The following is a 70,620-nucleotide window of genomic DNA, read 5'->3' as shown; positions in this document are numbered from 1 at the left end:
AAAAATCACCATTAAAATTCTATGGAAACATTGGAAATACATGAAATAAAACAATAAATTTAAAATCATCAAATAAAAATTCACATATGTCACACTGTCAGCCTTATAAAGTATGTACCTGTGAGGCAAATGAGCAGAAGAGAAAGCCAAATATCAAAAGCAATACATTATTGTGCTGGGATAATGGATGGCTTTTCTCGTTTGAAATAATGCACTGAGCAATGACAGACTGACCAGGTCGGGTCCTGTCCTAAGCACCTTATATATAACCTGATTCTGTCCCCTCAAATGCTCTAGGAAGCTGGTTGTGGCATCATGTCCATTTTACAACTGAGGAAAAGCAGGAAAAGAGAGTTCAGTAACTTGCTCAAATCATTAGTAACAGTCACAGTCAGTAAGTTCCAGAACTAACATTTTAACTTAGCATCTAGCTCCAACATCCTTGCGCTTAGTCACTGTGCTGTGGTGATCTCTAATGATGCTGGTACAATGTAAGAGAAGAAATGAACATTTTTCAGGCAAAAGCTTTTTTTTTGCACAAATCATGGCCCTTCCCTTGGGAAGGGGTTAAAAATATCTTCTTTAACACTGCTGAGCAACATTCTAAAAGTTGGTATCCACTGAGAGCTGCCAGTGAGATAGCAGTAGGTCACACTGTCAAGTACATACCTATCCAGCTGGACATTACTACCCCTGCAGTTTCTCGAACTAAAAAATGCTTCTCTTCCAAATTATACCACCAGAGTCGGTTATAATAAACAATTGGGTCCAAAGGGGATTTTTTAAATGTATTAAATTTATAGCTTCATTGACTTTTCACAATTGGAAAAGTGGTTTAAACAAACAACCACTTATCAACCATTAGCATATAGACATTCTTTGTTTAAACCGCTTTAAATCCACTGTGTGTGTGTGTGTAGAAATTAAGTGGAAAAAGCAATTTGATAACCATGTGGAATAACATAGTCATTGTACTTAAGTATTAAAGTTGGTTCTGAGTTTCCCTGGGCCCAGCAAAGGGGAAAACAGAAGTTTTGTCTCTCGCAGTATAATGTTCATCTGTTACAGGGCTTAGATTTCCCAAATATTGTATTAAGTCATTTAAGAAGAACTAAATTGCCTAAATTCACACAACCAGAAATAGTAAAACAGGATTCAAAGCCAATAACTGTCTGCATATTAAATGCATTTTTTCTAACTCTCCTTTTATTAGGGATTAAAAAAGAGAGACAAAACAGCTTTTTTCCTCACTGAAAATTACAAGTGAAATTTCTCACAGTTTTAAAAATTTCGATGACTATCATCAAAATTTGGGGACAGGATAGGAAGAAAGAGAAACCCAGAGACAGACTGAGGATATGGTTTTTCCCTCAGCCAAGCCTTCATAAAAAAGAACTAGATATCAAAAGAAGTACAGTGTGCTTCCAAGGTTCCTCACGGAAAGGTCCTCTCTCTGCACAGGATGGGAACTTTGGATTTGAACAGCTGAACCACTCAACTTAGTCCATTTCTCCTACATGAAAACAAGGGACCTCCGAGTTCTAGAAAACTGGACACAGAGCTGAAGGACACAGTCTGTTGTCTTTCTGTGCCTAGAGCAGCCATGGCTCATGGTCCCAAGAAGCATCTGAAGTGGGTAGCAGCTCTAAAGCATTGGCGGATGGGTAAATTGGATAATATACCTGCTCCTTGTCCATCCACTGGTCCCCACAAGCTGAGAGAATGTTTTCCTCTCACCATTTTTCTAAGAAACAGACTTAACTGTGCCCTGACAGGAGATGAAGTAAAAAAGATTTGCATGCAGCGCTTCATTAAGATTGATGGCAAAGTCTGAACTGATATAACCTACCCCACTGGTTTTATGGATGTCATCAGCATTCATACGGCTGGAGAGAATTTCCATCTGATCTATGACACCAAGGATCATTTTGCTGTTCATCGTATTACACCTGAGGAAGCCGAGTCCAAGTTGGGCAAAGTGAGAAAGATCTTTGTGGACACAAAAGGAATCCCTCATCAGGGTGACTCACAATGCTTGAATCATTTGCTACCCTGATCCCCTAATCAAGATGAATGACACAATTCAGATTGATTTGGAGACTGGCAAGATTACCAATTTCATCAAGTTTGACATTGTAACGTGTGTATGGTGACTGGAAGTGCTAACTTGGGAAGAATTGGTGTCATCACCAAAAGAGAGAGAGAATCTGGCTCTTTTGTCATGGTTCATGTATAAGATGCTGCTGGTAGCAGGCCCGCCCTGGCCCCTGGGGACTCAACCCCCAGTTCTTTGTTATGCATGTCAATGTGGCCAGCTCACAAGGCTGTGACACGGGCTTGCGGTTTGGTTCCCTGTTTATCTGCCTAGAGCATATATGTCTCTCGGGAACATCTTGACCTGTTCGAGCCTCCTGATAGGGGACGGTGACGTGACGGTAACCCAAGGACACAGTTATTACTCTTCCCTCCTCACTTTTGAGTGATTTCCCGCAGCTGTTAAAAAGATATATAAGGGGAACAAATTTGGCAATAAAGCGCGCACACACTCCCTCCTAGATGAAGAACCTTGGTGTCCTGTGTATTTTTTAACCCCGCCGTCCCTCGCCGGACTCGGCTCCGTTAGCCGGACGCGGAATCTGGAGGTTCCCACCGAGATCCGGAAAGTAGGGGTAAGCGTACAGGGCTCACCTTCTAAAGGTAGAAGGGGGAGGATTGGTTTAAAGATAATTTAAAGAGACAGGGTACGTACCATGGGTAACTCAACAGCGAAGGTTCGTCTGGCCAACGAACTAAAAGAGCTGTTAAATACACAAGGAACAGGAATAAAAACTAAGACTGCAACCGAATTTGTTGAAACTATAGCCCAGGCTTGTCCTTGGTTTCTGACAGGAGGCTTTCTCAATAACAGTGGTTGGGATTTGGTTTGGCAACAGCTTTGCAGGGCTGTGTCGTCCGGAGGGGATTTTTTGTTGTGGAAAAGTGAAAATCAAGAGAGGTGTCGCGAGCTAGCCCGAGTCAATCAGGACGCCGGCTTCCCACAGCGTAACCTCGAAATGTTAACAGGCTCGGGACAATATGCTGTCATAAATCAGCAAATTAATTATGATCCTGGGTGTCGCGACCCCTCGCCGGCAAGGGAAAACACGACACAGGATTCTTCTTTCAGCAGTTTATTCAGGCCTTGATTCAAGTATCATCTTCTAGTGACCCCCCGCCGAGCGCCCAAGCACAGCCTAATAAAGCCTCTCGCATACCAATCCCAAGCTGCCACGTGGATCTTTCTCATAGGGTGGTCAGGGATTGCGTGCCAACTCTCCATAAAAGGAGTTGTTTACCACAGGCCACAGTGGAAGCCGGCGCCATCTTCTAATGGTGGCCACGGTCTATAGGAATGGCTCACCACACCTGGGGTCTATGCTTAGATAGCCACAGCAGCCGTTCAGGCCTGGAAGGCTCTACCTGTTTCAAAGGCTGAAACAAAAATTGCTCAAGGACCCTCTGAGCCTTATTCTGACTTCATAGCCCGATTGATGCAGATAGCGGGAAAGATATTCCCCAACTTGGAACAAGCCATGCTGGTCATTAAACAATTTGGAGCAGCGAGTGCCGTTCCAAGTTTGATGCTCAGGGACGCCCACTGCAGCCAGGAAACGGGAACAGGGGCCCGCCCCGGGCCCCAGAAGCCAAGGTGTACGGGGCAATCCAGGGACGGAATGGTGCCCCGGGGAGTGGGCAACTTCGTCATCTTCCTCAGACCAACCCCTTTCTATCTGGGAGCTCCCAAGGGGAAAGCCGGGAAGTGCAGGATTGGACCTCAGTTCCACCTCCCGAGCAGTACTGACTCCGCAGATGGGTCCCCAGACCCTGCCGACTGGAGCCTTTGGCCCTTTGCCGGAGGGAACTGTGGGACTGATACTGGGAAGAGGCAGCACTCTGCATAAAGGGCTCAGAATTCTTACAGGTGTGGTTGATGGTGATTACCACGGGGAGTTAAAAATTGTTGCCGAGGCTACCCAAGGGATCGTTATTATTCCTCCCGGAGAACGCATAGCACAATTATTGCTGCTGTCGGCGGCGTCCTACAGGCAGCCCGGGGTAATGGCAGTTTTGGTTCCACCGGCATCCCTCAAACCTTTTGGGTAGCACACTTGGACTCCCAACCACAGTTAACCATTAAATTACAGGATAAAATCTTCAAGGGGATATTAGATTCGGCTATCCCTAAAGATTAGCATCTTATTATTTTGGACCTAAAAGATTTCTTCTTTTCTATTCCCCTGGCCCCCCAGGATCGCAAACGTTTTGCTTTCTCTTTACCTTCAATAAATTTTAGGGAACCCTATCAGCGGTTTGAATGGACTGTCTTACCTCAAGGAATGGCCAATAGCCCTACTATGTGTCAGTACTTTATAGCAAAAATTCTACAACCCTTTAGGCAACAATTCCCAAACTTTTACCTCGTCCATTATATGGATGATATATTTTTGGCAGGCCCTGATAGGAAAGCACTTTTCCGGTCTTATGAAGTCCTCCAGTCCCTGTTAAAGGGGGCCGGACTGATTATAGCTCCAGAGAAGGTGCAGATTCAGTATCCTTATAACTATCTAGGATATACTATTAACAAGGTAGGGATCACTCCCCAGAGGCCTCAATTTCAGGTGAACCAGCTCAAAACCCTGCACCAATGGCAGACATTTCTGGGGGAAATCCAATGGCTGCGGCCTTCCCTCCATGTCCCTACTGGTGAACTTAAATCCCTGTATGACCTTTTGAGAGGAGACCCCTCACCCACCTCCCCGCGAAAACCTACTCCAGAAGCCTTGAAGGTGCTTAGATTGATAGAGACAGCCTTACAAGAGATGCAGGTGATGCAGGTGGACTACTCCCAGTCCTTGTTATTCATTGTTCTGCCGTCAAAACTCACCCTGACTGGAGTCTTTTGGCAGACTGGTCCTATTTATTGGATTCACTTACCTGCATCCCCCTCCCGGGTCTTGATACCTTTCCATGATCTGGTAATACAATTAGTTTGGAAAGCAAAATATCTAGGAGATGCCTTGTTTGGGAAAACCTTTGATGTTCTCATATTACCATATAATCAAGACATTCTTTCTAAATTAAGACAGGAACATGATCTCTGGTGTCTTTTCTTCTGTAGTTTCATGGGACAGGTTGACAATCACTACCCTAAAAGCAGGCTCCTTGAAAGTCTAAAGACATGTCCAATAATTTTCCCAAAGATCCTAAAAAAGGATCCTCTCCCGGGGGCACAAACCGTCTTCACTGATGGGGCCAAAAATGGGTTTGCTGTCGTTTCAGATGGGACCCAAGTCATCCGCAAGAGAGTGGCCGATTGTTCGGCCCAAAAAGCGGAGGTTGCAGCCTTAATATTGGCCTTACAGACCTATAGCTCGGTGCCCCTTAATGTTTTCACAGACAGTCACTATATCGCCAGGCTCGCCTCCGCGATTGAGACAGCACCTTATATTGGAAAACAATCCACTATCATGGATCAACTACAAACAGTGCAGCTTCTTATATGGGCTAGGGCAGACCCCCTCTTCATAGGTCACATTAGAAGTCATTCCGGACTTCCAGGTCCTCTGGCGGCGGGCAACGTCATGGCAGACGCTGCCACACATGCCACTACTTTTATATATACAATAACTGAGTATGATAAGGCCCTACAACTTCATAATAAATTTCACCTAAACGCACAAACTTTGCGCTTCCGCTCAGGATGTTCCCGGGATCAAGCTTTAAAAATTGTCTCCCTATGTCCTACTTGTGCACCTTTTATCCATTCCCCTTCTCTGGGAGTCAACCCAAGGGGCCTTCAGCCAAACGACATCTGGCAAACTGATGTAACTCATATTCCTAGTTTTGGAAAACTGTCTTTTGTGCATGTCAGTATAGACATGTTCTCTGGTTTTATCTCCGCTACTTTACATTCAGGAGAAAAGGCTAAGGACGTGATACAGCACTATGTTAAAACCTTTTCCTTTATGGGAACCCCTCGATGTATAAAAACAGATAATGGCCCAGCTTATATTAGTCAAACCTCCCAAAAATTTTGCTCACAGTGGGATATTATACACAAAACAGGAATCCCATATAACCCCCAAGGACAGGCCATTGTTGAACGGGCCCATCAACATCTTAAAACCTATTTGCAAAAAACAAAAGAGGGGGAGATATACCAGAGTTGTCAGGGACCACATGCACTATTAAATATAACTCTATTCACTTTAAATTTTTTGCTCACTGACGCCGAAGGCCATACAGCGGCGCAGCATCACTTTTCCCCTCCCACCATACAAAAAGCACAGATAAGGTGGAAGGATCTGGCTACAGGGAAGTGGCAACCCCCTGCTCCACTCTTGGCTAGAGTGAGAGGAGCTGTATGTGTCTTCCCTCCAGGAATGGAAAAACCCATTTGGATCCCGGAGCGCTGCACAAGACCAGACCTGTGAATGAAAATTCAAGACAAAATGAAGTTCCCAAGATGGCTGATCCTGCCGCTGTTGTTCTCACCCCTTCAAGTGAGTGCCGAGACACACCTCATGAGCTGGACCCGGCTTATGGCATTCCTTCTGGACAGGTTTGTTGAAGGAGGGCTTGACCCCCCACCTGGGAATATTCATGAATATCTTTTTGGAGCCCCTTGTGAGTGTAAGGGAGGGCCCCAGCACTCGGCCCCCTCTGGTTATATCCAGAGCGTTGATTGTGGGACTAAAGTAGCCTACATGGCGGCTGAACTCAATCAAAACATCGGAGGATTTAAGCAACCAAAATGGGTATGTGTCAATAAGCCCGGACTTAATGTCCCCAGTTCGACCGAGACTCTTGGAAGCTGTTCCGCCACTTGTCATTACACCCCGGCGATGCACATCTCCTGTTATACATCAGCCTCAATTTGTGTTAATAATCAAGAAAAACAGTATTTTGAGGCCATCTTAACTAACACCCGTGGAGAAGGGGGGACCACTTATAATTTTATTCCTTTTCTTGGTGACCGGGGAGGAGAAGGCATCACGACTCGGTTAACGGAGGCGGGATGTGAGGGCGTCGTGGGTAAACCCTCCTGCTGGCCCATGCAGGCCCCCATCAGAGTCTCTGATGGAGGGGGACCCACTGATGCTATCAAACACCTTCAGGTGATTAAGCTTTTAAAGCCGGAGATCCCTAAGCCTACATACGACCCCTTGAAATTGCCCAAATCCCAGCTTCCTGATTTAGATGCCAATACATTAGATATCCTAGAAACTACCTTTTCTTTACTTAACAGTTCCAATCCTACCCTTGCTGGTGATTGCTAGCTCTGCATGACGGCAGGTGCAGTCATGCCATTGGCAGTCCCCATTAATTATACCATTGATGATGACAACACATGTCAATCTGGGCTACCCTTTAAGGTGCAGCCTCTAGGTGGTTTTATGTCTTGCCTTCTGGGCATGATGCAAAATAATACCTATGATGTTGATGTTGGAGTCTCTTCCTTTGGAAACTGCTCATTAGTAAAGAATTACTCTTCACCTACTCCGCCCATTTGTCCCCCTAATGGTACAGTTTCTATGTGTGGTGGAAATTTAGCTTTTCCCAGGCTCCCTACAAATTGGACAGGTGTCTGCGTTCTCACCCTGCTCCTCCCTAACATAACCATTGTCCCTGGGGATGAGCCCCTGCCCATCCCCAGCCTAGACACTCTAGTGAGAAGACACAGGCGAGCTATACAGGCTCTACCGTTACTCGTCACACTAGGGATAACGGCTGCTGTGGGCACAGGCACAGCTGGACTGGGTACAGCAATACATTCTTATCGCCGTCTATCTCAGCAGCTTATAGATGATGTGCAGACCCTATCTGGCACTATTAGGGACCTACAAGACCAAATTGACTCTTTGGCAGAAGTGGTCCTCCAAAATAGGTGAGGCCTAGACTTACTGACTGCCAATCAGGGGGGAATCTGTTTAGCCTTAGGAGAAAGGTGCTGCTTCTATGCCAATAAATCGGGCATAGTTCGCACTAAAATCAAGGAGCTTCAAGAAGACCTAGAGAAAAGGAGGAAAGAATTATTCAAGAACCCTCTTTGGACTGGGATGAATGGGTTCCTGCCCTACCTTCTTCCCCTCCTGGGGCCCTTACTGGGTCTTCTTTTGATTGCAACCTTGGGACCTTGTGTTACAAATAGGATAACTCAATTTATTAAGGACCAGATTAACATTTTAACCTCCAAGCCAATACAGGTTCACTACCAACGCCTGGAGATGGATGACTCCGCCCACGAGGTGTACTTACGACCCATTCGGAGATGAGATGTAACTGGACAGGAGCCAATACCCGAGCCCTCCTATGTATGCCTGCTTTTGCCCAGGTCCCTAATTACCCTGCTGACTTGGTGCCGTCATCCCAGACCCTTACGTTCAGAAAGCTCCCTGGTCATAGCTATCCCACTGGCAAAGATGATGATTGGGATCCGCAGTTGTGTCCTGCTGGCCATGACATCCTAACTGAAAAGTGTCCGTTTACGTAGGACAAGAGCTGATCTTGTAGTACCCAGTGACGGGCAACTTCCACGCTTGTACTGCAACCTAAGCCAGGGGAATGGGGCCTCCCCAGAGATGGGTAAGCAGTTCAGGGGAGGTGGACGACCTAAGACAGGGGCTACTTGATTCCCATTGACATGCAAAAAACAAAAAAGGGGGACTTGCTGGTAGCAGGCCCGCCCTGGCCCCTGGGGACTCAACCCCCAGTTCTTTGTTATGCATGTCAATGTGGCCAGCTCACAAGGCTGTGACACGGGCTTGCAGTTCCCTGTTTATCTGCCTAGAGCATATGTGTCTCTCGGGAACATCTTGACCTGTTCGAGCCTCCTGATAGGGGACGGTGACGTGACGGTAACCCAAGGACACAGTTATTACTCTTCCCTCCTCACTTTTGAGTGATTTCCCGCAGCTGTTAAAAAGATATATAAGGGGAACAAATTTGGCAATAAAGCGCGCACACGCTCCCTCCTGGATGAAGAACCTTGGTGTCCTGTGTATTTTTTAACCCCGCCGTCCCTCGCCGGACTCGGCTCCGTTAGCTGGACGCGGCAAGATGCTAACGGCAACAGCTTTGCCACTGGCTCTCCAAAATTTTTGTTATTGGCAAAGGCAATGAACCATGGATTTCTCTTCCCCCAGGAAGAGAAAGGCTGAAGAGAGAGGCAAGAAACTGGTGGCCAAACAGAGCAGTGGGTGAAATAAATGGTCTTTAGGTGACATGCCTAGAGAGTAGAGATCTTTGTACTTAATTAAAGAAAATATAGCAGGATGAGAAAAGAAGAAAGAGGAGGAGGAAGAGAACACAGTCTGCTCATTCTGCACAGCAGTGTCTCAAATCGCCCAAAAAAAAAAAAAAAAACAGACAAGACACCCTCATACAGCAGCCATTCATTTCCTTTCAACCTATGCTAAGGAATCTAAGAACCGCAGCCTGCAGCGTGCCACCTTGTGGAAAGGAGAGAAGTTGCAACTGCCTGATGGACCACCAACCCTCAGCACAAACAGGGAAGTCAAGCTGTGCTCAGGGGCCCAGGCTCCAAGACTCCATGTATTTGGAAATGTGGAGTTACTTCTGTACCCTCTCCAAGGGTCATCCCTAGAACACGTAGATAAATGACCAAAAAGGGTTCTTATTGGACACACTATAGCATTGTTGCAAAATCAACACGAAAAATCATGAACTTGGAGTCAGTGAATCTGTTTCTGCCACTAACTACTTCAGTGAACTTAAACAAGTCTCTTAATTCTCCAGGTCACATTTGCAACTGAGAAAGACAAAGTGATCTATAGGGGTCCATCTCGCTCTAACAAGGTGAATCTATCATTAGAGAGAATCTGCCTTCTCTCCAATCGTTAATAGCCTTCAGATTTCTAATCCCTTTTGTTCATCATCACCAAAGTCACCTGTGTGAGATATAGCCATGCTCTTGTACCTCCTGTAAGGGAGCTTACAAAACTACCCACAAGGGACCCAGTTGCCTACAGCTCTTTGTCTACAGCTGTGCTCACTCATTCATTCATTATTCATTAAGGAAATATTGGTTGTGTGTTCCCCACTGGCCCCAAGTCAACACTATCTTGGGCACATGAAACTACTCGCTTTTCTCCTAACATTAGGCTTTCTTATACCTCTGACCTTTGCAGGTGCTCCTCCCTTTGCATGGAAAGCCTTTCCCTTATTTTCCTCCAAACCATTTCATATTCATCTCCTTTCTGACATATCCCAGCAAACTGTCATCCTAATATTTTGTATCTGATCATAGTATTTAGTACTCTGCTTTGAAATCACATATGTACATATGTAATCATAAAATATCTTGACACTCAGAAGTGTAATTATTTTTTCTCCCTTCAGTCCTTCATTTCTATACTTGAACTGATATCCACAGGGCTTTTTTATATATGTGATCCTTGGGGTAGGGCAATTTCTGCAAAATGAGCAGAGAAAGGAAAATTCTCTGCACAGATTTAAACATCAAAATGGACTTGTGAGATTCATAGTGAACTCTGCGTTGGGGCATGGGGGGGCGGGTGTTTGTTGGGGATTGAACCAGGGCCTCACGCATGTTAGACAAGGGCTCGGCCACTGAACTATGTCCCCAGCCAACCACAGTAAGCTCTTGATAGCCAAGAGAGAAAGATTTTTTAAGTTTCAAGAGCTTGAAAGTTTTAAATACAAAAGTCAGTATTTATATCTTAAGCAAAAGATTCTGGAATAAATAAGTGAGGAGTTAGCCTCTCCAACCACTCCCTTTCCCCTACTCTCAACAGATTGAATACAAGAATAAGGAATGGGAGCCAGGCACCTGCTACCTGCCAATCTCAAGTCAAGTCCCAGGTGGGAGTGAAGACAGATATTTCACTTCCTCCCTGGAACCTGGAAGGCAGCAATGATGCAGGTGTGCTCTCAGCCAGTGGCATGTTGGCAGTAAAAGAGAAAAAGTGGTATGCTGTATCTAGGCAAGGGAGGCATAAAAGGGCCTCTAAGTTTCCCCAGGGAGGCATGGAGACTGGAATACGGATATGCATGTGCCCCACAAGAAACACAAGAAATGGATAAAAGGGCTGGGACTGTAGCTCAGTGGCAGAGCACTTGCCTAGCATATGTGAGGCACTGGGGTCAATCCTTAGGACCACATAAAAATAAATAAAATAAAAACATTCTGTCCATCTACAACCATAAAAAAAAAATTTAAAAAAAAAGAAAAATGGATGAAGGACAATGGGTGAATCTAAAGGACCAGAAGTCACAATGAGAAGGATGCAAAATGACCACATGGCCCTAATGACTAGGAATTCTGCGAATGATTGCTGCCAACACTGCTCCCTTCCATAGACATTTCCGGCTTTACCTTGTATCTCCAGTGGCTAGCATAGAGGCTGATAAATGTTTGCTCTGTAAAATAATATAACAGGAATGGTGAAGCAATAAAGTGTTACTGTGAACCTGGGTACTATTTGCACCATTTTCCTTAATTATCCATGTCAACAACCCTCAAGAACGACCAATAATAAAATAACTCTAACACCAGTATTCTGAAGAGGAAATATGACAAACGAATGACATGAATACAGAATTTCAAACTCTTGAGGGCTATACCATCTGTGAGTACAAACTGAGACTAAACATAAACACCTCAAGTATTTTTAAATAATATTTTATTATATTAGTCCTGCATATATTAATTTTTATGCCAACATTTTATATAATCAATAGGTCATAAATATATGGACAATTCCCTTGCAAATATAAATATTTAGTAGTTCAAACCAACCTCATGAACATGTAGTTATTGCTTCCTACAGACATGTGCCAGATCCTTGTCCCCATCCTTACCAACCCATCACACCCTACAAAGTCCCTCCCACACTCTCATTATAAATACATTTTCTGCATTTCCAACTAGAGGAAACAGAGGCCTCTTTCCCCAAAAGAGATCCCAGGGAATGGCACTGGATCAAGGTAACTGTGTGACTAGGAGGTGGTCATTATATGACGTAAAGAGAGTGGGCCAAGGACTCCTTAAATTTCCTCCATCCATTGTTAGGGGGTCAAGACATTGGAACATGTCAGGACTATGTAATGATTCTAAAACACCCAGAAAATTAACTCTACATTTAATACAGAGCTTTGAGAATTCCATGCAGATCTCAGTAAGAGCCCTAAGAAGTGAAGAAAATTGGGGATCAGACAGGACTTGCTGCAGAGAGGTGGGTAAGGAGTGGCATTTCAATAGCTTCCTCAGAAGAGTTGATGTACAGCTGTCAGGCCACGTGGTGGACGATGGGGGTGACACAGGTGCAACCAACAGTCACCCGCACTTTCTCCAGCCGGAAGGAATGAGAGCAGTCCTGAGGCTCCCTTCGAAGGACCAGGATCTCTTGCTGGATGGCAACCGAGTTCATGGAGTTATCTTCCTGACCCTGGGCATTGATGCAGCCCAAGTGTCTGCACTGGGCCTCTGCAATCTCGGAGGGGAACCGGTGGGGGTCCCTGGTGATGCTGCAAGAGTAACAAGCCAAAGTGAAATGGTGAGACCAGAGAAAGGAAGATGGACCATGGATAAGAGCCCGTGGCAGTGGGCTTTCGCCTACAGGGGAGCAGCTCTGAGTAAGAAGGGTACTGGAGCCAGGCAGCCTGGGTTCATATGCCACTCTTGGGCAGTTAACTCCCTAAACCTGTTTCCTCAATAATAAAATGGTGATTCTCCCATATCATTCTCTGGTGGGATTGTGGAGAACATTCAGTGATACAAATGCATATACAATACACCCCTACAATATTAGCATTCAATTAATGTTAGATCTTTGAGTTCATTTTTATTTGCATTATTATGATGATGATCATTGCTTATCCTTTACCTAGAGATTGAACATCACCACTAGATTTCCCAATATACAATCTATAAAGCCTGCTACTTGGAGGAAAAGCAAAGCCTTATGTCTGAATCCAGGGCCTTCTGCTAGTTTTTCTCTCAATAGTCCCTTCTGCCTGGAAGTATGAAGTATGAAGAGAATCAGCCAGTTTGCCAAGGTACATGCTCCTCTTGTGGAGGGATCTATGCTACGATCCCCAAAAACCTGAAACCTGTTTTCATGCTCATTTTTGGAGAGTAGTGGTGGTGCTTTGTGTTCCTAGGACCTATATCTTAGGACAAAACCACAAGACTATCACCGAAGGTCCCCACACTACCATCCACTTTCCAAAATGGCCTTTCTCCCCAACTCTTCCTTCATACCCATGCCTTGAGGACAATGTCAAATTTGAGTGGCTCTCTCCTAACTGACTTTTCTGGTTCCCATTTATCTTCATTTAAAAGATCCTTTCTTCCTACACAAAAAGTTTGTAAATTCCAACCTGGAACTGGATGAATCAAAAAAAGGCAGAAAGTCAAGGAGAAAGTGCAAGCAATATATTACCACCTTCAACCACAGAGGTAGACCTAGCCCAAAACAGCAAGAAAAATCGGAGCTCCCAAGGAAAGTAGAACTTCTGTTGTTCAGACTGAATATGAGGGCTTTTTTCTTCCATTTGTACATATTACAAATTTTCTACTTTATGATTAAAATAAATAACCATGTTTTCAAAAGGATGTGAAGATCTGTCTCCTGTGCACTTACTTGTAATCCCATGGGGAGATGGAGCGGTTCTGAAAGTCATGTGATATGGCAATGCCCTGGTTTTGATTGAGGATGCGAATGTCAACCTTCACACTGTTGTCCTCCAGAGGAGGGCAGTTCCCAGGCTTCTGGAGGACAGGAGCCATTGTTTTGGGGTTTTTTCTGGCTGCTGCTTCCCTCAGAAAGGCAAACCCCAACATCAATAGCAGCAGACACTTGACCTGGAACATACAGAAGATTGCAGTTGGTTGGACTCTTGTGTCACTTGCAGGCATGAGAAAATGCATGATCTAGATGAACCAAGCTTTCCTGGTCCCTTAGTGAGATCAGGGCTTCTCTCTAGACCACAAGTCTTCACCTGGAAATTGGAACAGTCATACTTGAAGATATTTGGGTGCCAAACAGAAAAGTAATCTCATTAGCCTAGCACTTGAAGCCCTCCATAGTTCAAGACCTTATAAGCAGGGAGACAGAGAGATGTAAAGTCTGGGACTATGTTTAAATCTTGTCTTGGCTTCCCTATTAAGCCCCTGGTTTCTCCTGTTCCCAAATGTATGATAATACTCAGTTTATATGATTTATGTGAAGCCCATATACGTCTGTTAGACAAAAACAAAGGCTTAAAAAAATGACCACTTTTGTTTTTATTCCCAACCTCAGATCCCTCAAATATTCACAAAATCCTTCCTCCCAACCATCTGTCCTCTTAAAATTCACTGTCCCACCTCTATCTGTTGAATCATATCCTTCCATCAAGGCCCCACTAATTTGTGGCTTAATTAGATGTTTACCATTATTAAATAATAATTTTACCATTTATCATTCAAGCAGCATTTTTATATTATCTAGAAATGTAGTATTTGTGTTCATGTCATATGTACATCCCTTAGATTATAATTCCCTGTATGATAATGGGCATAGTACAGGTGTTCCATAAATACTCTCTGAATAAATGAAGGAGTGGATGAGCAAATGAACAGAATGATACATTTAAATTAAACAATATGGTTATGCTTGATGCATTAAGAAAAACATTACGCAAAACCAACTATAGCAAAGTTCCAATTATCTGTGCTAATTGAAAGAAGCAGGGGCGTTAATGATGCACAACAATAGAGAATATGGAAACTATTTCTCTTTAGCTCTGGAATGTATATTTTATACTATCAGTGATGTATCAGTTTATCTGGTATCATTGGAACACAGAGAAAAAAAAGCACTCTGTGAAAACCAAACTAAAAGGAGAACTAAAAATCTGACCATCTGGCCAGCTTCCCTTTGGCATGACCATGATTTATTCATCTGAACATCCCCACTGACCCTTATAGGGAATGGACAAGGTCTAAAACAATGCACAAGAAGAGTTAAACCTAGTTGCTTTCATTCTCTGGGCCCAATGTTGTTCAGGTTCACACTTTTCAGGTATGGCAAGTAATTAGACAGGTTGGTTTAAAAGGCTCTCTTATTCTTTTGCAGATGCTGAAGGCAAACAATGAAAAGAGTAAACCAAAAGTTCATGATGTCAACTAGTTGTACTGAGGTAGCTGGTACTAAAAATAGTTGAAAGCAAGGTGATCAGCAGTCATCCACTCTTGTCCCCCACAATCATTCACTCATTCAACAGCTCTCTCTTAACTCTATGCTGTGGTAGCTCTAGAGTCAAATGTCCGGAGTCCATACAGGACTCTTATGACTGTGACTCAGTTTCCTCCACCAGAAAATGTTAAGATCATGGGCTGTGGTTGTAGCTCAGTGATAGAGCGCTTGCCTAGCATGTATGAGGCACTGGGTTTGATCCCCAGCACCACATAAAAATAAACAAATAAAATAAAGGTATTGTGTCCATCTACAACTTAAAAAAAATAGAAAATGCTAAGATCAAATGCAATGATCAATTCAAAATGAGTCCTACCAGCACATGGTAAGTATTTGATATGGGTAGCATTAGTCAATACTGAGCTAATCCTACACAGTGGAATTTACTTTGTGCACCTCCTATCCTGACAAAGTGCTGTGAAGTTTTTAAAAAAAAGATTCCAATTTATATCAAAAGGTCCTTAGATAGCTCCCCTAAAGTTAAGAAATTTTAGGTTTTTTAGTAAATTCCCTCTTTGAATTTTCTCTTTCTCCTTGTGTACCATATTCACCAAATCACTTCTATTTTCATGATCAAGGCCTAAAGTAACTATACCTTAGGTTTATGTGATTTAGTAATAATAACCATGCTTCTAACAAGTCATTATTATTTTTACTTAAGAATTCTTGTAGAATTTTAGGAAACATACTTTCACATCTCTTTAAATACTGGACATTAACAACTATGTTGTGAGTTACATAGCTAATATTAATTATCCCAATTAGGTGAAAGAGTTACATCTAAGAAGCAATAAATACCTTGATTGGATTCACCAGCCTTATTAGTGCCAGAGAGACTCCAACCTACATGTCAATGGTTAGAGCTATTGCCATTGCAGGTCATTATTACCAACATTGATCTTAGCTTTGTCTCACTAGAGGATCCAAGCATTTTAAACAATGTGAAAGCTATATTAGAATTGCATAAGTTTTATAGACCACATGGCTCTTTATCAGAAAATCAGATGATGTCTGCAAATCACTCTGGTTAGCTCCATAAAGCTATAGATTTAGTTGTAGATTTATGCAATACAGAGCAGAAACTCTGATAAGGCTGTTGATGGTTTTTATTTTGTTTTTGTTTTTCTAGTACTGGGGATTGAACCTAGGACCTCAAGTTTTCTATCAGTGAGCTATATCTGCAGGCCTTTTTTTTTTTTTTTTTTTTTTGGTACTAGGGATTGAATCGGGGCGGGGGGGGCACTTAACCACTGAACTACATCCCTATTCCTTTTTATTTTTTATTTTGAGACAGAACCTCACTGTATTGCCCATGCTGGTCTCAAATTTGTTCAGCCTACTGAATAGCTGGGCTCACAGGCCCCCAGCACACAGCTGTTGTTCATTCTTAGCAATAAAACAAAGAGCACTTCTTCCCAGAAAAGTTCAGAGCACTTTATAAACTTGAATTTCTATTGTCACTTACAAAACAGGTAAATAAATATCACTCTCATTCTGTAGAATGAGAAAGCTCCAGCTGCAGGTGGGCAGTAACAGGACATGTCCATCCTCAGCCTGCCTTGGCACCTCACTCTATTGTGAGCCCAGCAGAGAGCCCATTTGAATTTTCCCCAGTCTCATCTACAGTTTACACCCACCCCATGTAGGAATGCCCTACAGAAGCTGGCCAGCTAGTAGGTCCATGAGAATTTGTGCTTGCCAAATCTTTCAACGTCTAGTCCAACTCCAAAGCCTCTTGCACTGTCACGTTTCTTGCTAACAATCCATCAGATTTCTTCAAAGAAACCAGAAATAGAAATGGCTTAGGAGAACAAAACTACCTAAAAGATTTTCTTGGACACAGTAGCTTTAAATTTAGCAATCTTGCCTCTGAATCTTTCAGAAAGAAGCATACTGTATTTGGAGCCAGAAAACTTATATTTATGCTTCAGTTCTTGTGTTTACAGTATCCAGTGAGGTTAAATAAATCATTTCATTGAGCTTTTGATCATTTACATAATGAAGAAGTAATTCCCATCTATTTAGTGGATAATGAGAGTCTTGGGTTAATAATAATAATACAAATTAACACTTATTGAATGCTTTCTCTATCTTTACTGTTGCATGATACAAACTATCCAAAAGCTAAGCATGCAAAGATCTTCCACCACAAAGTATAGATTCATTTACTCTCAATGATATCAGCTAATCCACACCAAAAAAATGCCATAAGGTAAATGCCATTATTATTCCACTGTACAGTTAAGAAAATTAAAGCATAAAGAGGCTAACTAACTAACCTAAAATCCCACATTTATCCAGCAGGGGAGTGAGTCTGACTGACTCCAAACCCTCTAGATACTGCATTTTACCACATTTCTTGTAATCTCTAAAATAATACACAAATATAAAATAAGTGTTATCATTGCCATATGCCATGAACCTTTTATGAAATCCAACCTCTTTTAAGTTGCACAGCTTTTAAAAGGAGAATAAAAGAGGGATTATCTAGGCCAATAACATGGTGCCTGATTTCCTAAGCCTTATTTTCATGTACTTCCATATTAAATTCTTCCCAGGCCTTATCTGGCTGATGTCAGGCATTGGCAGGAGTCCAGACACAAGGGAAGGGGATATATTTCCATCACATTAACCTCCCTCTGACTATCAGAGGAACAAGACAATGGAAAAAACAACCTGCTACCAGAAACACAGGAAATTTCTGTCCTCCAGGAGCTGTCCAAAATTCATCACTGGGTGTTTCATTTCTCCTCCAGGATGCTCCTGTGCTCTTGGGAGGATCACGAAACCACTTGGGGTCCCAGCTTCCTTTGGTAAAATACATACGTACATGTTCCCTAAAGGACTGGCTAAGCTCCCCTCATGAGATAAGAGTTTTAGGCCAAGCTAACTCTATCATGAGTGATCACCAGAGACCATGCCTGTCGTTGTGTACCAAGGAATGCACATGCTGATGTGACCAGGGCAACCTGGTAGCTGATTATTAAAAAGAAAATGTATAGATAACACTCAACCATCACCCAGTTGCTAACAGCCTCCAGGGGAAGGGAAGGATCACACTTTCCAACACAAGCAATCACCCCCTGGACCACTCTCTTCTTGCCTTTTGGTCACACCCACCTTTCAGTCAGGAAGGCATGAGAAGAAAGGAAACCTAAAATCTACAAAGGGCCAAGACACTCCCACTGCCTTGGGCACCAGCTCTGGACCCTCTCTTTTCTGGAGGAGTCTCTCTCTCTCTCTCTCTCTCTCTCTCTCTCTCTTATTCCTTAAATAAAACATATTGTCTTCCCTCAGCATTTCTTGGGTGTTTAATGTTCAACACCAGGAGAACAAAGACCTGATTCTGATTTTCAAGACCGGTTTCACTAACACCACTGGGGCAAAAATCATCAGTTATGTTTTACACCCCACTATAAGTTTTCTAATTATTTTTTTCTTTCTCTCCACCAAGCAAGAATCAAAATTAAAGTCAGCTTTTGAAGAAGAAGAAGAAGAATTTTTTAAAAGACTCTAATGAAGGCTAACTCTAGAAATGTGCTTTTCTGAAATCCTAGGAATGCTTACCCTTAAGCTGGAGTTATTGCTACTCACCATTGCTTTATCATGTAGGCTCTTCATTATTTCCCTTCAGTTGCTTGCTTTGTGCAGGAAGCAAGTCTGGTCTCCCTGGGTATGCCTGTGTGTGTCAACAGGAGTACCTGTCGGTTTTATAGCAATCACTGTCCTTGTTTTGAATGACCTGCTTACTGTCTTTGAGTTGTGGTTGACCCAGAGATACTGACATTGCTGACAAATGCAGTTTTGTTGTGTTTTATTTTTTTTTTCTATTTCACTTCCTGAAGGGGAACCAAAGGGGACCCTTTACAAAAAGGGATGACGGGAAAAGACCAAATCTTCCTTTTCTTCTACCCCACTTCCACCCCCATTACCCTCAAATTATACTAAAATTCTTAGCTGATTTACTACAGAGATGAGCCAAGGTACAAATTACTGTCATGATCTTTTAGATTCTTCCACAAATTGCCAACACCCTCCTCACGCACCATATGTTCTACTTTCCAGTCATACAATAATCGGAATTAAACAAAAGGACCAAATCTAGCTCCATTTTTTGTACAGGAAATCAAAAAAGTGATTTGCATCAGTGAGACTCAGGAGCTATATCCCCAGGTAGTTTTGTGGACTTCCTGAACTAATTCTAATTAACCCTATGATTAGACCCCTACTAGTCGCTAATGGTCATTTTTCATATAACATATAAATGGCTATGCTCTTGGTTATCTCTGATTAATAATCCTTTTTTTTACCAAAATGAATTAGCAAGTAGAAGTCTTCAAATGTTCTGATGTGTAATTTTAAATAATGGTCAAAATTTTCATTTGTCCCAGTTCAGTTCGGATCAATGTTTATGAAGCACATGGTACCCTAGGAATACACAGACATTTCCAACAAATGGTAACTTACCTTTTTAAAACCTCTGTTAAAATAAGGCAAAATTACACATGCACTTTTCAAAAGGCTGAGCACATTCTAGCATCATGAAGTTATTTTCCACTATTATTAACATGTTTGAACAGGTTTCCTCCATTTTTTTGTTGTTTTAAGAAAAAATTGTACTAATGTGTTAATATTTCAGCAAAGTATTGCAATGGGTTTAAAAGGCAGACACATTATAAGAGGCTATAAAGTAACAAATAAGTTTTATACAATTAAAATGTTACACAGACTTATGGGATACATTGAATAACTACCACTTCCAAGAAAGGTCAAATTCAGCATTAGCACCTATAATATCTTTGAAAGTAAAACTTTTACTGCTTACTGCTTCAATCTCTCATAATATATTTCTTAACTTTCTCCCAAATACAGTGCTCTCAAACCCAGAAAAGAATGAAGGGTATGAGAAACACAAACACTAGGAACACATAGACAAAATAAAAGCTAGAAATATTGACTAAGACTTGAGAGTTTAACTTTGAAGTCACTCACTCAACTGAACCAACCATAAGATTTCTGTTTACTGAATATTATATGAGGAATTTATGAATCATAAAGAAATTGCCAATATGATTAAAAATTAGCCTATTAAATTTTTCTCACAAGTTATACTTATAACAAATCTATAATTAAAATATTTACTCATTACACATTCAGGGACATAGGTGTTTGATGGGTTAACACCCACTTTATTGTGCTTACTTATTTCCATAATGAACAAGCAACACATACCACATCTTTCCAACATTCAAAGGAATGCAATAATAACATAAAAGTCTCTAAATAACTGTAAATTGCATGCAATACTGCTTTAATTAGGTATTTTCACTATAATAAAACAAATACATTATACATATTTTTTTCAATGAGCTTCAGTTTGAGAAACTGAGCAGCAGAAATCAATCTTAAGATTTGAATCATGGCAAAACTGGTAGTTCTATGAAATCTGGAAAATGCATGAACCTAACTATAGACATAGTCTATCCCTCACCTGGAAAAAAAAGCCTTTTATTAATTTTAGGGAATAAGACTGAACACTGGCTAAGATATGAAGTTTAAAGCCACCTGGAAACCTAACCCAAGAAATGAAGAGAATTCATGGTACTGGTGGCAGGTAAGAAATAAAACATTGCATTGGGCTGACCAACTGCATATTTTATTAAATCACTTTGAATTAAAAAAAATATGAAATTCTTCATTTTGTTTTCTTGGAAATGAATCAGAGTCCTACACAATCTGGAAACACGAAGTGGGTGCTGACAGACTAGAGGTCACTCCAGGTGTGGAATTTTAGAAAATTCGTCCTTGGAGTAAATGGCACTGCAGCTCTGGTAGCAGATACAAAGGAATGATGCTCTGGAGAGGAGGTAGGGACTCTGTGATCGGTCACTGGGTAGATGAGGGTCCCAGCTGGAGGTGGGATCTTTAATTTTATATTTTATCCTCCACTGCTCATGCCTCTGTCCTCACAAATGGTAATTTCAGCAATTTGAAGTCCTCCCTCGATAATGTCTTTCTGGGGGAATTTTTGGGGAGCACATATTTTCTCATTCTATCCTTGAATATATTTTGGACTTTCTTCAGAACCTTCTCATAATGAGTTTCCATGCATAAGAAGATGGTAGATGCTGTTAAACAAGCCAAACAGCTTTCAAGATACGCTTGGCCTCCAAGCTTCTCTGCTTCTGCATAAAGGTAATTTAGATTTCAAACTGATTCTTCAAACTGCTGCCTATCAATCTGGTTCTCCAACTGTGCCAGGAACTTGGTCTGGAACCCACAGTGTGTGCCACTGCTATAGTCTCCTGGCATCTTCCCGGACACATGGTAAGGACAACACAGGCTGCATGGCCTCTTCTGCCCTCCAGCTGTCAAGTCTTCTTTAGTTAAATAAAATGGAGAGGAAACTGTCCTTGGCTTCATTGGAAAAGTCTCCAAAACTAATCAAAATTCTGTGATCATGGGCCTTTCATCCACTTTGCTCCTGTACATGCCTATGAGTCTTCTCTGCACCTCTCCTCTGCAGAAGTTTAACTCCAACAAGAAGCTTTCTCGAATCATCTTTCAGGCACTGTTCCCTTCCTCATTAACTCTGAGCTTATATTGCACCTGTCTTGCATTCACTTATGTATTTTAGAATGGTTTTCTAGGGTATTCACAGATTTGGGGTAACTTTAGCCCCTCCCCAGTTATGTCTACAGCCTCTTTCTCCAAATATGCATCCCCAATATACAATCTAAATTAAAACAATGCAGATTCAAGAAAAGTCCCCTACTCAGATTAAAGTCCCCAGGCCCATCTTATAGAGAATTTTAAGGCCTCACCATATACTTTCCACGTACACAGAGAAGCTAGCTTCATTAAAAGCAAGAAGCATGCATTTAGCTGTCAGCTCTGCTTACATCATCCATGCTGCCAAAGCAAGATATGCAAGAGAACCTAAATTTCAGTATGTGGATTGAGTCCCTCACTTTCTTCAGTGGTCTACTCCATACAGAGCTATAGCTCAATGTGCAGAATAATACACCAGCCATCTTGAAGAAGAAACAAGTATATCACTTTTAACCAAGAGTACATAATTCAATCCAAGAGGATTTTATGAATTGTGCAAGAGAACAAAATGATCCCTTATGTAAGAAGGGAGCGACACTGACCTTTATATCCAGTGGTCACAAAGTTTTCTCCCTCTGTGTAAAAAAAATTTAAAAACTATCTTATCAGGATGCCAGACTAGAGAACTAGTAACTAGCTATCACTAAGTTCAAGCAGAATCAACAGATCTCTAGCATTAATTCAATTAGTAATAACATGAGATTGTTGTACTGATGGTACACAGTTAGTTTTAGAAATCTAATTTCAAGAGGTTTTGTCCTAATTTTAAAAAGATACATTTAATCAAGATATGCTGCAATATATCTGAAGATCAAGAAATCAAAGTGAGATGCTACCCTAATGCAAGACTGAATAGTAGCATGGTGGCAGCAGTCTGGAGGCAAGCCGTGCAGGTGGTCAAACCTTAGGCTGGATCAAAGATGGTCTGTGCTATGTAACCGCAAAGCATTAGGCAAAACTATTGCCTGCAATAACTTGAGAAGCAGATCTTACACCTAATGACTTGTAGCTCTAGAGAAAAAGATTAGAAAACAATGTTTGTTGTGGGTGTTGGATGCTATATTCTCTATTTGACAAAGTAATACTAGAAGAGAGAAACTCAGGAAGGAGTTGATAGTCTACAAACAAAATAGAACGGTAATAAAGAGAGTTCAGAAGTCCATGATTAAAAAATAGGAAGAAAGGGAAGGAGAGAGGGGCTATTCTATTATCCAAAAGTAGAAGATAAGATTGAAAAAAGTTTTGAGGGAGAAACATCTAGCAAAACTTTCAACCAAATAAATTTTCTAAGGACAAGAATCAGAATGAAGTATGAAGTGAATCCTTTTAATTGGACAAAAAAATGAAAAATAAAGTGTGTAAGAATATAGACAGTTCTTGTAACCTACCTTTAAATCAAGATAGGAAAAGTTATAGGAATGAAAAAGCTAAGAAACAGAAATGTTCTGGAAGTTATGCCTCAAAAAAACTGGACTTAAATGAGAAGTTTGCTAGGTTTTTGAAAGAGCTTTCAAAATTGATCAGGAACCAAACGTCAGTCCCCTAACATTGAGGAGCAGGAACTATAAGACCCCCAAGCCAAACATTCACCAACACCATTTCATATGTGGCTAAAGAGATTACTAAGAGGTCAAAAAAAAAAAAAAAAAACTTTCTTTGAATCTCCCAAAGAATTGATTTGGGGGCCACAAAATAAAAGAGATGATCCACTCCCAGAACCAGAGTGTGGTATAGAATATTTCAAGTGTCTGGCTATGAGTTCCCAATAATCCAACCAAACCAGGTTTCAAAGTTGCTACAGGTCAAAACTCCCATGCATTTCCTGCTCTATTTCCAAGTACAAGTATTTGTTGCTATTTTCCTGCTCCTATTCTACCTGCTCAGACCTTATATAATGAATTATATACACCATATAGAAACCCTAGATTTTCTTGAGATATTCTGATTGCATGGGGCTTTGGGGTGCTCTTTCTTAGGGAGGGAGTGAAGATATTATGCATGCAAAAACCAAGAAAGGTGAATGGCGATAGGTAAAGTTAAGAGCAACAAAATGCCTCTTACTATGTGAACTGCTTTGGCCCATGAAATGTGAGTGAAAGTGAGTGAAGTAAGTCATTTCCAGGCAGAAGAATGTCAAACCCATGTGTCATTCACCTAACTTCTCTTCTGCCTTGGGGATTATGGAAATATGTGGGGAAATGACAGCATGGCAAGAAGGTGGAGCCCCTATCAACCTCAAGGTGACTACAATGAGTTGTCGCCCTGCTGACCTACATTGGGCATGGCAGCCTGGCCAAGAAATGAGCTTCTGGAGCTGGGGTGATAGCTTGGTGACAGACCACTTGCCTAGCTGTGCAAGGGTCTGAGTTCCATCCCCAATATCACAAAAACAAAACAAGAGCCTCTGGTGTTCTAAGACACTGGGGTTGGGAAATCTCCTTCTGAATTATTTGTTTCTGCAACATGTCATGGTCTAAACTAACCAGTAGAGACATTAAAGGATTTTTCAGTTTTCTGCTTATTTTTAATTTTCATTTGGGATCTGATTTTTCACTAAAACAGATAGTTAACAGCACTAGGTTTAAACAGTTTAAACAGTATTCAAAAAAATTAAATTCAAAAAATAAACTGAGACTCTCCCCATCTTACTCACTAAAAAAAAAAAAGATATATATATATATATATATATATATATATATATATATATATATATATATAACTTATTTTAGTCTGTCTTGTCACCAAATGATATTAAAACACTTCTTCCTAATTTTCCTGAACACTGCATATTTATGTTAGTCAGGCCCCTCTGAATACACCATGAGAACACTAGGTCACAAGGGCCTCAAAGTATCATGGCTTTTACTCTTGACCTTCAAGCTTTCTGTAGTTCTTTGCTTCCTCAAGCATGAAAAGTCTTCCTCTACTTATGTTATTCAAACTAATTAAATATATGGTTTATTTGTCATTTTAGTCCTTAGTATAGGAAGTCTAGGCCCCATTCCCCTTCATAATTCTACCTTTCCAGCCCTGATTAAAGAAAAAAAATGTGGACCCCTGTGAGAGCATCTGTTACTGAGTGCACAAACCTCAAATAATGCCCCTGACTCCTTTTTTTTTTTTTTTTAATGCAAAAGAGTATTTCTAGTTCAGGATTCTTTGAATATGTTAATTTAGTTTTTCTTGTTTGAGGAGAATATTCAAACCCAATATGTACTTTCTAGAATCCCCATGAATTTGCAATTGACACCAATGTAGTTCTTATTTTTAAATGTAATAACTATTTGTCAGATGAAAATGCTGTGCCAGAGTCTTCATGTGCTGATGTTTATGAGAGTATAAATTATCTGGGACTTAGATTTTAAAAAAAAGAAGCAGCAGCAGAAGAAGAAGAAGAAGAGGAAGAGCCCTCCTTTCCCTCTGTCTCTGTTCTCTCTGTCTCTCTGAGTACAACTTTTGATCTTCTAATGAAAACAGTGGTGGGAGCAGAGAGAAAGAGGGAATCAGAGGCAAAAGTTGAGGAAGAAGAAAAGGAAGAAAAAGGGAGAGAGAGTTAGGGAAGGCGTTTCCCCACAGTGCTGTGTGAGAATCCTAGGCAATAATAGGGTTTAAGGCACTGGAGAAAATTCCTTGAAAGAGGGATCTCTCAATTCTGATCTTTGGAGCCTCTTGCATCACAGTTTTATCTCCTTGTTGACAAAAATAGCATTTATGAAACATCCACTCCGTGCTTCTGTGCTGGCCACTGTGCTGGGTAAGAGGAATAAAAATCAAAGAACAATCTGAAAAAGAAGGACCAGGGATATAGCTTGCCTAGCATGCACAGGCCTAGTGCTCGGTACCCAGTACTGCAAAATAAATTAGTGAAAAAGACTAAAAATCACCATAAGGGTTTTCTCCACCCAGTGGAGTCCTGAGCTTTATGTCAAATGAGAAAGCACCTGTGTTTCATTTTTGGAAGTGCACAGAGAGTCCACTCCAGAGTGGAGACAGAGAGGCAATCACTAGAGACATAAAAATATCAAGAACTTGAGTTAGCCGTGGAGAGAGAAGACATAGGGATGGATGCCAGGAACAAACTGCTAGTAGCAGAAATGACCAGAGGACTTTTAAGTCTTGAGTCCAATTATTTCCATGTCTACATTGTCTTTTCATTCTTTCATGATTCCCAAGGCTAGGTGAAATTCTTCACATACAAAGCAGGCTTATGATGTCTACAATGGAGCAAAGTGGCATGGGAAGAAGACAACAGCCTCAGGAAGAGAGAGACGCAGAGAGCTTTGCAATGAGCAAGTAAGCACTACCTGTCACCCCGCAACCTAGGAGGATCTTGCTGCCCAAGATTTAGGTCCAGAACCAGCAACACCTAGGATATTAGTAAAAATGTGTTCTCAGGTCCCCACTCTACACCTACTAAATCAGACTACATTATCACAAGATGCCTAAATGATTCACATTACACAAAAGCTTGAGATGCACTGCATGAAGGTACATCAGGGAAAATGCTGGACATCCCACAAAATTGCAATGGGATTCATTGGATGCATTACATTTTCCAAAACTGAGATACTGACAATTGAGTATCCCTGAAAGTCTGTTCAGCTAAGAAAACAGAAATCTTAAATCTGGAGGTTTCATTTCCTGATAGCTAAGAACCATACCTATTCTCCTATACTATACTCTGGAAGCTTTTTTAGCAAGTGAGTAACAGGAAAGAGAGGCTGCTGTATGGCTGTGGCCACCCTAGTAACTACAGGTCGGGGCAGCAGCTCAGGGTTCCGTGCAGACTTCCACTTACTCAGCAGCTGGGCTCATTTCCTGCCTTGAAGTGCATGCAATTAGTCAACCTGCTGCCAGAGCGCAATGCCTGGGGAAAGCCCAGCTGAGTGTTGGTGCACACCATCAATTTTTCCTGCTTCCTCCCACCAAAGCTTCTCCACAGCTTGTTTCTGTGCAGGCCCCAGGGATTAGCAACTCTTGCCCCTGTACTTCTCCCAGGGCATCTCGCTAGTGACCAACAAAGTCTTGAGGTGTTGAGTTGGGATGGCAAGTTGAAGCTCAGAAAGATGGCCTTTCGCTCCATTCTTGCCCTTAGATTAAATTACCAATTCCTTCCACGTTGGTCTAAATCTCATAGCCCCAACCCAGTTTATTAAAGATCGCTTTCCGAAAGCTTACATATTAGGCAAACTCAACTATCAGCTTTTGCTCCACAAAATGTTTTATATTTCTCTGTCCTCACTCTCTCCAGACTGGTTTCTTTTCCCTAGAGTGGTCAGTCAGGGCCACTGGTCTGGCCTGTTCATCCGAGCTCTACCCAAAATCCAGATTTTTCCACAATATCCCTCTTTTTCAAAATCCACTTACTTATGTCTCTCTCTTCTGAACTCTCAACTCCCCTGACATTTCATTTGGCCACTAACTAGACACAACTTTTCAGTCACCTACTTGAATGGGTATTTTTATGGCTTTGCCTTTTTAAATTTTCAAGTCTTTGTTCCTAACTGCTTTCTGGATCTTAAGCTCTTTGAAGAAAATAACTATGACTTTTGTTTTCTGTTATTCTCACCACGCCTACACCCCTTGCAAATCATTTTATTCATAGCTGGCACTCAGTAAGTATTCACTTGACCTGATTTGATGAAAATACTATTTTTTTCTTCTACCTGGTTCATTGTTATGTTTGATTCCTAATATATCAGATAAGTTGTCAATAAAATTATTAAAATGGGAATATTTTAGAGAAAACTTGTAGACACAAAATATCATTCCCAAATATTTGTAAGTTTTTCAAAAAGAAGAGGGATTAGACTGCCCCAGAAGGTCACATCAGCTTGATGAACCTCTGGTAGTGATGCTTCAGGGGGAGTCACACATGGGGGTGGTAATGTGGAGGGTTCCAGTCTGAACTTCAACTTTAGGATCCCATAGAAACCAAAAGAAAAAAATAATATTATAATTAATCATATTCAGAATCTCAGCCATGGAAGTAGGAGGGTGTGGGTGCATGTGCATGCCCAGGTGCATGGTGAAAAGGGGTAATATAGCTCCTGCCCCCAGTTTTTTCCCCTCTCTCTGTGGAAAGGAATTGCAGGATTCCAAATGCAAAAAAAGGCTTCCCATAAAAAGTCTAGATTAAAAAGGTGCAGACCAGATCAAAGAGAGAACCTCGAAACACTTCTGAGAAATGTATCACTCCTGCGTGAATGTGACTCAGAACCGTAATTCTCAGGTTGGTCACCTTTGCAGCAGTGGAGGCTTGAGAAGACATGGAGAAGAAAATAGAAGAGGGGAAGCCCTTGAAGAGGGGAAGCAGAGCCTGTGTGCCTTCCCCTTTCTGCCTTCCAGGTTCCCATGATATTGGTCTTGGAGATCAGGATCCGGTCTTCTTGGTTCCCCCTGTATTGAACATTAAACACCCAAAAAACACCAAGGCAAACTTAGAAAGCAAGTTTTATTTAAGAAAGGGACAGGGACAGACTTCTGCAGAGAGGTGGGGCCCAGGGCTGAGTGCCATGAGAGTGGATGTGTCTTGCTCTTTTTTAGACCCCAGAATACTCCACTATCTCTTACTTCTTCAAGAACGTGCCTAAGGGCAAGAAGGAGCACTATGGGGGTAATCACTTGGGTTGGGAAGTGCAATCCTTGTAGGTGTTAGCAACCCCATGAGCTTGGAGTGTGATCCTGGAGGTTGGCTGTTAGCAAACCAGGGATAACCAGCCATCATCCTCACCCCCATCATTCATTATTTACACGACTGCCAGGCCTTCCACCCTTTCCCTCAATTTGTTGAGGAATTTGACATGTTGCTGCTACAGGCAAATTGCTTTTTGGCAAAGAAAGCACATGGGAAGTCACTGCAGTGGGCTCATTTTATAGAATCATTCTCTTAACCTCAGGTTCCCACCATCCTCATCTATTTGACCCCTTACAATTCCCCTCAAGGACTTTGGGCCCCTAAATTCTTTCAGGGTATTTGGGCATGAACTCATTCTGGTTGTTACCAGCTGAAAAGGGGTGATGCCTAGGGAAGGAAACCCAAAGTTCTTGTTTCCATCAGGAGGGGCATGGAGATTTAAGGGTGTTTAGCAACAGGACAGTCTATAGGTCCCTGGTGGCAGTTGGTGGGGTGACTGGATGAGGTACAAATGGGGTAGGGATCATGCTATGACAACAATAAATAAGACAACAAAACATTATTTTTGCAAACAATTAGCATAAAAGCAATCAGTATTATGAGCTGATCTCTGAAAACCATGAAGATGGCAACTCATTGATGTTCTATTTGGGATCCACATGCCACTGATTTGTGAGTGGAGGTGAGTTAAGGCTTTAGAAACATTGGCAGAGTTGTTAGAAACATACATAACATTTAGTTTTTATAATGTCACAGGTGTCCCCATAAGATGTAGTTAAGATATGTAATGCCATCTGATTTTTGTAAAATACCTTTCTATTGTCATTACCTTTGTGCATAGAAGAGATCCCTTAATTTTTGTCACTTAGGACTAGATAATCATATGAACAAACACAGATCAAGCCTGCCTATGTAGAAGATCAGGAAAATTTTCAGATCTCAAATTGACTAAAAGAAGCTTCTGACTCTGATAGTCTTTTCTGATAGTTTTTGGGAACTCCTGTCTAAGAATCCTTCTTTTATAGCCTCCGGCTTTACTCACTCTTGGTGGGACTGACACAAGTGTACATCTTAAGTTACATTAAAAGAGTCATTATCTTTCCTTTTAAATGCCCAGATATGGTTGTGCTATGGTTATAACTCTCCTGTCAGGTGCTTAAGACAAAGATGTTCAAATTGACCCTTGTTCTTATCTACTTATTAAGGGTCAGCTGAGATTCCTCAGGGGGTCATTCATGGGAACTTGGGAGAAGCCTCTTAACTTCTTTAGTGTCATTTTCCAGGATAGGCCAGGGTCTTGCTGACCACATGTGGTTTCCTTTGGAAGAATTAGGGATGCTTCCCTCTCTGATAACCCTCCTCTTTGCAAGCATTGTGCACTGGTTGGCTTCCTGTTCTTTAGGGTTCCATTGATTCCCCCTAATCAGGAGGTCATGAGGCCCAGAGTAATAAAGCCTATAGAGTAGTCCTGTCATTCCCTGGGTTCAACCTGACCTCAAAGAACAAGAGCCAAATATTGGCTATTTTCCTTGGCCCTTTTATTTTCTTTAAGGTAGTCTCCAAATTTGGAGTTTAAACATCTAGTAGGTTAGTTTTACCAATCTTGGAGTAGAAGTACTGGTTTTTAACTTTAATATTTATAATTTTATAGTTATTTACCCCTTCCATTTATGTGGGGTCAGTATTGGTACTGGAAGTCAATCTTATATCCTGTCTGTCCTAGGGTGATGGCCATTATCTCAAATTAACTAAGGTTGTTTTACTAGAAGTTGTACTTCTGTAAGGCACTAACAGATGAAGTTATAAAGCTTAATTGGAAAATACAAAGTGAAATTAACAAAAGTAAAAACATATTTAGTTTGTATAATAGCTATGAACCAAGAAGCATAATTTTTATAATCCCAAAACTTTATTTAGTTATATATCGTATTCCCTGTTTATTTTAAGGTAATAGTAATTTTTATAACAAAAAAAAAAATCTATCTTTTGGACTTTTATTGATAAGTTATTTTTAATCCAATTATAAAATATTAAATGACATAAATAAATTTCCAACTAAATTTGCTATTTTATATAAGTCTGAAAGAGATGACTACTACTACAGAAAACTTTAGTTTGAAAAATACCAGCTTGGTAAAATGTTCTTCTAAACCTATATTTTAAAGACTTGTGTACTTGGAGACATGAATACATCTCATAAACAAAGAAGCCAGTAACAGCACCACAATTATACTAATATTCTTTTATTAACCAAGTTTAGCTTTTAAAGAACAATTTGGAATCTTAGTGTAGTGTAATATTCTTAAATAACAGTTGTTGTTTAGCCAGAGTTGTACAAGCCCTAATTCCTTTAAGACTAGTTTCTCCTAAATAATAAAACTTAACAAACACAAGTAATTATCTTGATAGGAGCACATTAATGTTTTTAAAAATCCTTATTACTTTAACACATAGAGAATTAAACTGGCTTATATCACCACACTAATATTTTACCTTAGGAAAAAAATCTTAAATAATTTTTACTGATTGTGATAATTATAGCCAACTTAGTCACACACAAACTTTTTGAGATTTACCCTTTGCACACCTTACTTAGACAATCTACAACTTATTTACTTTGCCACACAAAAGACTTTCTCATCCAGAAACATTTTTTTCCTTTCCTTTCCCATTTCAAAATAGAATATATTTCCATAACTAGAAGTTTCTTATATCTCTTTTCTAGTTGTGGTTCCTTTTTAAATTTACATTCTGCAACAATCCTTATAAAATTTCTGAATTTAGACAAATTATTTCATTTTAAAAGATGAAATACTTTGTTGTTTATAATACTTTAACTGAGACCTTTTGTGTTCTTCGTATATAGAATTATACCTGATAGAATTTTAACTCTTAGTAAACTTGCTTTTAGTGAAGTCACAGAAACAAAACAATCTTAAACTCTTTTTCCCATTTACCAATTTATGAAAACACACCTAATGTTTAAAAATACATTACCCTATTTAAGGAATTTAAGAAGTCAAGAGTGCTTGATTTTATATTTAGCAGTTGATGTTTTAGCATTTTAACTTTGCAAATTAATCAGATGTCTCTGTAACAAACATTTATGATGAGTAATCCCATTTATGATAAATTGAATTTACTCATTTTTTAAGAGAGAGGGAGAGAGAGAGAGAGAGAGAGAGAGAGAGAGAGAGAGAGAATTTTTAATATTTATTTTTTAGTTTTTGGCAGACACAACATCTTTGTTTGTATGTGGTGCTGAGGATCGAACCCGGGCCGCACGCATGCCAGGCAAGCGTGCTACCGCTTAGGCCACATCCCCAGCCCAAATTTACTCATTTTTAACTATAAAAATCAAAAAATCAGATAAATGTAGTTAACAGTATAAGCCATCTCTTTCCTGTTGAAGGAAAATCCTGGAAGCAATGGCTATTACATTTTAGATATTTTATAGAAGCCAACATTTGTTTGATCACCAAGAAAAACTTGTGAGTTAGTATTTTTTAAAGACATCTTTACTCTCATCTGTTTAACCAATTTAAATTGAACTTTTTCTTAAGTCACATGAACTAAAAGGTATTTGGATCCATCAAATTTTGATTTATGAGTACTCATTTACCTATATGCCAATTTTGGTACCACGTAAATGATATGTAGCTGGAGGCACAAACTTTGACACACATACAATACACAGGCATGCACAAATATACATAAAACCCAACAGGAAACAAGAATTTTGAGATTTCCCTTGAGTTACTGACTTCTAAATAAAGACAAAGTGCAAAAAACCTCTATAGTTTAGATAAAATAAGACTGATCAGAACAGAATATATTAATTTAGGTGCACAGGACTTAAACATAAAATCACCAAAAACTGTAAGCTCAAAAAATGTAGAAATTTAAAAAAAAAAATTTCAGGAGTTCTAAAAAAAAAAAAAATGGCATGGCCATAATTACTCTAGCAAAAGAACATGTAAAACTATCAGATCACAGTGAACTTTTGGGTCAACTTAAGAGTCAGTGCAGATATTTAAAGAATTTGAGAGCTCTGAAATCCTCAGGTAAAGGTTCTCAAGGTTGTATATATGAGATCATTCTATTTTCTCTCCCTGTGTGGTAGCATTTAGGGAGGAACTTGTTAAGAATGAAGGGTGACAAATTGCAAGAGCCATTTAGGTCCTGCAGTGGCTTAAATTTTAAAATGACACTTTTTTTTCCCTTTGATCCCTAATTAGTTTTGGACAATTACCTCTGGAGCTTACATTCCAGATGAAACCTTGGAGAGATACAGATCTCAAAAGTAGCGGGCAGCAGGAGCCACCCTATTGCTGGAGAGCAGAGGTCTATATACAACTGAATACACAGCCTGTTTCAATCCAGCATCATCCAGTCACAGCAATTATACACAGCTTAATTTAATTATCATCATCTTAATGGCTCGCTGGAGTCACCTCTCAACCATTCTGACTGGCTAATGCCAGTCGCCATCCCGACTCGGCTGTGGCTCTCAACAATTTATTGAGGAGGTTACATTTTTTTATTCAATGTATGTTTATGGTGCCTTTGTCTAGTATGAGACAATTGAATTTATGTGGACTTTTCTCTGTGTCTTCTATTCTGTACCATTAGTCTGCATCTCCATTTTGGTGCCAATACCATGCTGTTTCTGTTACTATAGCTCTTCAGTATAATTTAAGATCTAGTTCACTTTTCCTGCTGAGGATTTCTTGGCTATTCTGGGCCCCTTATTTTTCCAAATTAATTCATGACTGCTTTTTCCATTTCTATGAAGAATGTCATTGGAATTTTAATAGAAATGGCATTGAATTTATATAGCACTTTTGGTAGTATGGCAATTTTGACTTTGCTAATTCTGCCTATCCAATGGCATAGGAGATCTTTCCATCTTCTAAGGTCTTCTTTAATTTCTTTCTTTAGTGTTCTGTAGTTTTCTTTGTAAATAATTATATAGATACACAGAGCAGAGGAATTAAGATGAAGTCTTTCATCTCTTTTGCTAGATTGATTCTCAAGTATTTTATTTTATTTTTGAGGCTATTGTGAATCAGGTAGTTTTCCTAATTTCCCTTTGAGTTGATTCATCACTGATGTAAAGGAATGCAATTGATTTATAGGTGTTAATTTTTAAATCCTGCTACTTTGCTGAATTAGTTATGACTTGTAGAAGTTTTCTGGTGGAGTTTTTTGGGTCTCCTAAATATAGAATCATGTCATCAGCAAATTGGGATAGTTTGACTTCTTTTCCTATCCCTTTAATATCTTTCTTATAATTGCTCTAGCTATAGTTTCAAGGATGGTGTTGAATACAATTGGTAAAAGAGGGCATTCTTGTCTTGTTCCAGTTTTTAGAGGAAATGCTTTCAATTTTTCTGTATTTAGAATGATGTTGGCCTTGGGCTTAGCTAAATAGATAGCTTTTACAATGTTGAGGTATTACTACTATCCCTAGTTTTTCTAATGTTTTGAACATGAGGTGTGCTGTATTTTGTCAAATTTTTTTTCTGCATCTATTGAGATAATCATATGATTCTTGTCTTTAAGTCTATTGATGTGATAAATGATGTTTATTGATTTCCATATGTTGAATTAACTTTGCAACCCTGGGATGAACACCCACTTGATCATGGTGTATTATCTTTTTAATATGTTTTTGTATGAGATTTGCCAGAATTTTATTAAGAATTTTTACATCTATGTTCATCAGGGATATTCGTGAAGTTTCCTTTCCTTAATGTGTCTTTGTGCCTCTGGATTTTACTGCTACCTTATCAGTGTGGTCATAACCTCTCTCCTCCTTCATGGATGGTCAGGAAAAAAATGCAAGCCTCCAGATTATCCACTCTTCCCATGTGACTTGTTACCCTGGGAGACTATGAGACCCTTAGATGTCTTTCATGTAATAAATTCTGGTCTGTCTGTGCTGAACGTACCATAGCTAATGAACTTTTGGGGGAAAATTGGGTCTCACTCAGAATGATCATAGCTGAATCTAATTTGCATTTTTGGTGCAATTTGGGTATTTTCCTTTGGCCTACACATAGGAATTTCTGATTATTTTCCTTTCTTTTTACAGAACAGGCTAAGCTGCACAGTGGCATTAAAATTTATATTTCCCTCTGATGGACATGATTCTCTATCGGAAAGTTTGAATTGAGGCCATGTTTATAGAGGCCATGTTTGCAGCAGGAGAAAATGAGGCACTTTTTCTTGAGCATCTGTGAGTCAACCTTGCCCCAATTTTTCAGTACACAAGCTAGTGGTCAACCTGGCATAACTGTTGAAATTAAACTTCTATCTGAATATGAGAAAACAGAAAGCAGATGCCTGTGTCAGAGAAATTGTCCATGTTGTTAGGGACAGTTCCCTAATGGGCTTCTGATAGCCAGCAAATCTACTTCTTGCTACCTGGTTCTGTCAGATTTATTGCTGCCTTACCAGAGAGGATATGAGGGCCTTTGTGTCACTGCATGCCCAAGACCTAGAGGATCAGCTGTGATTACTGATTTCCTCCTGTCACGTCAAATTTTCCAATACGATGACCCATGGGGGGGGGGGGGAATAACTGCTACAGTGGGGTGTATTCCTCTGCTCTCTGTATCTATATAATTATGTAGTGTGGTCTGTAAGAATTGTCCCTAACTAGAGAATTTGAGAAAATTATAGAGTACCCATAAACCTGGCACAGAGCCATTAGGATAGGCAAGGCCTCTCCCCTTTGCTGTCTTCCCCATCAGAGACTTCAGGAATTGTTCAGTCCTTTGGAAATAATCTGGACCAAGACTCTGGACTGATCATAGAGGTTGAATGGATTTCCTACAGATGGAAATAGCTTCTTCCTGCTGGGAAGGGGTGGTGTCTGGACACTTGTTAGGGGCATGGGATGTCATTGAGGCCATACTGATGGTCAGGAGATACAGGGCGATACTGACTCTGGATGGCCCAGTTTTGGTGAGGGGTTGGAAGTCCTGTAACAGAAGCTGGTTCACAGTTTGGTTAGAGATCCTTTGAATCTCATCTTGAATAAATCTAATGATTCAGGGGGCATTAGCAAAAGGCCTATGACAAGGAGGAGGTCAGGAAAGGAAGTGTCTACTGGAAAAGGGGGTTACTTAGCTGCCATCCTTCAGTTCCAATGGCAGTGAGAAGTTTTGAGGCCTGAAGGAGATCAGAGATAAAGGGGGCATTAGTAATTTAAAGTTCCTTTGGTGGTAAGGAATCTGCACTCCTTCCAAATAGCAGAATGGGAGAGAAATATGTAGAAAGTGTATTTAGAATCAGTGTAGACATTGAGGGAGGCTCCCTTTGCCAAAGTGAAGGCTCTGATGAGGCCAGCAAGTTCAGCCTGCTGATGGGATATATTATTGGGGAGGGGAGCCGCTCCCACAACCAAGGTTAGAGACTATAGCATACCCTGTCCAAGGAACTCCCTCCTAAAGGAGGGAGGAGGAGCCATTTGGGCCATGTGTATGTTGCTTGGAGCAAGGGGCCTTCCTGTATGTGGGAGGGATGTGGAAGAAACTCCTAAGAATCTGCAATATGTATACGGGGTAAAAATGGGAGTTCATAATCTGCTTGAATCAAATGTATGAAATATGATATGTCAAGAGCTTTGTAATGTTTTGAGCAACTAATAATAAAAATAAATAAAAAGAAATGGGTTTATTGTCAGGAACCTGACAAGGCTGTTCTGCAAAAAGAGAGGGAGAGCAACAGCAAGGTGGAAAAGCAGGTATTGTGATTGGGCTAGAAAATGGAGGGGATTTTTGAGACAGATGTGAATGGGCTTGTGGTGTGAGGAGATAGAAGGACTTGAAACATCCCAGACAGTAGAGTCCACCTCAGAAGTGGGTCATGGGAAGGCACTGGCAGGTGAGATAGGGGATGGTCATAAGGTAAGGGTGAGGATCAGGGGAGCAGCAGGCAAGTCTGGATGGAAGCATATGTGAGCGGGAAAAGGAAAGTATAGCCTCCAACTTTGTGAGGATGTCCCTTCCCATAAGGGGAACAGGGCACTGTGGAATGATCAAAAAGGAGTGGGTAAAAATTAGAGTCAAAAGCACAAACAAGGCTAGGTGTACGTAAGGGTTGGTAATAGGCCCCCAGAACTCCTTGAGGACTTAATATGTAGTCCTGGTGTCTACATGGAAGGAGACAGGCCTACCTGAAATATGTAGTTACCCTGGGTTCCCTGTGGAGTGATGGTAGTGGTCGGGTGATGGGGACCAGGAAAAGGGAAAGGGAAACCAGAAGGGCTGGATGAGCTTGGGTACAGTCAATGGTCCGGTGTCCCTCTTGATGGCATTTAGGACAAAGGCCCAGAGGCTTATGAGGCTTGGGACATGTATAAGTCCAGTGACCGTCTGATCACATTTAAAACAGGGGCCAGGTGGTCCTGAGGGACCCGTCCATTGGCCAGGGCTTGAGAGAGCATCTGATATTTCTGCTTCTGGGCCTTCTCATCCCTCCTGTTGTACACCATAAAGGCCACTCCCAGAACCTCTGCTTGGTGAGTTAGGGGCCTCCACTCAAGGCACCTTAGTTTGGCCTTAATATCGGGGAAACTCTGGGAGAAAAAGCAGGTCATTAGTAGTTGTCTCCCATCTGGAGTCTCAGGGTCCAGATTAGTATATTGTAATAAAGCCTTGGTCAGGTGGTCTAAATATGCTGAAGGGTTTTCATTTTTATCTTGGATGAATTCCTGCAGCTTTTCATAATTGATAGCCTTATGGGCTGCCTTTCTAAATCCTGCCATGAGGCAAGTAATGAACTGGTTTCCTCTAGTTACTCCTCCAGTAATTATAATCCCAACTGGGGGTCCTGATCAGGAACTGCTTCAGTGCCATTTGGATGGGAAGGGAGGTCTGATGTACTTCATCAGCATAATTTCTAGCTTGCTCCCAAAGTCACCTGTGCTCCTTGGGAAGGAGCTTATTTGTCAGAGCTGACAAATAAAGTCCATAGATGGAGAGAGGCAAAACAGGCTTGGGATTCAGGATGTTTATGGGGCAGGCTCAGGAATTAGAGCCAGTTGGGTCCTAATGGGAGGGTGGGGTTAAGGGTGGGACTGGTATGAGGGAGTGGTGAGCCTTTGTCAGAATCACCCTTGAGCTGGAAAGTGAAATTTTTCTTAAAATAGCAGCTGTCACTTAAGATGGCTGCTCAAATGCTAAGCAAGGACCTTAAAGGGGGTGGGAATAATATTTGGAAGTTGTCCAGGGCCATACAGCTATTAAATAGCAGAGCTGAATTCAAACAAAGGTATTTTAACTCTGAGCCCAGAGAAGAAGAAAATCACTTTCTTCAGATGCAGGCTGGAGAATATTGGAAACAGATGCACAGCCCATGGTGGAAAGGTGAGGGGTTGTCAGAGGATCAAACTTTAGAGACAGCAGCATCTGCTACATATGTCTGGCACTGGTGTCATGAGCAACTCTGTTCTTTGAAAATGATGAGAGCTAAAACCAATCTTTGCTTTTTTGATTCTGAACCCTTCTCAATCTTTGCACATTATTTTACATGCATTGCTCCTTGTATTATTGATATGGCCATTAAGAGTTCTGCTCCCTCACACGTTGAAGTTTGAACATCAGGCACCGAGAGAGACAAGCAGTGATGGTGCCTTATAACCACCTGTCAATCAGCAGGGTCTCCTGACCAATCCTGGAAGGACATGGATCTCAGCAAGATCCCCTGACCAACCTCAAGAGGATAAGGGACTTTAAAAACCTCCCTTTCCTGTCCCAAGCCCTCCCTTCCTACCCTAAACCCAATAAAATTCCAATCCGACTGAGCCTGGGTGTGATTCCCCCCAACCAGCTCTGCTGGACCAGAGGGTCTCACCAGGAGCAAATCTCAATAAAGCCTTGTTCAGCTGCTTTTAATCTGCCTCCTTTTGATCACGGGTGCCTGACCTTACAGTAAGGGTGTTCTGCCTTTTTATAGGTCTCAGGCTTCCTTTGTTCTCCTGCTCTCTTCCTCTTATCTCTCTCCTTCCTGCTTATGACTAGGCGTCCTTCTCAGGTAGGTTGGCCAAAAGGTGGGAAACAGATGGGCTAAAGGGGGAAGGGCAGGATGGAGCAACCCTGGATACATCTATACAACTTTATAGCTCCCTGTAGGGAGGGGTAATTCCTGGGACAGGTTACCTTAGTAAAGGGTTGGAGCAGGGTAAAGTTCTTTTTAAGGGTGGAAGAAGGGCTCTGAAGGAATTAACATTTCAATCCCTCAGGGGACAGTCTCCAACTTCCAGACTCACTCAAAATTGGCCTCCTAGATCCGACCTGACTGGATTTACCTATCTATACGGACTGCCTGTCTAATTCTGGCTTCATTACCAAGATAAATGGAAACACAATCAGGCCCTATAGTTTCAGTGACAGCTCTTCAGATGCCTCACTTGGCCAACTTTTTACCTCTAGTTCTCAAAGATTGTATACAGTGTTGAAAAGTTGCTTTTTCTACACTCCCTCTGTTAATGATAGGAAGAATTTTCAAACCACTTCCTTAACAATGAGTTACAGGTACAGTTGAATAGTAAACGCCAGTCTTTGACAAATTGGCTTCTTTGCCCATAGGGCACATTCTTGAAATTGCTCAGAGAGGTCAACCGGCTAAGGAAGGTTTGAATTTCAGCTCTAAACACTGATACCCACTTTAGGACCTCCACCACCCGGAGCTGCCCTTATCATCTGGGAAAGTCTCCTTTCCCAGCCACCTATCTCCTGGCCTGTTCTCCTTCCCATAGCTTTGAGGTAGTTCACCATTTGATTCCTAATTTCTGGTCTGACTGTGAGAAACTTATGTGACTCCATTTTTGAGAAACCAGCCTCTACCTCAGAGCAAAGCCTGTCCAAGGAAGGGGGTGTGACCCTTGTCCTTGGAAAAACCCACAGAGCTTTTCTAGGTACATACCCACCCTGCTGAGTTGTTTGTCTGCAAATAACAGGAGAGATCTGCGGTGCCATGTGTCCCTGACTCAGTTAGGCTAGGTGAGGATCCATAGTAACCCCCTACCAACCACCAATCAGCATGAGACAGGGAAAATACCTGGGATGCCAGATGACCCCCCAGTAGTTTATGGTGGTTGATAACATGTTGGGAAACCATGTAGTTTAGCAAGTACACCCCTCGTGGCTTAAACCAATCAGTTCAAAGGAATCCCCCTCTTGTACTAACCAATCACCCTTACCTAACTTGTTCCCCCTAGTTAATGTGCTAATCAATGTTAAGAGTTGTTGTTTGATTTTCCAGAGGTATGGAATGATTTGCTGTGATGTTGTGACACATAGAGTATCCCCCAAAACCTATAAAATCTCACTGAACAAAGGACCGGGACTCACTCCCTGGGACCACTGCATCGGAAACGGTTTTGAGTCCAGGCTTGAGCTTGCAATAAAGACTTGTGTGATTGCATCGGATTTGGCTCCTAGAGGTCTACTGGGGTCCCATGAATCTGGCATTGCAACTGTAAGACTGAGACCTACCCTGGCTAGCTACTTCTCCTGAGAGGCGTTCTTCCCTTAGTCCTGAGGGGTCCTGTTTTCGGTGTGGGGTCCCTGATTGTGTCCCTACAGACCTGTTCATACAAGAATTCTCATCCACCAGGTACACTGAGAAATGTACCTCTGACCTTTCCAACCCCCCAGTCCTTCCAAGAGAGCAACACGGCATCATGGTCAGAACAGAGTAGTTATGTATCAAACAACTCTGAGTGTGAATTCAAACTCCACCATCTACTAGCTCGAAGCTCCTGGAGAAATTATTTTGGGGGCCTATTTCCTCTTCTATAAAACTGGGATAATAAAACCCACATCATAGGATTGTAGGGAAGGATCAAAAAGATAATTTATATGGTGCTTGCAATATTATAGCATGACCACTCCTTTTTACTTAATTACCAAATGCATGAATTAGTTTTCTGGGAGTCAAAGTATAGTTGGGGGCTTAGAATCTATATTTTTATATATCATCCACTGCTAACTCTAATTTGCTTGGCTTTTCATTATCCATTAGGGTTAAGTGTGACATGAAAATGTTTGCATTTCTCTAGCCCGATTTTTAAAAATTGGACTTTAAATTCATAAAATTGTAAAAGCATCCTTAGTCCCTAAATCCCAACAGACTACAGTTTATAAATCTTAATTACCTGTTTTATCTCAAACTTGCTGATACAACTGGAAATGTTGTGAAGTATTAAGATGTGCTTTAAAGTTCACCAAAAATAAACTATAGCAATCATGTTAGGGTAGTAATTTTTGGTTCTCTACTTTCCTAATATTCCATGTTGCTATACGCATAATACTTTGAAAAACTAGAACTATGATATGAGTTAAATTCCTATTTTATGCTTTGTTTTTGGAGATTTTACCAGGCTTGACTATGGCTTTCCTTTTGGACCCCATCCACTTAAATCACTACAATAACACCTCCCTACACAAGCTGGCATGAACTGACCTTTCTATTGCAAAGTTGAATAGTAGTACCTAAAGGTAGAAAAAGCTTAGCTTGCTACAAAAGTACCTGCTGAGAGGAGTATTATCTGAATGGTAAATCACAGCAGAAGCTAATATCTTCCTACAGGCTGTGAGAAAATACTCAGGACTTAATAGTAAAAAATATTCAGGAAAATAATTTAGAATCTTAATTCTTTCCCTTGCGGAAAAACTAAAGAGAATGAGCTAGGATTACATGCTGGTTAGTAATGGACCAGCCAGAATATAAGACTCATCCCTGAAGCATCAGACCTGAAAAAGAAAACGAGGTTTATATTTTAACAACTACAAATGAATTAAGATTAATTTTGTTCTAAAGTCTTTCTAGGAATTAAATAAAAATCCTTTGAGATCACTGAAAACATTCCAGATGCTACTCACAAAATAGGGAAGCATAGAAACCTTAAAGGCATTCAGTTGGCCCTCTGAATCTACAGGTTCCATATCTGTGGATTCAACCAATTCAATTAAGAATATTCCCCCCAAAAAGTATCTGGACTGTATGGACTTTTCTCCTTATCATTATTCCCCAAACAATATAGTATAACAACTATTTATTCTATAGTATTTACTTTGAATTAAGGGTAGGTAATCTACAGATGATTTAAAACATACAGGAGGATGTGTTGAGCATCCTGTGATTTGGTACCCCTGGTGGATTGCTGAGGTGACAAAAATGCCTGTTCAGACCTGTCTCTGCAGGCAGCCTGACTGGGTTTTATCCAGTGTGCCAGGGGTGTGTGGACTCATTCGAATTACCAGAGGCAATTCAGAAGTCAACTTGTTTGACCACTCCTTCCCCAAAGAAACCATGCATGTCCCTCTAAGAATGTGGCCTGCCTGGCTTGGCACAACACTTAGATACAGGGTCAGAAAAGGAACCAAAAAGCACTAGTGCAGGGTTCGTTTCCCTTGGCCAGCTAGGGGTCCTCTGGTAAGGTTCCCATGAAACTAAAGCAAAACATTCCACCTCCTCACTTGCTGGAAGCTGACATGGTATTACCTAGCTTCCGGGGAGACAGGCTGGCAGGGATGAAGAACTCCCAGAGGTGTTACTATCCTGGGTATCTAAGGAAGTCAATACACAGCCAACTTTCACACCTGCCTTCATCCACTGACCCTTCAGGTAGATCTCACCTTGGAAAATCTGGAGTCCTTAGGACAACTGGTATAGTCTGACAACTGGTATAGTCTAGACACTCGAGAGAAATGAGAAATGGCTGTCTTTGATTTCTGAGTCTTTCTCCTTTCTCATCCTCCATCTTCTAATGACCCTACCTTGCAGGGCTATTTCAAGGTAGCACTCCTCACAATGGGCAGAAAAATCCCAGTCCTTGGGAGAAAGCTAAAGAATCTATTGTCACAAGCTAGAAGTAAGAGTCTTCTTCCCTGTGACAAGTACTTGAGTGAGAGCCATACTGACTGGAGGACAGGAGCCGTCAAGGAATGGAAAGGTAAGGAAGGGAGGAACTCAGGAACACAAAATCAACCACCTTAGTCTCTTTTATGTTTTGATGTTACTGAAGAAGAAAACTGGCCCAATAGCAAGAAATAATCCCCAAAGAGATCACAGCAGGCTGCTGCCACCTTGTGGTAGCTTGGTGCAAACATGGGTGCAGAAAATCCGCTGGCCAAGCTTTCAAGAAAAAAAAAAGTAAATATGTACATAAAAAGCACAGGCACCTATAATCCCAGTGACTTAAGAGGCTGAGAAGGAAGACTGCAAGTTCCAAGTCAGTCTCGGACACTTGGTGAGACCTTGTCTCAAAAATAAAAATAGCTGAGGATGCAGCTTAGTGGTAGAGTGCCCCTGGATCCAATGCCCCATACTGTAATGAAATAAATAAATAAATAAATAAAAGCACCATTATTAAATCCTTGTGTACAAAAATGGTTAAGTTTATTCAATGTCTTTGATGTTTACTTCAAAAGTACATATGGGTCTTAGCTGCAAAAAAAAAGCTTTCTCATGACCTGCCTCAGAGCCTCTCCACTAGCATAGAACTCAAAGTCTTTTCTAGATCCAACTCAAAGCCTTTTCTAGATCCAATGCTCTGTAGGAAAAGCAAAACAGTCAACAAACACAGAAAGGTTAAAAAGAAACCAGCTGTGCCCCCAAAAGACTCAAAAAAGTCATGTTATGTACATAAAACAATTCTGGGTCTGTTTGGGATGGAAAGTGCGATGTACAGTCCAGTCCTTCTGCAATGACGATAAAAAGAGTTCTAGTCTTCCCCACTTTCCCTTGCCTTACTTCATGGCAGTTTTCATCACCCATTTCCAAAGCTCCCACCAGGTGCTGATCCAACTTCATCACCCATGTCCCTCAACTTACACATTGTTTTTTAAAGGTATAAGCTAGTGCCAGGGAAGGGGTTAGAAACTTGAGAGAAACTTTCTCAGCACAATTCCAAATTCAGAGATGAGGTCTTCTCAGATAAGGAAGATGATACCCTCAGACACCATGACCTGGTTGTCATCCTGCATTCTGTTCAGCGCAGACTGGATCTCTTCTGCAGAGAAAGGCTCTTCTTTGTCCCGGTTGATGGATTCTGTGAGGCGATTCATGCCCACAGACTGGGCATGAGCTTCTCGGAACACGTCCAAGAGAGCCACCTTGAATGCCTTCAACCTGCCCAAAAGGGAAAAAGAGTAATGAACAGTAAACCCAAATGCTCTCAGGCATGATCCATACTGGGAAAACCCAGTGAGACAATACAGCAGAAGTGTTCCCAGTATTCTCATTTGACACACACACCCCTCACCTCTGATGGCTGCTCATGAGTATCTTTCTTTAAAGCTAACCTGGTGTACTATTAAGTTTCCTGCACATTGAGAAATAATACCACTTTAAAACTAGTTAGCCAGGCATGGTGGTGCACACCTGTAACCCCAGCAACTGAGACAGAAGGATAGAAAGTTTAAGGCCAGCCTCAGCAATTTTGAAAGGCCCTAAGCAATTTAGACCCTGTCTCAAAATAAAAAAAAAAAATAAAAAGGGCTGGGGATGTGGCTGTGGAAAGCACCTCTGGGTTCAAGCCTCAGAAACAAAACAAAATGAAAAATAAAAAGTACATATCCTTTTATAAGTTATAAAAGCTACCAGGAGTTCTTTATACTACACTTGCAACATTCCTCTAAGTTTGATATTATAGCCAGACTCTGAAGTGTTTAAAACCTCTTAGTTCCTCAGTGTTACTCTGTTGCTAAGCAGCTCACTGCACACCCTCCCCACCCTAGGAGCAAGTTCTTGCCTCTGTAGGAATTCACCCAGTGCAGGACCAAGTTCTCCACTCACCTGGATTCACTCAACTCTGCCTTCTGGGATTCCTTGGTTTCCTGCGTGTCTGCTGCCTTCGGAGTGTGCACTTCAGAAGACGATGGAGAAAATAGCAAAGTGAAGCCACTGCCACCCACACCAAAGAAGTTATATTCTCCACTCTCCACCCCTCAAAGCTTGCAAACACATCTTGTTTCCTGTGGTTGTTACGGGCCAAGCAGAACAATTAGAAAAAGGAAAATCACAACTGAACAATAAAGAAAAGAAGTCAGGCCTGGATGCTTATACCAGGCTTGGCAAAAGATCACAGTTCATTGAGGAGGAAGCAAACTGAGTGAAACTTATTTCCTCCTATGTAAGTTTCCCCCGAGTTTCTCTTGGGACAAACCTCTTCAAAACAGGCCCCTCTAAGTAGGGAGCCAAATGGGAGACCATGAAAAAATACAGTGCATCTCTGTGCACTTCTAAAAAGATCAGAAGTCAAAGAAACAGCCTCTTTGATCCATTCGGGAAGGCTCACTCACCTTGAGGCATTTCCTCTTCTGTGTCACTGAAGTCATAGGGGTCATAAGAGTCTCCATCCTTGGCATCTGACTGCCGAGTCTTCCTCCTAAAACATCCACAGAAGTTAAGTGAGACTTTGGGGAGCCCTATCCTGTGCCTCTGACCAAAAAGAAACAGAACTATCTACAACTAAAGTGAAACACCAGGACCAGGCCTGTCCATACTACTTTTTCTATACGAGACAATCTCCAAACAAAAATAGGCCCCTGATGTGAAAAAGTAGCAATGGCACCCTGTCTACCTCTCTCCCCAGCTCCAACAAGACTTTCCTCTTACTTGGCTTAGCTCCACCCTACCTCTTCCTCTTCTGCTCGTGGTCCTCCTGGCTTTTCTCTTCATCTTCTGTCTCTGATTCATCATCACTTCGCTTCTTACGTTTCTTCTCCTTCTCTAAAACCTAGAAACAAGAGAAATGTGGGTTCCTTGAGGGGTCACTGATGCCAGGGAACTGAATACAGAACTTTTAAGGGTCCCTTCTACACCATCAGCAGAAATGCCTTCCAAATGTCTAATGATTTATCTAACCTCTCTTGTCTCCAAGTCCCAGGAAGGGAGTAAGGCTGCTACCTGTCTTTAAAATGCTAGGAGGCCTTTCCTACAGTGTATACTCAATATTATGTTTACTGAATAAAGAAACAAATGGGGATGGGGTTCGAAACCACAATGGTCAAGTGGAAAACAATTCATTTCTTTATAAATCAGGTGTTCAATTGAAATTTAGGACAACCCCCTACACAACAAAGAGCAAAAGTGTAACAAACCCACAACTAAATCCCCAAGGGCTGCAATTCACCAAATGGAGCAAGCAACAAAGAAGGAAAAGGGGTCAAGGCTTTGAGATTTGGTATCTAAAATGATGGAGATGCAATGTCACCAACAGAAAGGAGAAGACAAAATGAGAAGCAAGTTTGAGAGTTCCTCTTTTGACATGAGTATTTGAGATGCCAATGGGCCACTTGAAGAGACTGCCAAGGGGAAAGGTACAAAAGGAAGAGGGGAGTCTCAAAAGACAATTCTTCAGGAAATATCTACTTAAGATGCAAAGGAAGCAGATGTAAAGAAGCAGCAGAATGAACCTGTAGGACATCAATTAAACCAGAATCTCTAAGAGTCCTCGCATCTGTATCACAGAGCTTTCCACAACATTTCAGGTGCAGTCAGGGTGGAGAACTGTGAATTCCTTCCCGAGGAAGAAAAGAGGAACAGGCAGGCAAATGCTACTTTATGCTTTTAACCCAAATGCAGAAGTGAGCCATCCTGAGAAGTCAGTGTACCTCTGATTATTTAGAAGAGCCTCTCAGGCCCAACCACCTCAATCCTCACCTTCTTGAAGTAAGCATACTGGACCAGCTCCACAGCTTCCTCTGCATCCTGCAGGTCCACAGTCTTACTCATACGGGCCTTTGCATGGGCCGTGGCCAATCGAATCAGAGTTTCCAGTGTCCGTGCTGTAACTGGAGATGTCTGGGGAAGAAAACAAGAATTACTTATTCAGAATGCTACAGACATGCCCAACATTCATACTGCAGCAAAAGGGAAGTGAAAACACTACCCAGAAAGCTCCAGAACATCCAAGTGAAAAATTCTGAACTGTTATCTCACTTAAAATTTAGAAAGAAAATGATAAAGAAAATTTACATCAGAGTGTTCAGAAACTGAGGGGCAGATGAACAAAGAAAATTGGACATCTTACAGTTGGAAAGTTAAAAGGTTAGAAAAAGTACATAAAGGAGAAAAACGATTGCCGGTCTACAATGCACCAGGAATATTAATATTTGTTCTATCATTTAATATTTCTTCTATCATTTAACCCTCTTAAAAACTTAGAAAAGTTCTGTAAATGAGGAAAATGGTAATCAGAGTTTAAAGTAATTTATCCAAGGTCCCACTAAGAGAGTGGCATAAAATTGGTTATCTGAGGACAGATTTTTAAAAGTCGTGTAAATTCACATAAGTCCAGAAGAAGAGGAAAACTCCTGCATATTTCCAGCAAGTGGTTCTCATAGGATGGGTGCTTTTTATTTTCTGAATGGGATCAGTTTCAAGTGATAAAACCCCAGTCTGCACTAGTAAACTGGAAAATTCAAATGGAAAGATCTGTCAAACCCACTAGGAACACAACTAAAATGCTGCATTATGATCGGTTCTTGGTTCAATGAGAGGCTCTTGGACACGCTAACAGTTCGTGTGTGGGGAGAACATTTAAAAAGAAAGGGAGCTATTTTCATATGAAGAAGACAAGTGATATCTAAACAAAAACATGAGTGGAAGTCACGGGGAAGCAGGTTTATGCTTTATTCTAAGTTCCCTTACAATAAGAGCTTATTCGAAGACTTCAATACAGTGATGTGCTAAATATGCCGCCACTGTGGGTGGGAAGTCTGGGGCAGGAATACCAGAAGACAATGGGTGTGAGGCTGGAGTAGACAGTAGATGATCATGCCTACATCCAAGCATCTGTATTACATAATGAGGGCTTTGAACTTGGGTCTTTCTGCTATGAAATCCTATGTGAACTACACTGCTTCCAAAATATTTACAGAAATTCAAGGGCAGCTATATTATCTTACTAGAAATTGCTTTGAGTAACCATCATGGTTGTTCAACTCTTGGTTGTTCACTCTTGGTTATTTGTCAAAGTCTAGCCCAAACATCACATTTTGGGAATCCTTCACTGACATTCAAATCCGTCCAGAAAATTCTATAGGAAAAATCAGCATCTTCTTCATCCGCACTCAAATTCACTCATTCATTCCTCCATGAGTACTCCACTGGCGTATGTATATTTAAATATGTATACATGATCTTTATATCTACCTTTCTACCTACCACTCTCAAACTGAAGTTCTTTGAGGATAGCGCTTATTATTTTTACAACTGCACAGAAGAATAGAGATGAGGTCAGTTCCCAGAAGTCACTCATATTTTGCTGAATGAGAGGCATGTTATCTATAAAATCCTTTTTTTCATTTTCTTTCTTTTTTTTATAGTTGTAGATGGACAAAATGCCTTTCTTTTATTTGTTATGTGGTGTAAGGGTCAAGCCCAGTGCCTCACATATGCTAGGCAAGTGCTCTGGCACTGAGCCACAACCCCACCTCCCTCATTTTCTTTTTTAAAATTATTTATTAAAAAATGTGTCAATAGGAAGCCCTTCAGACCAGGAAGGAATTTTAACTAGGTTGAAATTAAATCTTAAAAATTTAATTAAACTTTAATTAAGTTAAAATGCTGCCAAAGCTCCCATATACCATATTCCTGTCCAAGGATACACTAAAGGGATCCCAAGGGCAAGGCTCCCTCTGGACACTTACTCTGGCAGTATCGGAGCTCATGCTGTCCTGGCTGCGCAGGCGTGAATATTCTTCTGCAAGGTAGGCAGCTGACTCTTGTGTCAGAATGGGCTTGATGATTTTGGCCACATGGATGTACTTCTTCATGAATGCGGCACTCACCATCTTCTCCCTGGACCCAGGCACAGTGAATTACACTACCCTGCCACACCTTACTACCTTCTGGGTGAGTGGCCTGTCTTTCCTCAGAGAAGTCAAGATCAAATGGCAGAGCAAAGAATCCAATATCATAATTGCTCTACTTATATAAAACATACATAATGCCCTTTCATGTATTTTTATTTAACTTTAATTTGTAAGTTAGGTAGTTGAGATACCAAGTTTAGGTATCATCTGCTTTGTTTTTTAGGTGAGAAATTACAGAGAAGCTAAAGTTTACTCAAATTCAGTTTTCTAACTCTAAAATTCTGTATAAGCAAACTAAAACGGCTTTGACAATTATACTATATACTTCTTACTGTACCAAGGCCAAAAACAGACACACTCAATCCCACATTTCATGCTTTGAACACCTGATCACAAGTCTCCTTTACCCAAATCCACTTGCAATTCTCCAATGCTTGCTATCTACTGATCCTTCACCATAAACTCACCATGAACAACTACATGGAGTCTATAAGAATGGTATCACATACCCACCATGAGGTGGGCACGTCATCAGAACATTTTATAATCATCCACCATTTACAAAGCACTGGCCAGAATACATAATGTATGTGTGGACTCAGAAAAGAAGAAAACAGGCCCTCACAGTTATGACTCCAAGCATGACCTTGGCATGAGCACCTAATGCCCTAAGTAAGCTCAGATGTACAAATCTCTGATCGCTTAAGGGAAGGTAAAAGAAATGCTCACTTTTTCTTCTTTGTCCCATGCAGAAGGTTGTCATGCTTCTCATAAATCTGGGTGTCCTGCTGTTCATCTTGGGTGAAGTTGGGATCATCTGTCGCCAGGATATCCACAGCACTACCCAAGGGCATGGCTGGGGAACCCAAGTTGGTTGAAAGGAGAGTAAGAAAGAGTTTATTTAATCCAGGGAAATGCTTCTTCTATAGCAGAGAAGGAATAGAAACCAAGACTCACAAACCAAGGACCCAGAAGGACAAAGACACATGGAACCAACAAATAAGGGTAGAACTGCCTTGCCCAAACAAGATGCCCAAAGGTATTGCAGGACTCAAAAAAAGTTGAGAGCATCTGAAACACCCACTTTCCCCTGGGTTGAGCCTGAGACAACAGCATCTATTGAGGACCCCTTCCATTAGTCACTCTTCTCATGGCCTCACCATCGCCATCTTGCTCCCCAGGTGCTCTGTAACGATGCATCCTTAGTACATGGTCTGAGATCTCCCGATCCTGCTCAGGATCCATCTGATCCAGCATGATGAAGAGCAAGTCAAATCGAGACAGCAGTGAGTCCTGGAGTCCAATGTTCTCCATTGGGGTCTTGTACTGATCATACTAGGGAACAAGAAAAAAGCAAAAGTGACATCCATAGGAAGAAAGCACAAGGCTAAAGTGATTCTGGGAGCAGAAACAGAAGACTGGACCATTAAAAAACAGACAAGAACTAGTAAAACAAAAGGATTTTAAAATTATTACAATACATACAGCATCTCTTCTTCTTGCAACCCTTACCTAGCTGAAGCTCAGGTAACCTAACTAGGAGCCCACTTCCTAGCACATGCACTCTAACAGACTGAGCATGGTATCACCCCAGCCCTGCCCTTCCCAAGCTTGATTCTGCTGGTCTCATTCACAAGACAGGACCAACTGAGAGGTGAGTCCATCCTCTACCTGTCATAAATATAGGACCAGCTAGTTTGATCAGAGAGATTAGAAACCTTGGAATCTCTTGAGGTGATGAATTAAATCTCAGCTAAAAAGGCCAATGACCTAGAAATCAAAAATGTCTTAGGAGTTAAGGGACTTTTCTTTGATATTGAAGAAATAATGATACTGAATTATTGGATTCTTTTCTTTTCCGTGTGTGTGTGTGTGTTTTGCCAGGGACCAAACCCAGGGCATGCTAGGCAAGCAAACCCTGATACTCTTCATCTTTCAGTTTTGGCCCCTTTGGGCTGATGCCTGTCTTCTCACATTTCATGGTCAGAGAGCATTCTAACAATCTTGTTGGTAGTAACAAGAACAATGTGGACCATGGTCACATTCAGATCCTGCCACTTTCTTATACTTCCCAATCCTTCTTCAGAAGGATTAAAAACACATTACTGGCAATTTAAAAACCTATGGTTCTCAGTCCAGGCTGCACATTAAAACCAACCTATAGAACCTTCTTCAAACACAGCTATCAAGAGGTCCAATCCAGAGATTTGGATTCAGAAATACACACTATGGAATTATTAACTGCCAAAGCAACATTTGAGCTGTGGATTCAAATCCTGCATTTTCTGGTTGTGGTACTTCATAAATTATATAACCTATGTTTCCATTTTCTCATCTACAAAAACAATTTCCTACCTCACTTTATGGAGAGAAAGAAAGAAGTTGATAAAAATAAAGCTATTAGGGCTGGTGATATGGCTCAGCAGTAGACTATTGCCTAGTATGCACAAGGACCTAGGTTCTAGCCCCCATACTGCAACAAACAACAGCAACAAAAACACAACTCTTGTCTCTTCCACTCCCAGCCTATAATTTCAGTGAAATGGTGTGGAGTAGAACACAAAAATAAAGCTATTAGAATACAATCTTTTCTCTCTCTCTTTGTGGTATTGGGGATTGAACCCTACCATTTTACCACTGAGCTACATCCCCAGCTTTTTTATTCTGAAATGAAGTGTTGCTAAGTTTCCCAGGCTGGCCTCCAACTTATGATCTTCCTGCCATGCCTCCCAAGTCCCTGGGATTGAAGGCGTGCACAGGCATGAAGCAGTACTTTCATTTTAATACACAAGCTACCTGGATTGTGAGACTACAGATCATTTTGTTTACTTTTTTTGTATTTTGAAAAAGTTATTTATTTTTAAATAAATAGCTTTTCCAGAGAATTCTGCTGTGTAGGAATGGGTAAGAACACACTACTCCAAACCAAGCACAATAACAAGATAATAAGGGCTGGAGTTGTGGCTCAGTGGTAAAGCACTTGCCTAGCATGTGTGAGACACTGGGTTTGATCCTCAGCATCACAATAAAAAAAAAAAAATGAACAAATAAAGGTATTGTGTCTGTCTAGAACTATACACACACACACACACACACGTGTGTGTGTGTGTGTATAAAACAACAACCGAAAAAAACAAGATGTGAATTTACTTTGGCCTGTTATTCCCCCAGAATTAACTTCTTGGCCCAGTTATTCAGCAAAACCAAACAAAGCCAAGGACATGGTTAAGGGCATTATTCCACTCACCCTGCCATAGACAGGATTGGCAGCTGCCAAAACACTGCAGCGGGCATTTAGCCGAGCATGGATACCAGCCTTGGCAATGGTCACTCGACCCTGCTCCATCACTTCATGGATGGCTGTGCGGTCCATGTCAGACATCTTGTCAAATTCATCAATGCAAACTACTCCTCGGTCAGCCAAGACCATGGCCCCTGCTTCCAGACGGCGCTCCCCTGGGAAGAAAGAAAGAGAAATAAGAGTTTTTCTTATGGTCTGAGTCTGAGTTATAGGTGACAAAGAAGAGGAATTATAGTCTCCTTCCTAAGCACATGTAAAGACTTTGGCTCTGAAGTTTACAGGAAACTCTAGCGAATTCACCTTTTCAGTCCTACCTGAACAGTATCTCTGTCTCACTTTGACCCCTAAGATAGCCTCTTCTAAATTTCCTTCATAGATTCTCTCTTCCTCCTCCTCTTCAAGTGATAACCAGATAGACTCCCTGCTCTTTTCACTGGTCTTCAAATCCCTTCCTCTAGTTGATAAACTGTCAGACTTCATTTTTATTTTCCTTCTAATTTACTAAGCTCTCCTCTTTGAAATTCTTTTAAATCATCTTTTAGGAAACATTCTTATCAATAGAAGCTTACCCAAAGACTTAAAATAATTCACCCATTACTGCAGGATACTCAGTCCTCTACAACCTGGCCCCAACGAACCTTTCAGCTCTATCTGCCAAACATAAGCCAGTGCCTAGATCAAGTGCAAGATTCCATGCTTAATTTCATTCTGGGTCTTTGCTAAAGACCCTTTTGCTCTTACCTGTTTCCTGGTCTGTGGTGACAGCAGCTGTCAGACCCACTCCAGAGGAGCCCCGGCCAGTTGTGGGGATAGCCCGGGGTGCAGTGTAAAGCACATACCGCAGAAGCTGAGACTTGGCAACTGATGGGTCTCCTGTGGGATGGAGGTGGTAATGACTCTTTAGAAAATGCCTCTCATGCCACCCTGTAGTGAGTTCTACTTTTCCAGCATAGTTCTTAACACCACAAAGATGTATAGTACTGTTACTGTTTCTTAAATATTATTTTCTTCACTTTTTCCTTTACTACTCATGGAAGGATACATTTCAGATATTATAAATCAGGAATACCATGAATGATTTTAAGGAAAAAGATCCACTTTTGCTCTCTGATAGGACTGAAATACTACTAGGTGCAGAATACACAATCTTACATATTACAAGTTGTCATCATCAGTCTTCAAGGTCAAAGCAAGAGTCTAAAGCAAATCCCCAATACCATACCTATCAGAAGAACATTGATGTCCCCACGGATGTGGCTGCCATTTTCTAGGTCTCGTTCCACCCCTCCCAGGAGCAAGCAGAGGATTGCCTTCTTCACATAGTCATGCCCATGGATACTAGGGGCCAGTGACCTGGCCAGCTGGTCAAAGATATCCTAATGCAGGAATAACAATAATAAAGCCTAATGAGATTCACTGTAGTTTTGCAGAGCTCTATTTTATGTGCTAGTCTACATAAAATGCTTGGAGAAATACACAAGCATGAACATTCTTCTGAATTATAATAGCTTCTGAAGACAAATCACATTATCAGACCATCATCAGAGCAGACACAGAGTCTAGTTCCAAAACTTGTGTAGATGTTTAATCTTCTAGCAAAAGGAAAAAAAAAAAAAAGTGTTTCCTGATTCAAAACATTTTAGGCTTAATAAGAGTGTGTACTGTACTTCAGCAGCAACCTTTATCACACATTGATATATTTTATTCAACTCTAAATGTGGATATCCTGTCTTCATTTTAAAAAAAGAAAAAAGCCAGGCAGAGGGGTGCACACCTGTATCCCCAGCTACTCAGGACACTGAGGCCCAGTGGTAGAGCACTCATATAGTACATGCGAGGCCTTGGGTTCAATCCCCATTACCACAAAAAGGAAAATAATAATAATAAACTAAAACAAAAATAACAGCATTGTAAGCTTATATATATAATACATCATTCATGTCTTCAGTAATAAATAAGACTCTATGGTACACTGATATTCTAACTTCAAAGAAAAACACCTGACCTTCCTCCTGATCCAGTACAAAGATAGTGACACACTCAAACACAACTCTTTAAGTCCATTCCCACCCTTAGTCCCCTCCAGACCTTGGAGCGGGTTTTACTGAACTTCTTGATCTTGGCTATGTCTTCTGCAGAGAATGAAGGCTGAGCATCCTTGCTCATCTGCTTCACATTACAGGCAATCAGGACAGTCCTAGAGCAAAGAGGAGAGTAAGAGAAAGCCTGTTATATTCAGTTCCCAACATCAGGAGCTAGTTCCTCCAGGAGCAGTATGCCTTTTTAGGCTACTGAAATAGAACAGAAAATCCAGAGAATAAGGCTATCTGATATGAACAATTGATCTATTCTGTCTGTGATCCAAGTAGGTCAATGATGCCCACTGTTAAACTTTATTTATCTCCTACTGGGTTACAGAGGTTAAGACAGAAGTGTATATGGGAAGGAGGTGGGAGTAAGTGAGAAATTTAAAGATAAGCCATGAGGCTGTAATCTTGTCAGCAATAACTCCTACTTTTGACATAAAATGGTAAGAATCACCAGCTTTATCTGACAGAAAAGTGGTATCAGAGGTATCCCATTTTGCAGGCAGGAAGTGTGTTCCATGCTAAAATACAGCAAACTGGAGAAATACACTATCAGAACAGAACTCCCAACAGCATCCCAAGCACTTCATGGCAGACTCTTTACCTGAAGGTCCCTGAAGTGTAGCCTCCCTTCTTCCCAGGAAGGCAACGGTAAGTCCCCACCACCTGGACTCGGTCACCAGGCTTCACTTTATCTACTAAGTCATCATCCAGAATAACATCCACAGAGCGGGGAAGCTGGCCAGCTGGGGCCTTCTCTGGCATCTCCTGGATAGTGATGGTCTGGTGGTCCTTATAGACTGAGAGGCCATATTCTGTCTCAAGGGGATTGTTTTCCTCATCCTACAGAAAGGCACGTAGAAAATAGTGTTATTTTAGTCTTGTCTTAAAAATGCCATACTCATCTGGTATGGGAAACATAATTCAGAGTTGACTTCATAAAATTTTAGCACCCAGGAACAACCCTATCTCTGGTCTATTTATAAACTATATATTTAAGGGACAACACATACTATGATGGAACTGTGGCTGTATTAACATCTAAATTAGGATTTTTATTCCTGCTATGAAGGTGAATATATGCTTAAACTCAGTTTTTCCACCACTAGGTAATACTCAATAGAAACATTCATCCAAAGCCTTTCACTACAATGTTCACAGTAGCACTATTCCTGATAGTAAAAAAAATTCAACAAGTATCCAAACCATTGATAATAGGATAGTTAAATAAACATGTCTAGTCCCATAAATGGATACTACACAAAAATAAAAATGTATGAAACACCCTTAAAAACAATATGGATGACTCTCACAAACACAATGTTAAAGCAAAAGAAGACCCACATAAAAGAGCAATTATGTAAAACAGGTAAAATTAATCTATACTGTCAGACATCAGGATAGCATGGCTCTCAAGGACTGCAGAGTGCTAGGAAATTTCTGTTTCCTGTCTGGATGCTGGTTATACAGGTATATTCAGCTTATTAAAAAAAAATCAAGTTATATACTTCAGTGAGCTTTCCTATATGCATACTAAACTTCTATAAAGAATTCTTAGTTTTACTTCCTTAATATTTGAATTTTCTAAAAAAAAATCAGCCAGGCATAGAAGTACACATCTTGTTTTACTTCCTCAATATTTGAATTTTCTAAAAATAATCAGCCAGGCATAGAAGTGCATATCTGTAATCCCAGTGATTCAAGAGAGAGAGGCAGAAGAATCGCAACTTGAGGCGAGGATAAGCAACTTAGGTAAGTCCTAAGCATCTTAGTAAAACCATCTCCAAATTTAAAAAAAAATTAAATAAAGGGCTAGTTATGTTGCTCAGTGATAAAGCACACTTGAGTTCAACCCTAGTACAAAAAAAAAAAAAAAAAAAAAAACACCATTTATTGTGCACTGGCTATGTGCCAGGAATTATGCTATAATTATATGAAATTATCTCATGTAATTATCACAGCCTAAAGAAGATGTTTTTCACACTTTATGGGCAAGGAAATAGATTGAGAGAAGTTTCCCAAAGTCAAAAAGTAAGTAGCAGAACCAGGGCTCAATGCAGGTGTAACTTCAAAGTTCATGTTCTTAAGTACCACGTTAGACAATATCCAGGAGACCTGACCCACCATAATTCACTTCACAAGCAAAAAAAACTTGGCCATAGTCATCAGCAAAAGAGTAGTCTCTGAAGAATTTTTGAAAATAGAGAACTTAATGAAGACAACAGGGGAACTTAAGAAATGCAATTGGCCTACACTAAAGACACAAGGGTCTTAATCCTTAGGCTCATCACTAACTGGAGCCATAAGTGAGTCACTTAGGCTTTCCAAATGTCTGCATTTCATCAGAAGTAGACCAAGAGATTCTAAAATGTTTTTCAGTTACGATTCTGATAGTCTTGTTTTAGGTCTTTACATGTTTGATTTTCCTACCAGTTGACAAGATTGAAGACAAGGATCCACTCATATTTTATCTTTGTCCTCCATAGTGCCTAACAGTGCTCTGGATACAGCAACTCTTAATTAAAATTTTATAAAACCAGGGGGAGTGGAATTCTTTACATACTGAGTTCAGACATCAAAGTAATTTATTTTAATGATCTTCTGTCTCATAAATATATAAGAAATCCTTGCATTGTCTTTATTTTAAATCCATCTGAACAATAAAGCCATTTCTAGGTTAACCTCTCCCAAATCCAGTAAAATATTTACAGATTATACAAAAACATAATGAACCATAAATATTTCCCATTTTTAAAAAAAGCACACATAAAATTATGATTATATCTTTGCTAAAATATCTACATAGGTAGCTTTTTTTCTTTCAATCCTTCCATAGTATTTCATATTTTCTAAAGTAAGTATTCCTTTTTTTTTAAAAAAAAAAAATGTGGGATTTTTACATTAAACTTTAGCCTGTATTGAATCTTTCCTTTGGATTTAACCTTATTTTTCACCCTACCTATCTCTAGAAGAAAGACCAGCTATTACACAATTACTTGAATTAAAGGTATCTTTTGAATCCAACCCCAAAAGAGGTCCAATTAATTCATTTCCCCTCACCTTGGTGGGATAGACAGAACTGGATGGAAAGGCCACCAGGGTGGTAAGATCAGAATAACGTCGCTCTAGGGTCTTCTTGGTAGCAGGACAGTAGTGGACACTACGAACAACTTTGGGACGAACTAGAGAACCTAGAGATGGAAAACATGCATATAAAGTCAACCAGTTACACACTGATAGGGGTGGGCTCCAAATCCATGCAAGCCTATGATGACTCCTAATGCTGTGTTTTCCTGAATGGTTAAGCTATTTCAATACTACTTGTTGTTATTGTTTTATATATGTATATATAACACATCACCATGTCCGTGAAAAATTTTAAGTGCCAGCGATCCCGACCAAGAACTACAAGAATTCGTGGCTGAACTGAGAATGTCAAGAGCTAAGACTCCTGTAGTTCTCAGCAGAATTAATCAATTGTGCCAGCTCATGTCACCACTAAAAGTCCCCCTAATCACTGTGCACAAACTGAGCTCCTCCAAGTTTTACTACATAATTTCAATGCTCCACTTCTCTGAAATTAGAAGCTACCTTGCCTCTCCTGCTTTCCTGGCCTTCCTCAGTCTATGCCACCTCCATTCCTGGGTGCCTCCCTTTAGCCCACTCACATTTAGTGACGATGCCTTCCACACAGACTACACAGCTGAGGAAGCATGAAGTTAGAGTCCGGGGAGAAACATGCTTAGAGCCAAAGCTGCCCTCCAGTCCTATGTAGAATTCCTCATACTGCTTGGCATAGGTAGCATCAATAGAAGCCACAAAATCCTTTAAAGCCCGCTGGAAAGCAACCAGTTCCTCAAAGGCATTGCTTAGGAGGCTGAAAATGGGCAAGAGAAAAAATAATTAGGCAGAGCATGCAGAACTGGGGAGGGGGTGGGGGGGTAGGCTGACCCTCAAAACAGAAGTAAACATTCTTAAATAATTATGGTCAAGGAGAAAATTCAGCTCCTACTTTCTTCTTCCACCTTATGAAGATTTAGCAAGGATTCACTTTAATTCAAATTATCAGAGATTTTTAAATTTTATTCAGCTAATCATTGGAAGGAGGGACACTTGAAAAGAAAATGCTCACCACCTCCTTTTGAAAGTAAACAACATAGGTACAAGAGAAGCAATGAAGGCTTGTAGTCAATCCCATGTTACCCAGCCCTTTCCTAGGAAGCCTGTTACAATCTGGGCAAGAGAGATGGAGTCATTCTCACTCTGAGCCAGGAAATCCCCCCAGAAACCTCTGCCACTCACCGGTTAGCCCTCTTTTCATTTTTCCTGCGCAGGTCATTCACATTGACAATCAGCCGGTATTGGTTGTCACTGATTAGTTCCCGAACTTTGCTCTGATAGATTCCCTGATCTTCCTGCAGATTCAAATTCAAACGAACAGATTCAAAACTTTATGTTTCTAAAAAGAGGCAGTTCTGGGCTGAGGTTGGGGCTCAGGGGTAAAGCGCTCACCTAGCACATGTGAGGCACTGGGTTTGATCCTCAGCACTACATAAAATTAAATAAAATAAAGGTATTGTGTCTATCTAGAACTAAAAATATAAAAAAAAAAAAAAAGAAGCAGTTCTCCACAGCAAGAAGAAGAAGAAGTAGTAGTAGTAGTAGTAGTTGTTGTTGCTGCTGTTGTTCTCCACAGCAAAATGATAACTCAATCTTTGCAGAGGAGCTGAATCCCAAGTACATGTTCATCAATTTCTCCTTTTCATTCACTAACACCAAACTAAAAGCTTGTTACCCTACTGGGGACACTATAAGAATGATAAAAAAAAAAAAAAAAAAAGCCAGGCATAATGGCAAACTATTCAGGAGGATGAGGCATGAAAATCCCAAATTCAAGGACAGCCTCAGTAACTTAGCAATGCCCTAAGCAACTAAGAGATCTTCTCGAAAAAAATAAAAAGGGCTGAGGACGTGCTCAGCATTTAAGTGTCCCTGTTTTCAATCCCCAGTACACAAAAAGTAATAATGACTTCCTTATTTCCATTATCACGAACAGCTCTTCTATATGCTGTCATTTCTTTGGGGGAATTAAAATAAGTTCATAGGAAATCTGAAAAGGCCAGTATTAAAAGCCTTGCTAAAAAATGGAAATTTAAGCTTGTTAGGTCCCTAGGCCAAAATAAACTACATTTTGAAAATCAGCATCTGCCCACCCAGGCATGACATTCCAGTTAGGCCCACCTTGAAAAAGTCCCTAACCACCCAAACCACAGTAACAATCACAGGACCAGGCGGGCTATTTTTTTTTAACTACTGCATTGTGCATGACTATATACTTAAGAAATTTTCCAGCAGGCTGCTGCACCTTGCAGAAAGGCAGCCTGGTAGATATTCTCTGTCAATAAACCTTTGCTTGAACTCAGAGATGTATCTCTCTGTGCATAATTGTGCCAACTACCCTAACAATGCTAACTCGCTTGACCTGTAGTAAGCATTCCACTCCATGTATCAAAACATGTCGTACACCTTAAACACATACAATGAAAGTGTAAATTAAATGGACTCTTTAAAAATTTCTCATTTAAATTGCTTTTAATTTATCATCAGACTTTCAACGTGCTTTATCAACATTCAATAGCTTTAAATTAAGTTGCACACAAGAACCCCCTTTTTGCAATGTTTTGAATACAAGACACTTTTATCTGCATCTTATTTGGTATGGAAGAAAGCAGCCAAATTAGGAAGTTTTTTTTTTTTTTTTTCCTTTACTACAATCTGAGCACCCTACCACTCGGCGGGCAGGTCACTACTGTCCTACAGCAGTCGCTCCCCATTTCCCTACCCCCACTCCCAATGAAGATCAAGCCTAATCCCTAAAAGACCGGGGCGGGCTTTGCCATTTTGTTTGCACTTGCTGGTAATCCGTTGCCTTTCGCGCGTGGGGCCGTCACTTGTAAGGCTTGTAGGGGCAAGTTACAGGATCACCAAGAGGGCACCTATAGAACACTCACTAGCGATTCCGGGAACCGCGAAAGAAATTACAAGATCGCGCTGAGAGGCTCTAGTGCCGATCCGCCAGCTCAGCCGCTGCACACAAGCTGCAGATGTGGACAACCTCTAGTTCCCCCGCACCGATGCTGCTCGGACTAGGAGCTGCAACCCACGAGGCCTCCCTGCGGAAGCAAGGGCACCAAGCGCCGGAGCCGGATCCCGGCGACCCCCTCACCTCGTCATCCAAGAAGTCCAGGTAATCTCGCTGAGCCTCCCGGAGCTCCACATCGTCCAGGACCACGGTCCCTGCCATGCCTGCTGCCTCGGAACTGCCTCTTACTAAGCCGCGAGGAGACCCCCACGGATGAGCTCCACTCCGACGCAAAAACTTCCGAACTTTTCCCGCCACAAAGCCTTCCTGGAGGAAAAGGCGGGACTCAAGGAGTAGATACACTTTATGATTGGCTGTCCCTCCAACGCCAAATTGCTAGCATCCAATCGAGACGCTGTTTTTCCGGGGTTTCCGCCTGGCGTCTTGAGGTGGCGGGAAATATGCCTTCCGGGGTCCTACGTTGCTCCCCTCCCCACTCCGCCCCTTCGGACAGGAAGGCTGACGAATGGGGTAGAGAAGAAGTGAGCGGACCCTGCTCATTGGGCCGCTGCAAGGAAGAGCTCTAAGAGACTGGGAAAGCGCTGCGTTCTGGGAGTTGTAGTCCTCTCCTTTTTCCGGCTCTTAGTACAGAGGTTTTCTCTTTTTTTCAAGCTGCAATTTGGCTTGCAGCAGTGTCCAACTTAATCCGGCAGTGGGACTTTTCTTAAAAGCAAACTAAACAAAAGAGAATGGAGGTTTATAACGCAGGGAGATGAAAACATAAAAGTAAATGGTTTTTAGAATGTATCCAAATCATAACTGCCCTCAAGGGCATGGCGGGGGGAGTTGATTTTGAGAATCTTTGGGATGGAAACTAGAATCAGCATCTTAAGGAAAAGTTTATTTAATGCAGGACCCATTTGCTATCTGAATAGCGTTGCTTGAAGTATCTTATAAAAATAGCAGGGCACGAAGATTGTGAAGATACACCTGCAAAAAATAGAGACCTCTTTGTGTATTCTTATACAGAATTCTGAACAGGATTACCACGCTATCTTACTTGCAAACCGGTAAGTTAAAGGCTTTCTCACCTTATAAAAAGATCACTGGATCCTTTTAAATAACTGTTGTGAGCGAGCTATGGTGATAACAGACCAAACACTAGTGTGTTTTTCCACAATGTCAGAATTTTTGAATAACAATAAATTCCAGGTTATACCACTTTCATCGGTGGCAGTTCATCGAATACTTGTAGGTCACCTTATAGTCATAATCCAGGCAATCCCAAATTCTTTTATTCCAATCTTAAAAGGTTAAGAAAGGGTTAAGGCAACCACAGGGGTTGGGGAGGCTGAAGTAAGAGCAAAGGCGGAGAGCAGATAAAAATGCAGTCATTGTAGGCGTTCAGATAAGATTAGAACCAGCCAAAGAACTTGTTCAGGGTCGCAGAACTGTCAAGGGGCAGGAACTTATCGGCCAAGGTCTGGACAGAAGGCAGTCTCAGAATGTCAGCTTGGAATGGGGTGTGTGGTCTCTGCTGAAGCCGAGTTCAGAGAAGATACTCACTGGCAATTTTCCTGGGCAAGACTCATGAGGAGTGACCAGGTGATGGGGTCAGGGATTCACTGTAGCCGGGCTCAGGTTGCTCTTCCTTTTCTGGGCCTGCGTGAGGAGGTTGCTTTATTTGATGGTTTGGTGTGTTCCATAAGCTCATGAGTCTGAAGTTTTAGATTTGAGTTTGATAAACCAGTGCATCCATGTGCTTCCGATTAATTTTATAAGTTCACAGATGTTCATTTTTTTAGCACAATTAATTTGTTTGACAGTTTGTGCTTTGGGTTGTGCTTGGCAGAGGGTGGTTGTTTACTTTGTATAAACAAGATATAGAGTCATTCCACCTCAGCACTTAAAATGGAGTAGCTCATAGCACATTGCTTTATAAAGTAGAGTAACTTAGGCATAGTCTGAGAACTACTGTTCTATATACATCATAGAGTAACTCAGAGCAGGATACCATCCTGCTCTCCACAGAAACTTACTTTACCAAAAATTGAACACCAGGGGGAAAAGGTGTTTCATGATACCATTGATTAAATATCAATTAGTAATTAAGATACTGTACAACAAGTCTGAAATTACAATTTTTAAAATATCAATTGCATATCCAAGTTTTTTGTTCATTTTAGTTATTTGAGTATTTTTTTGTATTTTTTAATTTTATTTTTGTGGTACAATTTGTATGCAGTAAAATGCCCATGTCTTAAGTGTTTATAGCTCAATTAATTTTTACCTAAGTACATCCCCATGTAATCACTCAGTACACAATAAAGAACCTACCCATTGCCCCAGCATATATTTTTAATTTTACTGAACAGTAAGCTAAAAGACCAGATTGTTTAATAAAAAAATATTTGGTAACTCTGTAGCTGAAATTTCCATCAACTGATTATTAACTTATGTTTGAAGGAGTCCAGGACTATGCGCTGATAAATATCTTAAATATAATCTGCCTAAGCAAAATGTACATGCCATTTATTTGTATGTGTATATGTATTTCTAATTATCATTATTCAATTTATAGTTACTAAATGTTTTGTGCCATTGTGGTAGGCAGATAAATTGATCCTTAGTCAAAGAAAAAAGGATGTCTCTTGACTGCTTGTTTTTGTATACAATATTGTACAATAAAAGACAAATTAAAAGAAAAAAATTTAGAACAAGGATCCTGTTTGCAATTATTTACTGAGATAATTACTTATTAACCTAAGAATATTTTTATCACTTGATGCTAACTCTCATTTTATGAATATATTGGATGCAATACTGATAATAATCTCTGCTCTAGAAACAACTTGAAATTAACACTAGAACCAGAAAACCTAGTTCAAATTAGCACAGGAATTAAGTCATTTGCAGTGAAAAGTCCAAAGGAGTGACAGTTTGGTAACCACATCTTTGATTCTAACATACTTTTTTTCCCCCTAGGCTTCAGTTTCTTCATACAGAAGATGAGGAAATTAAATTAGAAAATCTCTAGTATATCAGTTCCACTCTAACATTTTCATTAAGTCTATGGCTTAATGTGTAAAGACAAATTCCATTTAATGAATTATGCCATGGTCCTTGATAAAAACTTGATCATCTTCAACCATGAAGGACACATAGATATTTTAATTGGTATTTCTCCCTGTTTTCATGATGATATGAAATCATTAATCAGAGAAATTATGTTTCCTTGATTATCTCCCACTCTTTCAAACTGCCCAGAGAAAACCACTGGATTGTTATTAAAAATTAGGGACATTTGTACATATTTCATTTAAAGTCCACGTAAGCTTAACCAGTATCCCTCCCCCTCTACTCCTGACTTAAAACGAAGAAGCACACATTATTTAATGAAGTAATGTATCTATGGTTTCTATATTTGCTCAAATTCTTGCTTTCTTCCTTGTTTTCTTTCTACCTTAGAGCTTGATGGACTTATCTTAATTACCAAGGCTGAATAAACACTAGGGGGCTCCCTGGAGTGCAGAATGTGCAAGAAAACTGCGGAATACAGATTACAAATTATGTATAATACTTCCATTTTTCCTTGTCCTCAGGGACCAAAAAGTACTCAATGTCACAATAAAAAAACATAATAAACATTACTGATATTTCCTAAATGACATATGTGCATATGTGTATTTGTGTGTGTGTCTCTGTGTATGTATATATATATATATTTTTTTTTTCCCTAAACCAGTGAGCAACTTTTTATGTTGAAAAATATCTTAAACAATACCCTATAGTTAATAACTTGTTTTAGGCCCTCAGGAAATTCATTATCAGTTCTTCAACACAAGTTTATAAGCCACAAAAGCATAGAGGTTAGAAAAATCTGTTTCCAGGTGCTAGAGAAGCTTAAGGAATAATCTGAAGGTGCAGGCTTGTCCCAGCCAAGTAGATTTGTTCTCTTCTATGGTATGGACTGGTAAGAAACTTCTCCAGGTGTCATAGGTAGGGTTTCAAGCACCAAGACAGAGGTAAAGTTAGTCACTTCCTGGCTTCTCAGCTGGCAGTTTACTTAACCACTCTCTACTTCAGTTCCTTCTTCCAAATTAGGCTGTATGTAATATGTAGCTCAAAGAATGATTCATTGTAGTGATAAGGGATATAAAATATTGAGAAAAATGCCCGGTATGTAGTAAGCATTAATGTTAGCCAACAGTACTGGTGATGGTATTGGTGGTTGAAGAGGGGTCAAGAGATGGGGAGAGAATGGTGCCACAGCACCCTGATGCATTCTGGAACAATTCAGACAACCAAATTCAAGCTCCCTTCCCACTCCTACCAAAATCTTCCAATAGAATCAATCACTTCCTAAATAAGACCTTGTCTACTGGAAATCCAGTTGGCTAAATGAGTAACACAGAGACAGGGTATTATTTGACTCCAATTCTACCAGTGTTGAAAGCCATCAGGCACATTTGTCCCATGTTTAAGGAATATTATGAAATATCAAATGGTCCCTGGAATCAATCAGTGTGTCTTCTGAAAGAGTCTGCTGGCCTGTCTTTTATCTCTCATATTCCCCCGTCTTTTATTCCTGTAGTCCTTCAGGTTAGAAATATTAAAAGAGCAGGAAGGTCTAGGATCCAGGGAGCATCATGATCCTGATTTTACCATTGAATTTGACAACACAGTTGGCCTGCCAACAATTTGTGATTCATGGTCATTTGCCAAGGTTAATTTCAGCAGTCTGATTTCTTAATCCCTGAGAAGTCATCTCCGTTCTTCATGACACAAATCTTTACTGAGAATCTGTTTGAAGAGCTTTGCCTCAATGCTTAGAGGCACAGATTGCAGAAGGTAATTAATTGTCAAAAACTAATTGATTGAATATAAAATGGCATGTGAGATTCCCTAATAATAACTCCATTTGATAAATGTGCCTGGATTTGTTATAATTGTGCATTTTATTTATTTATTTACTGGTATTACAGATTGAACCCAAGGGAACTCTACCACTAAACTACATCTCCCGTCCTTTTTATTTTTTATATTGTGAAGGGTCTTGCTAAATTGCCAAGACTGGCTTCAAATTTGCAATCCTCCTATCTCAGCTTCCTGAATCTCTGGAATTAAAGGAATGTGCCACTGCTGAGGCTCTAAGTGGGTATTTTAAAAGACATAGACTGTTAATATTACAAAACAATGAAGATACTTAATTATATCAACAAAACAAATATTATCTGAACATGTGTTTATCTAATTCTGTCCTGGACAGAAGATTTCAGATCAATGTTGCTGAACAGAAAAAGAATGCATTATACATTTTAAGTTTTCGAGCAGTACTTAAATAAAAGGTTTTTTATTTTAAAAAGTAAAACGAAACTGGTGAAATTAATTCAATGATATCTTTAATTTAACCCAATATAGCTAAAATATTACCATTTCAAACTGTAATCAATATAAAATGCTTTAATGAGATATATTACTTTTTGTCTTGACTTTAAAATCCAGTTTTAAAAATCTCAATTCAAACTAGCCACATTTGCCTACTGGCTTCCACATTGGACCAAACAGCTTTAGAGGATAAAATCTATCTCTTGAAAGATAAGAGCTTGAAATAAGAGCAGCCATTCATTGAGCATGCACTATGTACTAGACACTGTGCTAAGCACTTTATCATATAGTCTTATTGAATTTTAACCACACCTTGGAAGATTGTTATTTTTAATCCTCATTTTACGTTGAAAAGATTGAAGCCTAAAAGATCCCAGATTTCCTCACCAATAAGGGATAGAGGCAGGGATAGGATGTGAGTCTATGTGGCTATATCAAATACTATTTAAGACCAAATGAGTATGTTCAGATCCAAATGCAGAATTTGGCTCATAAGATTCAGTTCTAGTTACTTAAATATTAAGTAAACAAATATTTTATATCTTAAAATACCTTAATTAATAAAAAACATGTTATAGATCTGGTATAAAATATCATTTGCAGTGATAAATAGTAGGTAAAATTTACCCTGAAGTAATAAGGAAAGGTTAAAAAAATCAACCCTCCATATTCATAGGCTCTGTGTCTGTGTATTCAACTTATCCCAGATTAGAAAAAATATTACGTATTGTGTCTATGCTATATGAACTCTTTCTTGTCATTATTCCCTAAACAAAATATAGCATTTACATTTACATGACATAGTATTTACATAGCATTATTTGGGCATTATAAATAGTCTACAGATTAATTTAAAGTATGCACAGGCTCTATGCCATTATATATATATATATATAACTTAAGCTTCCAAAGGTGTGGGTGTATGCAGCTGGAACCAATCCTCCTTGGATACTGAGGGATCAAAAAGTGGGCAGTGTTGCCTCTGGAGAGATGCAGTAATAACATTCTTTGTAGTCATAGCAAAACACTTGAGAGATACCAAAAACCATAGAATGAAGGGCTGGGGGAAAAGGTAGGGTAGGATTGGAAGCAATCAGGTACATCAGATCTGACTCTACAGGACACTGACCAACAGAGTCGGTAGACTGTGCTTGACATAGTGGGCAAAAGGGAGCCAGGGTTGACTTTGGAGCAAAGGATAGACGGTATCAAAGTTGTACTTCAGGAAGAGGGATCTGGCCAAAGCATGTGTAGAATGGATTATTTTAATCACATAAAAAGAAACAAGGCCAGAAAGGGGTGTTCAAAGAGAACTCAGGGAAAAAAAATGAGGGTGACACATTTCAGGTGGAAAACTGCCAAAATTGAAAGCTATGTATTTGGATAGAAGAAGGAATGAAGGAAAGGGTAGGGTAAAAATTAGACACACTGCCTCCAGGGCTTACAGAAAGCATACAGAGTTTAATGGTCTTTACTTAGATCTTTATTTGGAATGAAAAATTGTTTTGCAGTTAAGACAAAAAGGAAAAGAAACTGAAAGACAACCAAATCTCCCAAAACAGCAGCAGTAAAGAGAGGAATACAACCTTGACATTTAGTCTCAAAACTTTGTCTAGGACATTTTTGGAAAGGAAAGAAAATTATATTTTGTTGAACAAAATACAAATAAATTAGACTTAAAAAGGCAAAATATATGTAAATCATACCAAAATCAGGTTTATGCTAAAACTCTAAGCAAAAATAGTAAATCAACTCATAAAACTTAAAAAAAAAAAAGACTCATGATTGCAGCTAGAGAGATACAGGGTGGAGAGCCAGTGCCACTTCAAAGTAAGTTGAATATTAATTTTAATTAGATCCATACCATTTGCCTGAGAATTTACAGTTCCTGTCCTCCACATTCACAATCAGCTTTATAGAAGCCAGAGTTTAAGATGAATGAATCTTGCTACATCCTCTACTCTGAACATTTGACAAAATAGGAGTAGAAAAATATGTGCAAAGTACTGCACTTCCCCCTCCCCACTAGAGTGCCTACCCAGAGTTCTCCTCCAGCATCTTATTACATTCTTCCAACTCGGTTGTGGGAATCTTAAGATAAAAAGCAATACAAGCCTTCATTATATTTCCAATCCTCCAATATTTTGTTAATTTTAGAGAAGGTAGAAAAACCATTGGCATTCTAATATTTTATGGGACATAAGGATCCAAACAAAGATCTCTGTCTGAGAAGCTGATAGGTTTCATATTCACCACTTTCCTAGTTTTTCGATGGATTCTTTGATGAGCCTCCAAAAAATGTCTCTGATCTGAAACCAAACCTGATGGAAAATTTTCCTGGCCTGTGTCCATCTGGTTAGCCACCTGTTTCTCCCTATAGCTAATTCAGCAAGGGGATCTGATAAAGCCAGAGGTATTGGCTCACAGCCTTAAAGGTCTGGATAAGATAGCTTTTAAAATAATCATTCTTTACACACTGTCATACACCAATGACATCCTCATTACTTAGAAATACAAAGTACAAATGTCTATTAAAAAAATCCATGAATATCATGCTACATACTAGAATTTCAGAGCTAGAAATCACCCTACTAACCATTTAGTCTAAAGCCTCATTTCATAATTTAGACAACTGAGATTCAGAAAAATTTGGATATAGTCTAAGTTCAACATTATTTAAAACAAAAAGGCTTTTTTTGAGTGTGTGTGTGTATTGGGCATTCAACTCCGGGGCAATCAACCACTGAGCCACATCCCCAGCCCTGTTTTGGGTTTTATTAGAGACAGGGTCTCACAGGTTGCTTAGCACCTCCATTTTGCTGAGGCTGACTTTGAACTCACTAGCCTCCTGCTTCAGCCTCCCCAGCTGCTAGATTACAGATGTGCACCACCGTGCCTGGCAAAGAGGTTTGTTTTTTTGTTTTTTTTTTTTTTAAGGTGGAGAAATAATAAAGAACAAGACTCTGAAAGAGATGTAGATTTGAGCAAATCAAACTTTTAGAACTGAGAAATATAGTTATTGAAATAATAAATTAATAACCTAGTTAAAAGCAGAGTAGACACTTTTAATGATGATCGTTAACAAGAAAATAGAAACTAGATGGAAATAACTAGCAATGTCTAATAGTTATTCCTTCAGTGATGAATAAGTTCTAATATCTGCTCTGTCCAATATGGTAGCCAGAAGCACATGTGGCTATTAAGCATATGAAATGTGGCTGTTTGAATAAGAACATTTTAAAATTTTTCTTTAACATCAATTAATTTAAATTTAAATGGCCACCTGTAGCTAGCAGCTACTATATTAGACAGCACCACTTTAGACAATTGCAAGTGGCCAGAGCCAACCAAAGTTTAATATTCTCAGATCTTTATGTTATTTGGGAGGAGAACAGAGATTTTGAAATAAGTGATTCATGTTAAAGTTCTAGGACATTTTTGGAAAGGAAAGAAAATTATATTTAAGGACTGGAAAATTGAAATAAAATGTATCATTTACAAGGTGTAGGGGGAAAGAAGAAGGAAAGCACTACAATACATTGAAGATAGGAAGAGGTAGAAGAAATAAATCAGATGGAAATACCACAAGAAATAAAAACCTGGTTTATTCTCACAATGGAATACAGAAGTTTAATGGAACTCCCACATCCAGAGAATACTGGGTGAACATCAGATAGCAAAGATATTCATAGTATGAGACCTTTTTTGTGAAGTTTTAAAGCATGTAAACTTACTATTTTATTAACATGAAAATGAATGACACAGACCCACTTTAGGATAGTGGCTTCTTCTAGAAGATGAGCACAGAAAGGGGTATGGACCATTAGTTGACCCTAAGTAGTTTATTTTAAAGAAACATTTGAAACAAATATGAAAAAATATTAATGTGTATAAAATCTGGGTGATGAGTATGGGGTTTTAGTTATTCTGTTTGAAATGGATAATACTTGCAAATTATTATCTTTTGTAAATAAAAATTAAAATTCAAAAGAAACACATTAAGCCAAACCATTCAGATACTTTTTTGTCTGTGTTGGAATATTTCTATCTGAAGGGTTTAAAAATCTTAGGAATTGAACTTGATTTTGTATTGCTTAAAATATTAAGCAAAAATAATGAGCCCTCTCCACAGTAGAGGACTGAGGAGCTGGGCCTTCCAGTTCCACCGAGGGATTTTATTTCCTTAGAATAGGAATCAGCAACTTATTTAACACTGTGTTCTATTAGTGGAACCAGTCCATACCCTTGAGATCCACTGGATGGCAACGGGAGAGGAAGAAAAGGGAAGAAAGGAAAAGGGTAGGGATCACAGGGAAGAGGGAAGGAGAAGGCTATGGTGGAGGGTTCCCAACTGCCTTTGCCTAGAGAGCCATCAGCAACACATGCCTGTAGAGGAAATGGGATGGAATGACCTCACCTTCTTGCTTGGATATTTTTCTGAGCGTTTATATATCTGACTCTCCCAATAATCATGTCCTATTCTTCTCACCTGGAGTGCTCACTTAGCACATCACCTGACATGGAATACGCTTTAATGAATGTTTGTCAAATGAATAGTGCGTAATGTCAACTCATAATTGATTTCTTAACTTTTTGTACTCATTCACACTACTTTCTTTTGAACTGTAATACCTCCAGATTTCTCTGTTTTGTTTTTTTTTTTTTCCTGGTACTGGGGATTGAACCTAGGGGTGCTTTACCAATGAGCCCCTATTTTTTATTTTTTGAGACAGAGTCTTGCTAAATTGCTGAGGCTGGCTTCAAATCGAAAGACTCAGCCTCCCAAGTGGTGGAGATATCAGGTGTGCACCACCATACCCAGCCCAAGCCTTTCTCTTTTACTTTATGGAATTCAAGGGTCCCTCTTTCAGGACATCAAAATTTGAGACCTTTAATCTTTTCTTATCTTTGGCTCCTCACTGGACCATTCAAACCAGTGCCTCACAGGTGCCTTTTCAGGAAGATGAGAAAGACAGATTAGAGACAGTGTCTGAAAACAGGAACTTTCTGGAGTCCCAGGGGTGTCACAGACACCTGAGCCTGAGATTTTTAACCTCATGAGAGCTGTGAGTGACAGGGAGCCATAGTAGATAAAGAGGACAGAGAGCAGGGTTGTGGCAATTCTTGATGCCTAGTTTTCTTATCTTTCCGCCTCTTTTTCCAGGTTGTTTAGGGCTTGTAGAGCCCTAAACTTCCTTTTCCCAGGAAGTTTAGGGCTCTACAAGCATTATCTCACACCAGCCCTGGTCCTCCAAAGTCAGTCCTGGTCTTCAGAATAACCATCCACTTTGCAAGAGAAATCAGCTGTGCTTACTGCTGTGGGTGGTACTATCTTAACAAAGAAAGCAGTCTGGCCCAAGATATTTCTGTCAACTGTGCTGTAAGAACCAGTCTGTTCCACTTGGTTGCAGC

General features: G+C 40.3%; 2 protein-coding genes, 1 long non-coding RNA gene and 1 pseudogene across 4 annotated transcripts; 2 read left to right on the top strand and 2 right to left on the bottom strand.

Annotated features, from left to right (window-relative positions):
* Positions 1-1,603: 1,603 nt before the first annotated feature.
* Positions 1,604-9,243, top strand: LOC114095094 (small ribosomal subunit protein eS4, X isoform-like; annotated as a pseudogene).
* Positions 9,244-12,311: 3,068 nt separating this feature from the next.
* Positions 12,312-21,575, bottom strand: Il17f (interleukin 17F). The gene is made up of 3 exons (XM_027938226.1): positions 21,477-21,575; positions 13,668-13,888; positions 12,312-12,549 (listed from the first exon to the last, which is right to left on the bottom strand). The coding sequence occupies exons 1-3, from the start codon at positions 21,573-21,575 to the stop codon at positions 12,312-12,314; spliced, it is 558 nt and encodes a 185-aa protein (XP_027794027.1).
* A 21,330-nt stretch (positions 21,576-42,905) lies between these two features.
* Positions 42,906-60,215, bottom strand: Mcm3 (minichromosome maintenance complex component 3). Of its 2 annotated transcripts, XM_027938202.3 has the most exons (17): positions 59,965-60,215; positions 58,041-58,153; positions 57,407-57,615; positions 56,799-56,929; positions 54,343-54,581; positions 53,740-53,848; positions 52,874-53,027; positions 52,393-52,524; positions 51,598-51,806; positions 49,511-49,685; positions 49,080-49,206; positions 48,186-48,336; positions 46,195-46,335; positions 45,168-45,268; positions 44,832-44,917; positions 44,326-44,395; positions 42,906-43,659 (listed from the first exon to the last, which is right to left on the bottom strand). In XM_027938202.3, exons 1-17 carry the CDS (start codon positions 60,040-60,042, stop codon positions 43,461-43,463), a joined length of 2,424 nt encoding a protein of 807 aa, XP_027794003.1. In that variant the 5' UTR covers positions 60,043-60,215; the 3' UTR covers positions 42,906-43,460. The 2 variants fall into 2 exon arrangements, with proteins under 2 accessions (XP_027794003.1, XP_027794004.1); XM_027938203.2 differs by lacking the exon at positions 58,041-58,153 and having other exon boundaries at positions 59,965-60,214.
* A 59-nt stretch (positions 60,216-60,274) lies between these two features.
* LOC114095083 (uncharacterized) lies at positions 60,275-63,488 on the top strand. Its single transcript, XR_003583187.3, has 2 exons — positions 60,275-60,890; positions 63,289-63,488. It is a non-coding gene; the product is annotated as an uncharacterized lncRNA (long non-coding RNA).
* Positions 63,489-70,620: the final 7,132 nt, after the last annotated feature.

This window comes from Marmota flaviventris, chromosome 6 (genome assembly GCF_047511675.1).
Source record: "Marmota flaviventris isolate mMarFla1 chromosome 6, mMarFla1.hap1, whole genome shotgun sequence".
In the NCBI taxonomy this organism is placed as follows: Eukaryota; Metazoa; Chordata; class Mammalia; order Rodentia; family Sciuridae; genus Marmota; species Marmota flaviventris.
This window is presented reverse-complemented; position numbering and strand designations above follow the sequence as displayed.

What these genes read in the sequence shown, in the direction of transcription:
- Il17f (XM_027938226.1), bottom strand. Translation starts at nt 21,575, where the DNA reads ATGCCAGGAGACTATAGCAGTGGCACACACTGTGGGTTCCAGACCAAG. An exon ending in GGCAGCAGTTTGAAGAATCA is followed by an intron (nt 13,889 to 21,476) that starts GTTTGAAATCTA and finishes TGTATGTTCCAG; the next exon opens with GTCAAGTGTCTGCTGCTATT. An exon ending in ATCTCCCCATGGGATTACAA is followed by an intron (nt 12,550 to 13,667) that starts GTAAGTGCACAG and finishes TTACTCTTGCAG; the next exon opens with CATCACCAGGGACCCCCACC.
- Mcm3 (XM_027938202.3), bottom strand. Translation starts at nt 60,042, where the DNA reads ATGGCAGGGACCGTGGTCCTGGACGATGTGGAGCTCCGGGAGGCTCAG. An exon ending in GTTCTGTCTATCCCACCAAG is followed by an intron (nt 54,582 to 56,798) that starts GTGAGGGGAAAT and finishes GCCTTTCTGTAG; the next exon opens with GATGAGGAAAACAATCCCCT. An exon ending in CATGGGACAAAGAAGAAAAA is followed by an intron (nt 48,337 to 49,079) that starts GTGAGCATTTCT and finishes GCCTGGGTCCAG; the next exon opens with GGAGAAGATGGTGAGTGCCG.